The 63,614-nt window shown below is 44.8% G+C and overlaps 3 protein-coding genes across 6 annotated transcripts; 1 reads left to right on the top strand and 2 right to left on the bottom strand.

Annotated features, from left to right (window-relative positions):
• Nucleotides 1–8,029: 8,029 nt before the first annotated feature.
• On the bottom strand, nt 8,030–14,718 carry TMEM208 (transmembrane protein 208). The gene is made up of 6 exons (XM_070952759.1): nt 14,646–14,718; nt 14,404–14,499; nt 12,262–12,321; nt 10,724–10,860; nt 9,620–9,704; nt 8,030–8,528 (listed from the first exon to the last, which is right to left on the bottom strand). The coding sequence occupies exons 1-6, from the start codon at nt 14,649–14,651 to the stop codon at nt 8,391–8,393; spliced, it is 522 nt and encodes a 173-aa protein (XP_070808860.1). The 5' UTR covers nt 14,652–14,718; the 3' UTR covers nt 8,030–8,390.
• Nucleotides 14,719–14,939: 221 nt separating this feature from the next.
• LOC139323536 (F-box/LRR-repeat protein 14-like) lies at nt 14,940–27,544 on the top strand. Of its 4 annotated transcripts, none has more exons than XR_011600997.1 (8): nt 14,940–14,971; nt 20,778–20,879; nt 21,786–22,769; nt 24,024–24,239; nt 25,523–25,735; nt 26,046–26,263; nt 26,687–27,112; nt 27,208–27,544. XR_011600997.1 is itself a non-coding variant. In XM_070952930.1 (7 exons), exons 1-7 carry the CDS (start codon nt 14,945–14,947, stop codon nt 26,859–26,861), a joined length of 1,935 nt encoding a protein of 644 aa, XP_070809031.1. In that variant the 5' UTR covers nt 14,940–14,944; the 3' UTR covers nt 26,862–27,544. The 4 variants fall into 4 exon arrangements, 2 of the variants coding, with proteins under 2 accessions (XP_070809031.1, XP_070809033.1); XR_011600998.1 differs by having other exon boundaries at nt 27,343–27,544; XM_070952930.1 differs by having other exon boundaries at nt 26,687–27,544.
• A 4,838-nt stretch (nt 27,545–32,382) lies between these two features.
• On the bottom strand, nt 32,383–60,375 carry ELMO3 (engulfment and cell motility 3). The gene is made up of 21 exons (XM_070952693.1): nt 60,317–60,375; nt 58,346–58,459; nt 58,168–58,208; nt 55,889–55,961; nt 55,565–55,615; nt 53,400–53,569; nt 51,348–51,447; nt 47,729–47,880; nt 46,245–46,323; nt 46,057–46,107; nt 45,691–45,813; nt 44,974–45,105; nt 44,341–44,445; nt 43,619–43,727; nt 43,166–43,302; nt 41,909–42,072; nt 39,959–40,071; nt 38,273–38,377; nt 37,226–37,308; nt 35,251–35,328; nt 32,383–32,982 (listed from the first exon to the last, which is right to left on the bottom strand). Exons 2-21 carry the CDS (start codon nt 58,421–58,423, stop codon nt 32,770–32,772), a joined length of 2,157 nt encoding a protein of 718 aa, XP_070808794.1. The 5' UTR covers nt 58,424–58,459; nt 60,317–60,375; the 3' UTR covers nt 32,383–32,769.
• Nucleotides 60,376–63,614: the final 3,239 nt, after the last annotated feature.

A 63,614-nucleotide genomic window follows, 5' to 3' on the forward strand; every position in this document is an offset into this window, starting at 1 on the left:
TCCAAAAAAGTTCCTGGGAACAGAGCATGTGAGAGTTCAGGCCAATTTTTCTTCTTGGTCTTAGGCTGGTTGTGCTATAGTAATAACGTTGATTCCTGGAGACTTATAATAAAAGAAATAGAAGATGCCAAAGAGCACCTGCACAATAAACTTTTGTTCTATCCATTTGTAGCAGAGAGAAATATCTTGTACGCAAAGGTGTTAATTTTTCTCTTCCAACTTTTTTGTTTGTGTGTGTATAACCTTGGCAGGTTCTGGAAGTGGTGTAGAGAGATAAAACTTCTCGAACCAGGAACCCAGACTATTCCATTAGGTAAATGTGTCAGAAGAATGAAACTGTTTTGAGGTCATGGCATGTCACAAAAACAGGAGCAGTGGTGTGATTCAACCAGTTTGCACACTTTGGCTGAACCAGTTGTTAAATTGCTGGCTGGCTTCTCCCCTTCTCGTGCCTTCCAGGAGTCCCCCCGGGTCTGTGTTTGCTCCCAGGAGGCTGCAGGGAGGCCTACTATGCCCAAAACGGGGTGCAGGGGGGAGGCGTGTCCCCCCCCGCAGTCCATTTTTGCTTCCAGGGGTGCAGGAGGCCTAGTGCTGCCTGTCATACCCTCTGGCCATGCCCACCATGGCCACGGCCACCCAGCCAGTCATTAAGTCGGAGAACCGGTTGTTAAATTATTTGAATCCCACCATTGAACAGGAGTAACTATTTCTGTGTATCAGGGAAAAGGAAGATGGAAGCATTTGCTTTGTATCATTCATTTGGGGCCTCATAAATTAATTTTTAACAATAGATAATTGGAGTTTTCTCACACAAATATAAAATGCAGGCTGTTCCTAAAGGCTAAAATAAATAACACGATGGCAGAAGATCAAACTAGTGAGGGAACATAGACACAAAGATAATTTATTAAGTTTGATAGCAACAAAACAAGGGGGAGGGAGGGGTTTCTCAAATTATCTGAAGAGGTGGCTCTAGAAATATGTACCAATCCATCCCATTTCAAGAAATAATGGTGGGAAATGACTGGGGGTTGGTTTCTCCAGAATACCTGATTGACAATAAAAAACCATAATATTGGTCAAATCCAACAGGGATCAGTTTAATTTCTGCTTTCCTAAATACTTGCAACAGGTTTGTTTAAGGTAGGAATGGATTGCTTCTCTCCTTTCAACAGCTTTCAACAATTTTGCAATCCGAGGAAATAAACCTTTATGAGATTTTGAGATTGTAGATTTTCATCCGTTGCTAGTTTCTTGTAGGAAATGCTCAGGCTGAGCCTGAGGGAGGGGTCAAACGCATCATCAGTCTGAAGTCCCTTCGCACACACAAGAAATCTAAGTCCAGCCCACCTTATCTACCGCCAATTTGCTTTAACCGTTAGTAGTTCGGATTCTTGTAGAGAGCATGAGCTTGCAATACACTTTTATCTTCATTTGAACTGCCTGGATTTCTGATTTCCCGAGCTTGACACTTCCAGGGAACATGAGCAGAAGCAATAGGTGACTCTAGGGACTGGCACCTATCTTGAGATGCTCCTGGAATGAAAACTTTCAAATGTGCTGAAGTAGTTCTCTTGCGTTACTCAGATAGGTGACCAGAATTAAATTGACTAAGTGGTTTTTTCCAAGCACAGCATCTGTCAAATCTTGTCTTCTTTTCCTACCTTCAAACTATGAAAGGTATGAAAGTGAACCTAGAAAAAGGTCAAAAGCCATCAGCTGCTTTGATTGATGCTTTGTCACATTTTGGCTCATTATCGTACCAGGAATTTTCACAACTAAATCAGAGGACTTCGAAATGTATAGGAAATTATGGGTAGCCTCATGGTTTTAAAAAAAGGAAGGTAACAACAAAAAAAGTAGGAGCCCTCTATACAAAGAGGTCTAAATTATATGACCTTTTCTTTTAAGTGTGTGAGTCCCCAATGGCCAGAATGGGCTCACGTTTCAGAATAACAGAACAACAAGAGTTGGAAGGGCCTTAGAGGTCATCTAGTCCAACCTCCTACTTGAGCAGGAGACGACCCTATGACATTTCCGACAAATGTTTCTGGAATTTGGTGGCAAATCATTTAATGTCGGTGTAGTAATCTCACACCAATATTTGATAGAAAGCCAAGGAGGTAAGGGAAGTCAAGCCCACCTTAATGCTACAAATCCATGGTCTTCTCCAGATTTTCTTTCAAATGTCATCATTCCATCTTCAGTTGGTAAAAATAATACTTGGAACAGCTTACACCTTACGTTGATACCTCTGACACCATAAAGCCACCATATCTGCCTATTCCCAGGTCCTTGGGAAAGACTTGATAGGTGGATAAAAATTCCAGATCCAGTCTGGACTGGATCTGGAACTGGCTGCCTGTACTACAAACCATAACAATAACAACGATCTATTAGAAATCCATAGCTGGATGATATTAGTAAAGCCAGTCAAGGAACATTAAAGGTGTGCCAGCTTTCACGGTCTCCAAAACTCTTCAGCGTGATAAATAAAAACACTAAGAAAAAGAGGAAGATAAGCCAAGAATTAGGTCCGTAGTCCTAATCTGAAACCTTGACAGCATGAGGCTTTGATTGGGCATTAAGGATTTCATCCAGCTATGGATTTTGGAGTATGGATTTCCATAAACCAACGAGGTTATGACTGCTTTGGAATTTATTTATTTATTTATTTTATTGAATTTCTATACCGCCCTACTCCCGAAGGACTCAGGGCGGTGCACAGCCATGAAATAAAACACATAGATATACAAAATTTAAAATCGAATAAAATGAATTAAATAAATTTGGCTGAATTAATACCCATAATTTAAAATACCCGTAATTTTAAAATACATTAAAAATTTAAAATTTACACTTAAAAGGGAGAAGATTTAGGCGAGGCCAGCTTGATAAAATAAAAGCGTCTTCAACTCGCGGCGGAAGGTGCGCAGATCCGGAATCCTCCGTATCTCTGGGGGGAGCTCATTCCAGATCGTCGGTGCCCCCACAGAGAAGGCTCTCCCCCTAGGGGCCGACAGCCGACATTGTTTGGCCGACGGCACCTGGAGGAGCCCCTCTCTGTGGGAGCGTACTCGTCGGTGGGAGGCTGTTGATGGTAGTAGGCGGTCCCGTAAATTGCCTTGAAGAATAATGAAGTCTTCTTGAAACTGTACATTGGCCTTTGTTCCATCCTTCTTCCTTCAGTTCTTCAACACTTGACTATCAATTCAGAAGCTTTGGGCGAGTTGAAAAGATCTCATAAAAATAATCCACTTCAACATGGTGCCACCAATGGCAGCCATGATGAAATATACATCTCATCTTTTCATCTTTCCTACTACCTCCTCCTATTGGTATCTTATGATTGATCACTTTGTTGTTTGTATCTTATGATTTATGATCTGTGATCTGACTTACCACTTTGTTGTTTATATGTACAGTGAGAGTTTATACCCTGGAGACAAATTCCTTGTGTGTCCAATCACACTTGGCCAAAAAAAGAAAAAAAAAGAAAAGAAAATTTGTATTCCTACTCCTAATGCAGGCGGTGAATTAATTGAGTTTGTTTTGATCTGAAGGACTGTCAGAAGCCTTCATTGGAAAGATACAGTCTGCAGGTCATTTGATTTTATCACTCTCTGGAATTAGGTCTTCAGACTTTATCAACTTAAATGCAGTAGATGAATTCCCATATGCCTTGGGACTGATTCAGCAGTTTAGTGGACTTCGGCACGGCGTACAAACATTTCTATCTATTCACTTTCCGAGTCTAAACAATGATTCAAACTGGATCTTGCGTGATTTATCCTCCCTACGAATTTGCATTTTCTTTCTTCTCCTGAGTAGTTTCCAGGCTGCCGTTTCCTCATATTTCATTTTAATCCCCACTTTATTATTACGTGGTTCTATTTTTATAAACCTCTTATATTTATTATGCGTATGTGCGTGAGCCTCCCAAGTCAGTTTTTGATTCCTGGCAACAGCCCGGATAACTCCCTGATGTTTTCTTGGCAAAGTTTTTTTTTAGCAGTGGTTTGCCATTGCCTGTTTCCTAGGGCTAAGAGAGAGGGACTGGCCCAAGGTCACTCAGCTGGTTTCGTGCCTAAGGCCGGGCTAGAATGTATAGTCACCCAGCCATTCAGATATTTTTTAAAAAGCCGTACACACACACACACAAATAATATTCTAAAAAGTTCATACATTCAAACTGCTGGGATTTAATGAGACGAGCATAAAAAAACAAAACAAAACCCAGTCTAGCACAAATCCACCTGTCTACAACCTCCTACCTTTCACATCAATCAATAGTGTTTGTTTAAATATGTAAGGGTGATTGACGGGCTGCATATCACCCCGAGCCTTTGGTGAATAATTTTTAGGATCTGATGGGGAATAGAAATAATGGCTGTGTGGAAGTGGCCTTCTTTGGGGCAATAGGTGAACCAAGAGATCACTGATAGCAAAACTATCTGGACCGTCCTGTGCAGGGTCAAGGCTTGTTATATTTTGTATACTTTTATATTTTAAAGGAGGTATGTCTTGTTTCAGAGTGACAGTCAACTCTGCCTTCCGCCATCCCCACACCCCCAAATTTTTGCCATTTGTGGCTAGAGAGGACTTCCAGGAGCCACAAAAAGGGGATTGTGGAAAGCTTTTTGAACAATGGATGCCCTGCTGGTTTCTTTTCATCGTTTCTTTCCTTCCCAGTTACTCCACTTCTGATAAAAAGAGAATATTTGTAATTCAGGTGGGATCCGTCATGCTCTATGACACTGATGGCGAACCTTTTCGGCACCGAGTGCCCAAATCGGAACGTGCGGAAACCCGAAGACTATCTGACTGGTGTGCATGCTTATTTTTTGGCTGTTTTCCAGGCTGTTTTTGGCCCTAAAAATAGCCCAGAAAAATGGCCTGGTTTGGGGGCATTTTCAGGCCGTTTTCTGGTACTCTGGCGCCAGCGAAGACCAGCTGGCGATGGCGTATGTGCCCAGAGAGAGGGCTCTGCGTGGTACCTCAGGCACTCTGGGAGTTGGGCAGCATAGAAATGCGACAAATAAATATTTATATTTATTTATAAAAATAGCTGTGCCCTGAAGATCCTACTGTTCCGACAGGCGGGGCTGTCAAATTGAATGATTTTAAATTGGGTTTTAATTTTGGGTTTTAAAATTCGGCCAAAACTATTTAATGATTTTAATTAATTTTTAACTAGGATATTGTATATTTGTATATTTGTATTTTAATTCTGGCTGTACACCGCCCTGAGTCCTTCGGGAGAATGGGCGGTATATAAATAAAATTATTATTATTATTATTATTATTATTATTATTATTATTATTATTATTATTATTATTATTATATCACGGCTCTATGAGCTTGATGGTTTTCTGGCAGATGTCTCATTACCAAACTGGGTAATGTCCTCAGGGCTAAAGGGAAGTGGGGTTTGCTCTAGGTTTTATATACTAGTGACTTGTCCTGATAGACAACCCTCTTCAATTCAGAGAGCACAAAGACTCCATGCTCCATAAAAGTGCTTTGCTTTCAGGATTCTATTTAAATGGCTTTCTTAATACAAGTTGATACACAGCATTTTTTCCCCACTTGTCTTTCAAATATCTCCCATGTGGCATTTTAATGCACGGAGGGATCTCTCCGTGATGCTGCTGCTGCTGCTCTCCATATGCAAACTAAGGACCTTTAAGGACAAATGTCACACCTAAAGCCACAATAAGGTCTAAATGAGACAGGTTAAGTTTGAAGCTTTTTGTTCCATCCATCTCTATATTTGTTCTCTCTCTTTACTTGGCACCTAGGTTAATTCAAACACAAACTCAAAGCAAGTCTGAATTACAGCATAGCTCTTCATCATTTTCGCCATTTTTCTTCTCTCTCTCTCCAACTGGATGAAAAAAAATGGGGGAGGGAATAACACCAAGATTAGCTTTGTACACCTTAAAGGCTAAGAGAGGTAAGTTGCATATCTAAATTTGGAGACTTTTCCGGTAAATCTTTTCTACATCGCTGAAAAAAATCAACCATCTCTTCCCTAATGAAGAATGCAGGAATCCTAAATTTGTACTGAGGTAACATTGCCATTGTAAGTACAGTCCGTTATTAGTGAATACCATCTGGTACCTTGTTAACAAATTTTTGAAGGACTTGGAAAAAAGCTGAATAGCCCTTTTCTACCAATGAGGTCTTCGTTAAGATTTTTGAAAAAATATTGGATTTTAAACATCGGGATATAAGGTGTAATGGTTTCAACATTTCCTGAGGAGAACCTGGCCAACCGGGTCACACCCAAAACAGTGCCAGGAGCTTCCCACCCCCACCCCACCTTTCCGGTCAAGGCATCCTCTCAGGAGTAATTTCCAGGCGACTATGGGGATTGAAGCAAAAAGTGGGCAAAATGAGAAGCCAAATCGTATGGGAATAAGGGAATAATCTTCTCTCCCTGCTACCGTATTTTGCTACAGATCTTTTCCTATTCTTTGACACCCGCTGTCCAGCTAACAGGCTGCAGGAGAAAAACAGATCTTAGTAAAAGTAAAGGTTTCCTCTGTCCAGTCGTGTCCGATTCAAAGGGACGATGCTCATCTGTTTCCTAGCTACGGGAGCCACTATTGTCCAAAGACACTTCCGTGGTCATGTGGCCAGCATAACTATACGCCAAGGCACACGGGACACAGTTACTGTCCCACCGAAGTGGTACCTATTTATCTACTTGCATTTGCATGTTTTCGAGCTGCTAGGTGGGCAGGAGCTGGAGCAAGGAGCGGGAACTCAACCCGTCCTGCAGCGTTCGGGTCACAAACCTGGGCTGTCAGCTCTCCAGTTGACAAGCTCAGCGTCTTTAACCGCTGAGCCATCACACACCCCTCCTGAAGTCTTATGTTTTACTTTTTAAAACAAAAACAGTCCGGAGGCTCCAAAGTTTTACAAATGCGAGATGCCATAGGTATTTGGGAGATGCTGCCCCTTTCGTTAGGCTAACTGGAAAGCTTGCCAATCTGGTTTTTTTTTTTTTTTTTTTTTTTTTTTAAAGGTTAGGAAAAGGCTACTGTACAGAAATCCTGTTATATCACCACCAAGGAGATTCCAAATTCCTTTGCCAGAAAAGATCAGGCAGGGAGAAAATCCGTGATCCTTGCATCCATTCATTGCAAAATTAATCCACTTTATGCTCAACGGGAGTCTCTATTGGAGGAAAGAGAAGAGAAAGGGATATACAATGATGTATGGGGAAGTCGCCCATCTCCTTTCTAACAGATGTTCTTGCTGTCCCCTCTTTCTTTTTGCAAAATGGTGTTTAAATCTAAAGCTCCCTTTGGTCTTCTGTACCCCTGGCTTCTGTTATTACTTGAGTTTACTGACAGTTTGGGGCTTCCAATGAGAGCACCACACCTGCCTAGAATTGTTGTGGCCTGTCGGCTGCCAGCCCCTCCAGCAGCCAAATCAGAGGAGGAGGAGGTGTGGGAGTCAGGGTCAACATCAAGGGAACCTGAGAGCTCTGAGGGGGAAGAGGGAATGGAGCTGGCAAAGAGAGAGAGAGAGAGACAGAACTGGAGCCTGGTCCATCCATCAGCCCTCACATGGAGAGTCAACAGCCTCCAGTCTGGAGGTGGCCGATGAAGAAGAGGAGGAACAGCTGGGTCCAGTGCCTGACGTGCGGATGCACAGAAGGCAGGAGAGGAGAGCAGTGGAAATCCATGGGCCAATCCTTGGGAAGGAAGAGCCACCGCTGCTAGCGAAGCCCCACCCTAGCTCTGCGGGTAAAAGCTCTGCAGGGGTCGGAGATGAATAGATGGGGCAGACAACTATTCATCTTCCAGATGGACGGACTTGTTCGCCTGCGTTTAGAGAGAAACCTTTTGCCAGGCCTGCTGGTGCTCTTGTTAAAGGAATTTTTGACTTAACTTTCAGAGGGTTTGTCACATTTGGGGAGCTGGGTCAGAACGAGAACGATCATGAAAACAGGAGAGTAAATGAAGAGGCTGAAGGAAACCCACGCATACGGCAAGCCCTCTCGTGGCAAACGTCTGGTGCGTGCAGGTGTCTCTTTAATGCGTCATTGCTTCCAACACTGAAAGGCCTTCATCGTCCGATTCATATTAGAGCATCGTTTTAGAAAGGTATTTACACATCTGCAGCCCTCTCCCTGCGATCCCCCTTCCCCTTGCCGTAAGGCGGAAAAAAAGCAAAAAGATTTGTCTGGGGCTCGCCCCCCCCCCTTCCCATTGCAAGCCATCTAGCCTTAGGATGAAGAGGTGTCAGGGGGCGAGCAAGGGCCAGAAGGGAGGGGGGGGGAAAATCCCCCGGTGTTTTCTGATTGGTTCAAATCCCTGATAAAACAGCCACATGGAGAGCCAAGGTGGCCTGACATTCATGCTCAGGAGCGCAGCTAAAACCGTTTCATCTGCCGACGTTCTTGCCGGCGCTGTTTCTTCTCGTTGGGCTCTTGATTGGCAGTCGGAGATTCCGCGGTGAGCCAAGGACCCAGGAGGTTAACCCAGAGGAGATAGAGGGCTCGCCCCGGAGCCTGCAAGGGGTAACAAAAACAGGGAACCCCTATTAAGGTGTGCCACAAACAAAATGCACAGCTGAGCATTAGCAAAAAGCTGGCTGGGGTTTTTGGTAGTTAAGGAATTACATCCCGCTTAGCAATAGCAATAAGACTTACATACCGCTTTACAGTGCTTTTACAGCCCTAAGCGGTTTACAAAGTCAGCCTATTGCCCCCAACAATCTGGATCCTCATTTTACCAACGTTGGAAGGCTGAGTCAGTAGCAATAGCAATAGCACTTAGACTTATATACCGCTTTACAGTGCTTTACAGCCCTCTCTAAGCGGTTTACAGAGTCAACATATTGCCCCCAACAATTTGGGTCCTCATTTGAACCACCTCGGAAGGATGGAAGGCTGAGTCAACCTTGAGCCTGGTGAGATTGGAATTGCCAAATTGCAGGCAGCTGGCAGGCAGCAGAAGCACCCTGCGGTACTGCATTCTAACCACCGCGCCACCTCGGCTCTTCTCTATGAATGGTGGGCATTTACATTCCATTTATTTTAATCCGCTTCATTTTATTTTAATCAATTCTACAGGTGCTCGACTTACGACCATTAGACCAGAACGTCCATCTCTAAACAATGCAGTGATTGAGTCATCACAGGGCTCCGCCCAATTTTACAGCCTCTGATGATCGCACGGCTCAGCTGGGATCGTCAGAGCCTTTTAAAAGCATTTTTTCTACATAAATGCATTTTTGTAGGATTCTACAAAATTCTACAAAAGCATTTTTCGGCCAAAGAGGTTGTAGGAAAAAGGCTTTTAAAAGTTAAAAAAAAAAAAAAAAAAGTTGGCCACGCCCATCCAGTCACATTACTCCCCCACCAAGCCACACCCACAGAACTGGTAATAACAAATTTTACATTTCACCACTGGCAACAACCCTGTGAGGTGGATTGGGCTGACTGGCCCAAGGTCATTTAGCTGGCTTTCAAGGCTAAAGCAGGATTTGAATTCATGGTCTCTTGCTTTCTAGCTCGGTGCTTTACCCAAACTGGCTCCCTGCCATAGCTGCAAAGAGGAAGAATGTGCTGTAGACAAATAAGTAAGAAAAGAAACTTACCAAGAGCCAAAAGTACCACATATAGAGGGAAAAACAACTGAGCACTTGGACAATGGCGGTAAGCAAGATCATATCCTTCAGATGCCTGAGGGTAGGGAAAAAACAAAAAAAAGGCCGATTTTTATTAGGGCAGAAGATAAAAAGTCTCAGCGTCTTCTATTGTTCTCCAACCTTCCATCCCAGAAACGAAAAAGACTGGCTTTAAAAAAATTTTTAAAAAGATACGGAGGATCAAAAATTTAGAATGTGCCTGAACAGGATTGACATGAGAAGAGGGGGGAAAGACTTACAATCAGAGGTGGGCTTCAACAATTTTAGCAAGGGGTTCTCTGCCTGGTTGCTGGGTGGGCGTGGCCATGGTGGGCGTGGCTTAGTTGGCCTCCTGCACCACAGGGGAGGAGACATTTTTGCCCTCCCTGGGCTCTGGAGGCTTTCCTCAAGCCTCCAGGAGGGCGAAAACGGTCTCCCTAGGCCTTCCAGAGCTCTTCCAGAGCTGGAGCTGTCTAAAGAAAATTGTTTGTCAGAAGCAACCCAGCAATAAAACCCAGTTAATAGAAGCAATCATTCAAACTTGGTTTCACATGATAACAGCTGCAGAACTAAAAGACTTGGTTCACTCCATGGGAAGACATTGTAAGGCTGTAATTCATGCTAAAGGTTACCCAACGAAGTATTAACAGACATGGTGATAATTTTCGTATATCCGTTTTTTTCTACGTGTTTCACTTTTGTTCTTTATACTGTAACTGCTATTCTAATAGCAAATCCTTCATAAAAGTTATTGCGTTACATTCTTGATTAAATTATCTTTCCATTGATATATAATTTTATGATACTACTCAAAGAAAAAAAAGTGGTGTTATTAGCTAGTTTTAGAAAATACACTTTTCCCAAAAGGTTTCCACAATTTTGGCCACTACTGTAATGTTAAAAGTTACCATTCTATTAAAAACACGGAATCTTTTGCGTGTCTCACACACAAGGAGATGCAGGTGACCCTGGGACCAGTGTGTCCCTCCACTGGTTGAGGCTATGAAAGAAAACTACGTATGCGCTCAGGCAGCAGGATCTGCTCACCTGGACTTAGGTAGTGTTGACACTCACTCTGCCATTCCCTGCTCCATATTCAGATCAATTCCGCCATCGGCGAGGCTGCCACCCTCTGCAAAAGTAGGCTTGGCCATTGACCTCATGGATTGGTAACTGGCCCCATAGACCATCAAGCTGAACACAAAGGCAACCTAAAAGGAGAATATGAAAATCACCCAAGAAAAAACAGTAAAACCCTTCGGAGATACTCCTACTTTGGAGATACTACTTCGGTAAAGTACACAAAGATTGAGAAGTACACAAAGGTTTGTACTTGGGAAAGATAGACATGAAAGCAAATATATTTTCTGGCTGGTGCAATATTTTTAGCCAGGATTACTGGGCACAATTGGATGCAAGCACTTCTGCTAAGGATTAAGACAGCTCTAATGGAAAAATGGTTTACTGATGGTTATATGTGGAGCCTCCCAAGTTTACAAACATGATACAGGATCTCAGCTGTGGAGGATTAGTGGGGACAGGGGGATGGCAGTTGAATGCGAATCTCATATTCTCCTTCTTCTTGTGCCATATCCGTCTGATCTGTCCCCGTCTACACACACACACACACACACAAACACAGCCAGCTGAGGGTTAAGGAAGCACTTGGCACGCACACAGGTCGTTATCTCAAACTTGGCAACAATATAAGCACCGTCTGCCAAGAGCTTTACTGCAACAGATAACATAAAATTACATACACATTGCAAATAGTCCAGCAAAACAATATCCCTTCGGCAGCTTCAGACGTTGTTCAAGTGACTAGCCAGAGTTAGTTTTTGTTCGTCACGGAGTCTCTGGGGTGTGGTCCAGTGACTCAGTTCTAATCCCTAGCACGCCTCCTTAACTGCTGCAACCGTTTATCACGCCTTCGTTGGCGTGCATCCAGGAACGACGGCTCTCCTTCCTCGCTCTCATCCGAGACACCTGGATCCTGGCTAATCTCCTCTCCCTCGGCCGGCACCTGAGACAGTGCCAGAGGGGAAGGGCCTGGAGAGGGAGGCCTGGCTGACTCCTCTCCCTCATGTTCGGAGCCTTCTTCCTCCGATGACATAGGCTCAGAGGGAGGGGCCACAACACCGTCATCAGATGTTGGCGATCATGTTGGCAATCCTATTTTTGTCAACAGCCGCATGAAAAAGTGCTGCTGAGTTTTGTCCAAACTAGTCCCTTAGATTTTGAAGCCATGATGTTCTTCTTCTGCCTGGACCTTATTTGCCTTCAATCTTTCCCTGGAGGATTAAGTGAAGGATGCCGTATTTTCTGGGTGTCGCATCACCTGTCCAAAATATTCTAACTTTCGCTTTTTAATGGCTTTGGTGATTTCCCTTTTCTTTCCCAGGCAGCTTATCACCTCCTCATTTGGATATTATTCTCATATTCTCCCAGCTAATATTTTAAACAGATTGATAAATAACTTACTTTCTTTTGATGAGTGAAACATAAAGAACACTCCCGAATCACCCTTTCCCCCCCCTAACTCTCAATATGCAACACACATTGACAGTCCCTGACTCAAAAGAAATGACGGTCTGAAAATATATAGAACTCACCCACGTCCAAATGGTGGCTGTTATGTAAAAGATCCCAAGGTTGACAATTCCGTAAATGGCCTGGAAGCAAGGGATATCAGAATAAGAGAGAAAGAGGAACAGACATTGAGCTCTTTGTTTAAAGCCATTTCTCAAACTATAGGCAACTTTACGACGTGTGGACTTCAATCTCCAAGATCCCTTCCAACACTGATGATGTTCTATGTTCTAACTCCCGGGAATGCTGCCCCAGGGAATTCTGGGAACTGAAGATCCCATATCTTTCGGTCGCCAAGGTTGACAAGCACTTGTCTAAAAGTATTCTAAATCTAAACATGTAAATCACCCAATCAAACTTCAACTCCACTTTTTACCTTCAGAAATAGGACTTCATGGACTGAGACTTGAGCAGCTACTGCTGCCACCAATGGGGGGAAAGCTACAACTGCAGCTTTTTTTTTTTAAAGATTTAAGATTGATTTAATATTGTCATTGCACCTCGTACAACAAAATTAAATGCCATCTTCAATGTACATCATACATAAGAAAACTATAAAAATAAAACAAAAAGACACATCCTTCACATTCTACGCAATTGAATTGAAAACCCCTGATATTGCATTAATATTGCATTATACGGTAGAATTCAATATACTTACTGCTCTGGGAGAAAAGCTGTTTTTCAGCCTGTTTGTCCTTGTTTTTATTGTCCTGTACCATCTGCCAGATGGTAACAGTTCAAAAAAAAGGGGGGGGGCCAGGATGAGATGGATCTTTAAGAATGTTTTGAACTTTCTTAAGAGCTATAAAGCTCTTCCAAAGAGGGGAGAGGGGGGAACCAATGATCCTCTGGGCAATGACGTTAACTCTCTGGAGCGTTGTCCTATCTGCCACCGTGCAATTGGCAAATCATACAATTGACAAATCATACCACACATACAGTGCAGTAAGTTAAAATACTCTCTATGGTGCAGCGGTAGAAGGACGCCAGCAGTTTTTCATTCAGTTGTTGTTTCCTGAGAAGTCACAGGTAGTATAATCTCTGCTAGGCCCTTTTGACCAGTGCTGCAATGTGAGCTCCTGAGCTCAGGTCCTCTTTTATGGTAACACCCAGAAACTTAAAAACTGGCCACTTGCTTCACTCGGTCTCCATTGATAAGCAAAGGCTGGATTTCTGATCTATTCCTTCTATAGTCCACTATAAACTGATAATTAAGAGCCTTGGTGGCGCAGCAGACTAAAGTGCTGTTAAGTAGCACCAGCTGCCTGCAATTACTGCAAATTCAAATCTCACCAGGCTCAAGGTTGACTCAGCCTTCCATCCTTCCGAGGTAAGTAAAATGAGGACCCGGATTGTGGGGGCAATAAGCTTTGTATAAAAAAGAACACCGCTTTGGGGGGGGGGGGCGAAAGCCCTACTAAGCAGGTATATACAAAAGGATGAAGGCTATTGCTTTTTTTTTAATTTGATTTATATGCCGCCCTTCTCCGAAGACTCAGGGCGGCTTGCAATGCATTAAGCAATAGCCTTCATTCTTTTGTATATTTTATACAAAGTCAGCTTATTGCCCCCACAATCTGGGTCCTCATTTTACCTACCTTAGAAAGGATGGAAGGCTGAGTCAACCTTGAGCCTTGGAGAGATTTGAACTTGCAGTAATTGCAGGCAGCTGATGTTAATAATGATGTTAATGTTAATTAACCGATGAACCAAATTGGTTTAATCATCTTATATTCACATTTTTATATGTATGTTATTTTAACGGTTCACCGCCCTGAGACCTTCGGGAGAAGGGCGGTATAGAAATTGAATGAATGAATGAATGAATGAATGAATGAATGAATGAATGAATGAATAAATAAATAAATAAATAAATAAATAAATAAATAAAATAACAGTGCTTTAGTCTGCTGCGCTACCGAGGCTTAACGCATTGTAAACCGTCCTGAGTCTCCGGAGAAGAATGGCATATAAATCCAATCAATCAATCAATCAATCAATCAATAAACACCAGTTATGATGACAAAGGTTTTGGTGGGCTGCTCAGAATACCCAGCCTTTCAGAAGCGCAGATCTTCCTCCCTGAGCAAAAAAAATAAGCAGGCTGCCCTGGCTCATCTCCCTCCCACCCACCCTCCGAGATCCGGCGCCCCCATACTCACATTCGCCCCTAGGATGATTCGTAGGTAGAACTTGAGCGTATCCTTGTTTTCTTCAAATATCTGCTTTTTGCCTTTGGTTCCTACCTTTCCTTTGGGCTGTGGGGGGGGGGGGAGGGAGAGAATAAAAGGCAATTTTTAAAAATAATAATAATATATTTTTTTTAATTATCACATTCCTCGATCTTGATTTAACTATCCCTCTCTCGCCCCGGCTTGGTCCCGTCTCCCGATGCCCGACTCACCGCCATGACGACTCCCCGGCCAGCCTAACAGGGCACGCAGGCAAGTCCACCACCAACTCAACACAGAGGGATTTCCGGCGCGGGGACATTGGCGTCACAAATCAGCGCCGCCGCTTTTCTCTTTTGAGTGCCTACAGTTCCCGACAAGCATCGCGGCCGTCGTCTTGGGGATCCTGGAACGCGGGGGAGGAGGAGGAGGAGCTGGTGGGCGGGGCGTGGGCGGGGCCGTCCGTTGGAGGCGGCGCCGTTTCTTTTATCCATCTCTTGTCTTTCGTTCGTCTTATGACCTCCGCCCGGCGATGGACGCCTGCAGGCTGCCCGTAGAGGTAAGGGCGAGCAAGGACGCGGATATTCTGCTCGGGTGGAGTCCTCCCAGGTTTGCTCCGCACTTGACCCGCATGATTGCATTCAGACGTGTCTGCAAACGCGTGTCAGGCTTTTATTTTTCCGGCTGGTTGCTCCTTCAATGTCCCTATTTCTCTTCCTCCGGGTTGTTAGCATTTTTTTCTTCTTTGATCTTTGAGCCGCGTGCATCATTTGCAGGTGCTTCCCCATAAGGGGAAAAAAAAAAACTTCCTAACGGTTAAAAGATGCTCAGGGGAGCGAAACAAGCCTACCTTACAGGGGTGGCGTGTTCTCCATCGCGCCCGGTTTTGAAGAAGAAGCCGGGCAGCCCGGCTTCTGGATGGTGGTGTGGCTTGCCCAAAGTTGGACTACTAGATGAGGCTTGGGATGCTTTGCTTTCCAGCTGCAGGATTTGATGATATTCAATCTGGCTGCTGCAGGGATTTATGCTATATAGTGTTTTAAAAAGGGGACAAAGGAGGATTATTGCTTGTCATGGCTGGAATGATTGTTATTGCTTATAAAGCAATATTTTTGATTTTTTAAAAAAAAAAAATGCTTGGGGGAAAAACTGCAGTGCAGAGTCCTGGAGGAGGAAAATGGGATGGTGCTGAACAAAATGCTTAAGGAGATAATTATGTGCGGATGCTATATATAAGGTGCATCTGGAGCTGCCTAAATGGGGGAACTGTGTATTTTGCTCTTTGTAGACTCTAAATAACCTGGCGGGGGGGCACTCGGATTCTTGCTTCTTTGCCAGCAAAGAAGTCTGTTCCTGAAACGGATTCGTAAAAGTACGAGACCCACGTGGGATTTCAAAAAAAGAAAATAGCAAAGTTTAGAGGAAATTGTAAACATTGCAAACCCTCTTATGCAGAACCAACACAGGGGCTGATGAGATTTCTTGCCCTGGGCAATCAGGGTCCTACTATTATTATTTTTAATTGCCGAGGAATAAAATAATCGATGAATATACGGTACATCCTAACTTCACATTTTCACAGTACTCTATGATTCTTTGAGACAGGATTTGAAACCCTGGATTTGAGCAATACGTGAACCCAGATTCAGGGTTCAAGACACCCAATTCTTTTCTTTGATTCCCAGCCCCCCTTTTCTCCTTTTCTGAAAATCAACGAGCAGCCACAAGACACAATGAAAACTCCTTAACTTCACAACACATGAATTCAACCATAGTTTCAGCTGGGAAACTGTGGTGAGCATCCTGGATCAAGCTAAATCCAAAAACACTAGTGAATTCCTGCGACAAATCTGCCATCAACCTATAGATACATAGAGAGACAAACCACATTTATACACCATTTAAAAGAGATAATAAAGTTAAGAAGGAAACAAAAAGATCAGAACATATCCTCTCCAGCAACCAACACTCAGATAAGCAGGGATTAAAACCAGACAAACAGCCAAGCAAAAAAGAATACCCTATTCAAAGAACGGCCAAGGAGAAAACCACATCCTCACCAACACTAGCAAGGCAATATACTGTATATAAACAGGGAGTAAACCACACCCACTAGGTAATGATTTTACCTAATTAGGTAGTGAAATATCTGCAAGAAAACAACCAAACTCAGAGAGCACCAAGGACCCTACCATTCAATCCTGAGCTACTAATATTTCCTTCTATTTTTGTTTTTTACTTTCTTTGATCAGAGTGAAATTCTTCCAATTGTTATTATAGTTTAGATATAGATCTAGTTTACTGCTGCTGGTTCTGTTCTTGCATTGGAAATCCTTTTAAATGAAAGAATCCACCTGTTTGTACATGAAAATTGGCTTATGTCGTGTTTAAACAGCAGGACAATTTTCACATTCATCAAGGAGTAGGTAACTAGATAACCCAAACCATGGCATCAGGGTCAAGGAATGAGTGAAGATTGTGTTGTGGCCGGCCAGCGGAGCTGGTGGCAGACTCAGAAAGTGAGGAGGTTGGGGAGGAACATGGGCCAGTCCTGGAGTCTGGGGAAGGCTCTGATGAGGGCTCTGCGTCAGAGGCAGAGATGTGGCCAGGGCCGTCTGATAGTTGTCAGCTGCCTTCCAAGTCGGACATCAGTGGGGCAGAATAACAGCTAGAGCCTGTTCCCAGTGTGTGCATGTGCAGAGCTGCCAGAAGGGAACAGCTAAGGAACAAGGGTCGACTCAGGAGTAAAGCCACAGGTAGACAGTAAATGGCCCCTCCCATAGGGAATAAAGAGGAGCGAAAGGGGAGTGGAGTTTGCAGGAGACAATTAATTCGCTTAATTGGTTCATGACAGAGACTCCTTGCCAAGTTTTGAAGATATCGGCCTGGCAGCTCTCCAAGCCAGATAAGGTCTGTGACTGTAAATTCTCCCTTGAAAGACTTTGCTGGATGTGAATGAGAAGAATTCATAGTATTTAATAAAAAGGGGTTTTGTCAGGACAAGTTTAATATTTAATAAAAAGGGGTTTTGTCATGCTCTTGGGAAGCCTAGGTCAGAACAGATTGATAACCACATTAATGGGGGATAAAAATAATTTCCTCTAATACTAGAGCTTATGACCCCTGGGGCTTCGGTTGGCTCCTGACCTTCGCACCTTCCGCCGCGAATTAAAAACATGGCTGTTCACATCACCCAGCCTGGACTGAGGAGTTTTTTGATTATTTTAATGGGTTTTAATATATGTTTAAACTATATATTTATACATTTATGTATTTTATGTCTTTTATTGGCTTTGTTTTTACTTATTGTGAGCCGCCCTGAGTCCTATGGAGATAGAGCGGCATATAAATTATATTAAATAAATAAATTCCTCGGACAGATACACAACTGTCTGAAACTGGAATTCTGAAGTGGGTAATAAAATCCTATTTGGAAGGCATGGAGGTAATACACTGAATCAGTCCATCAAAAACTGCCTAATGTTGCTATAGGAACTTAGCGTGAAAATAATCATTTTACCATAGCAAGGTTTGGGCCACAAACTCTCATCATGTAATGGAAACTGCTTTAAAGAAAGAAAACCAACCCCAGTCCAGACCCCATTTCCTGAAGTGCTTTGTAGCACTCTCCCTTCAAAACATTTAATAAACATGTCACTGCGTATATGTAAAAAAAAAAACACATGTCACTGCGTATATGTAAAAAAAAAAACAAACACCTGACTCCTTTTTAATTTCCCATTGAGATAACTTGTTGCCTTTTGAGCACAATTGCTTTTAAAAACGTGTCCCTTTTTATTTTAAAACAAGCACAGCTGTTCTAGGATGAAAGCCGATCCTTGAAAAAGTTGCTTCGCAAAATGATTTTATAGAATTTTTACAAAACACTGTTAAACATCATTTTTTTATGATTTCTTTGTTCAAAACTTCATAAACTATTTAAGACTTGATAGATAGAAGATAGAATAACAGATCATTTAGTTGTTTCTATAATTAGCTTACTGTGACGCGGTGGCTAAGTGGCTAAGACGCTGAGCTTGTCGATCGAAAGGTCGGCAGTTCAGCGGTTCGAATCCCTAGCGCCGCGTAACAGGGTGAGCTCCTGTTACTTGTCCCAACTTCTGCCAACCTAGCAGTTCGAAAGCCCGTAAAAAATGCAAGTAGAAAAATAGGGACCACCTTTGGTGGGAAGGGAACAGCGTTCCGTGCACCTTTGGCGTTGAGTCATGCCGGCCACATGACCACAGAGACGTCTTTGGATAGCCCTGGCTCTTCGGCTTTGAAACGGAGATGAGCACTGCCCCCTAGAGTGGGGAACGACTAGCACATATGTGCGAGGAAAACCTTTACCTTTACCTTTATAATTAGCAATATTAACAAAAATTCTGACTGGTTTTATTACCTGGTGCTAAAATAAACTGCAAATTGTCTGATTCAGGTATTGCCAGTTCCATGAGCTCAATGATTGGAGCTTTGTAAACAGTGGCCCATAGCTTACTTTAATTATTTCTCAAAATACTTTTTGGTTTTGATGGTGACATCTTATCTAGATCAGAACAAGTTTATGGCAAATCCCAACATGGGTAAACATAAAAACTCATAAACCTCAATCCTGAACGAGAGAACATCCCATCCAGGTAAAACAAACAAGTGCTGTAATTAAATTGTTTTCTTATGGATAGTGGCTGCTGTTCTCAGACTTGTTCACACATACAATGGCTTGTTGTTGTGCAGAGACAATTACAGTAAATTATTTACTTTTTTATAGCTTTATCACATCCGGCTCTTCGTAAAAATCAGCAGCCTGTGGCATTTCATTAGCAAATTAAACTGAAAAAAAGTGGATAATAAGATTTGTAGAAGGCTTCCTTCTTCTTCTAAGCCACGTGGTTTCGCATCATACGAACATCTGAAATTAACTCCACTCTCGCTATATTAAGCCAAAGCAGAAGAGAATCGGATGTTTCCTTTTTCAACAGTTAACATACTGTTCAGATAGTCAAAATGTAGATGCAAATTAGAGGCAGTCTTTTTACATCAAAAAGCATTGCTCTGGATTTTATGGCAATCAATGTTCAAAATATTTGTATATCTGAAGACTTCCGTCCCATGATTCAGTTGGTGTCAATTTAAATTCTGGAAGAAATACAGGTAGTCCTCGACTTACAACAGTTTGTTTAGTAACCGTTCAAAGTTAAAATGACACCAGTGGTGGGTTTCAAAAATTTTTATTACCGGTTCTGTGGGTGTCGCTTGGTGGGTATCGCTTGGTGGGCGTGGCAGGGGAAGGATACTATAAAATCTCCATTCCCTCTCCAATCCAGGAGAAGGTTACTACAAAATCCCCATTTCCTGCCGATCAGCTGGGACTCGGGAGGCAGAGAATAGATGGGGGCGGGGCCAGTCAGAATTTTTACTACTGGTTCTCTGAACTACTCAAAATTTCCGCTACCGGTTCTCCAGAACCTGCTGAAACCCACCTCTGAACGACACTGAAAAAACCGTTTTTCACACAACCGTTGCAGCATTCCTCATGGTCAAATGATCAGAATTCAGATGCTTGGCAACTGGTTCATATTTATGACCATGGCGGTGTCCCGTGTCCACCGTGATCCCCTTTTTGTGACCTTCTGACGAGCAGATGCAATGGGGAAAGCAAAATTCACTGGACGACTTTGTTACTAATTTAACAACTGTGGTAACAACTGTAACGAGAATGGTCGCAAAACGGGGGCAAAACTCACTTTACAAATGTCTTGCTTAACAACAGAAATGTTGGCCTCAGTTGTGGTCGTAAGACGAGGACTGCCTGTTGTCATAGGACCGTGATGGCAAACCTATGGCACGCATGCCACAGGTGGCACATGGAGATATATCGGTGGGCAAGCAAGCATTGCCCTAGTTCAGCTCCGAAACTAGTCGGGAAACAGACTGTTTCCGGCCTCCAGAGGGCCTCCGGAGGGTGGGGAAGGCCATTTTTGCCCTCCCCAGGCTCCAAGAAAGCCTCCAAGGAGCCTGGGGAGGGCAAAAACGGCCTTCCCCACCCTGCACGCAGGTGCTATGGAGAATACTCCCCCTCTTCCTTGCGACAGACCTTCAAGTATTTTACTGTGTCCAAATGTCAACATTTGTGATTGTCATCCCGACCAATGTATTCAATTTTCGCTTCACAAGATCACGATGCGAGGAAGCGTTATGTTTTTCCAGTCCTTCCTCCATTAATTAAATTCTCTTGTCTCCAATGATGGAGCGTAACAAGCATCTCAGCATGAGGATACGAACTTTTAGATGACGTTTCCCATCGGTTCAGTTGAATCTCTTTCCAGTATGAACAGCTAAATTGGCCTCTGCTTTCTCGTTTATAGGTCATCGCTTACATCTTGAGCTTCCTGCCTATTTCTGACAGAAAAGAGGCGTCTCTGGTTGACCGAACCTGGTATTTTGCAGCCCAAGACTCTCTGCGACAGGTAAAACCTTTGTGGGCTTAAACACACTCACCTACGCTGCCAGGGTTCCAACGGATGCCCTAATTAAATCATGAGCCTCGAGCCAAGCTTCAAAAGAAATCCAGTTATTTATTAGGAGCTCCATGTCGGCACATACCCAAATGAAGCCAACTCTGACCCCACGTAATTTACCGCCCTGATCATGACCCTGTTTCCCTCCTCCCCCCCCCCCAACATGTGTCATCAATCACATTCGCCAATGGAGCAATTTCGCGGGTTGTAGAGATTATTCCCCTCAGGGTGCTGTGGGTAACCCTGGGAGACAGCCTTGAGAAAGATATGCCTTGAATGTGTGCTCCTGCCTTTTGAGCCAACCGGAAGTTGGCAAATGGGCCATTTCTGGCCTCTGGAGGGCCTCCGGGAGGGTGGGGAAGGCCATTTTCGCCCTCTCCAGACTCCTAGAGAGGCTCTAGAGCCAGGTGAGAGAGAAAAATGGGCCTTCCCCACCACCACCCCAAGGCCCTCCGGAGGCAGGAAACAACTTGTTTCCCTACTTCTAGGGAAGTAGGCCCAGAAGGCCTGAAAATCAGCTGGCACACTCCGGAGCTGAATTCACATGGCCACTGATATGGCTACGCGTGCCACCTGTGGCACGCGTGCCATAGGTTCACCATCACAGTCCTATACCATTTCAGACAAATATGCTTGTTGGAAGTCAACTCGGAAGGTCACAAATCGTGATTCCATTATCACCTGGATTGCGATCACGTGACTGTGGGGAGGGATGGTGATGCAGCAGCTGTAACTTCAAGGATGCGCTGTAAGTCACATTTCCCCAGGCTTTGCTACCTGTCGTTAAACGAACTATCGTAAGTCATGGGCTACTTGTACGTCATCATGACGGACCCTGCTTTGCTTCAATCCTAGGAGAATGTCCTCTACAACATCCCAGCTACCTCCGCTTCCCTCGGTACCATCCGGTCCTTGGCCCAAAGGCGCGTATGCAACCTCAAGATGGCGAACCTGGACAGCTCTACCACTTCCCGGGACGTCATCAAATGCATTGCCAACTACCTGGGCCCTCATCTGCGTAGTCTCTGCCTGAACGGCAGCTGCCTGACCGAAGCCAGCTTTGAGGAGCTCCTCCTGGCTTGCCCCAGCCTCGTGGCCCTGGACCTGAGCAGTTGCAACAGCATCTTCATGTCCGGCACCCTGCTCTCCAAAAAAGAGACTTTATTGCAAGCCCAAGAAACGCTAGCCAATTTGCGGGAACTGAACCTGTCCAGCGTGAGGTACTTGTCCGATCTCACTTTCAACCGCCTGGCCAGCTGTTGTCCGCAGCTGGCCAAGCTGGTCCTGGCCCGCTGCCACCTTACCTTTGAGTTCGATAGCTACAGCGGCTCCCACGACTACAACTCCTCGGCCCTCCTGTCTTTCCGCAACCTCCTGCACTTTCTCAGCCGGCGAGCCGCTTGCGTGAAGTCTCTGGATTTGAGCGGCACCAACGTTAACAGCCAGGCGATGAGGACCCTGGTCCAAGTGGAGAACCTGCAGCTGCAGGAATTCATCTTGCAGGCTTGCCGGGATCTGACCAACGAGGCGGTGAGCATCCTGTGTCAGCACCAGCCTCATCTGACCACGCTGGACCTCAGCGGCTGCTCTGAGCTATCGGACCGGGCTGGGCTGGCCATCAATTCCCGGCTTCTAGAACTTCGGTGCCTGCGCCTGGGGAAGCTCCCACGAATGACCGATGTTGGCTTCCAGGGAATGTCACACCTGAAGCATCTCCAGATCTTAGACGTGTCTGAATGCAGTCTGGTGAGCTGCAGTGAGCTGGCGAAAGCTTTTGGCGCTAACGCGAGACCTCCCAAGCTGAAATCTTTGAACATTGCCTTTTGTTCATTACTAAGGGTAAGTTCAGTGAAGGTTCTTTAATTTATTAAATTAAATTAAATTTATTTAATTAAAGGACAGCGGTACGGTTCAATCGCTGGTCCAGACACTGTGCTAAACCATAATGAGCTGGTTTGGTTTTAGCTTAATATAACGTGGATCCCGTGTTAAGTGCTTTCTTCACTAAACTATGGTTAAATAATTCACTTCATGCAATCCAGGTGGTCCTAGACTTATGGCCATAATTGAGCTCTCAATTTCAATTGTGGATGGTGTAAAACAGGTCATCACACGACCAGACCCTATTTTACGACTGTCGTCAAATGAACACAGGAGTCGCATGAAGTAAACCCTTCGTTTGCAATGGGGTGTTTTTTTGCTGGAAACTGAAAGTAAACACTAGTTTCCAGGGGAAAGAAATAGCAGTAGCACTTAGACTTATATACCACATCACAGTGCTTTTACAGCCCTCTCTAAGTGATTTACAGAGTCAGCCACTTGCCCCCAACAATCTGGGTCCTCATTTTACCCACCTCGGAAGGATGGAAGGCTGAGTCCACCTTGAACTGGTGAGAATTGAACTCAGAAGTGAAATGCTCCTGGTTCGGACCGGATCACCAGATCTAGTAGCGATGGCGGCGGGTGGTTCGGAGAACCGGTAGCAAGAATTCCTGCCCACCCCCTATGCCCAGCTGAGCCACGCGATCATGAGAGGCTTTTTTTTTTTTTACTTTTAAAAGCAATGCTTTTAAAAGTAAAAAAAAAGATTGCGCGCCACAGCTGATCACCCCCCCCTTGCACTGTTCTACTTACCGCATGCCTGCATGCACATACCAGACAAGCAATCATTCTTCACCTCTACACGGAGAACTACAATGCAGATACATGAGGAGAGAGAGAGAGAGAGAGAGGGAGAGAGAGACGCCCTCTCATGGCCTCCTTTATATAGACAGCAGCAATAACGCTGCTGACTCATCCTCAGTCATAAAAGGGCAATAACCTTGCTGACTCATCCTCAGTTCATCATCCTGGTCCACAGCCTTACAACGGCTGGTCAGCTTTAAATCTTCATTACCCTGACAAAGTCCCTTTTCTGGAATCCATCATGACTTCAACCAGTCCCTATGTCACTGGTCCTAAATGGAGGATTACCTATATGTGAAACTCCCCCAACGGAAATTCACGGAGAGCCATGCCCTCCCTGAAGCCCCTGTGGGAAGTTCAAGTGTAACATGAACCCAATCGTCCTTCCTTCTTCTTCTTCTTCTGCAGGACAGCACAGTGCTCTCTCTGGCCGAAGCTCTAAGCAAGAACCTGCGTGTTTTGGATCTGTCATCTTGCGTGTCGCTTTCTAACCGGAGCGTCCAAGCCATCGCTTCCAGCCTTTTACTCTTGACAGTCCTCCGCTTGGCCTGGTGTAAAGAACTGACCGACTGGGGCTTGCTGGGGATCGAGGAGCCCAGAGAGGAGCGTGAAAGCGCCAAAGAGGTGAGAGGACATCATTGATAGAAATACACAATCATAGAGTCATAGGGCTGGAAGGGACCTCGGAGGTCTTCCAGTCCAACCCCTTCCCCAAGGCAGGAGGCTTTATATCATCCCGAACAAATAGATGTCCAGTCTTTTCTTGAACAGCTCCAGTAATGGAGCACACCCACAACTTCTGGAGGCACATTGTTCCATTGATCAATTGTTCTCACCGTCAGCTCACAAACAAAACTTTTTTGTCTAATGGCCGAGCTCAATTTTTGGGTGGTGAGCACTTGCACAAGCACCTAAAATGTTTACAAAACCTAACTGAGGAAAAAAGAGCTTTCCTCCATGGTGACAATGGGAAAGTTACCCTGTGAGGAGAGGTTGAAATAGCTACAGGAGTGGCCTGCAAGCCGCCAATTCCCTTTTCGTGTTTTGGAGGCCTAGCATCAGTGCTCCTGTATCATACTTCATTATGGTCCTTTCCTGGATGTCCGCTAGATCCGTGGACTTTCACTTCCCCAGCCAATGTGGGCATTAGGGCAGACCTGAGTAGGGGGAAGGCGACCGGGCCTGTTGTGGTATGCTAGCAGCCTGCGGAGCTGGCAGCAGAGTCGGACAGTGAGGAGGCTGGGGAGGAACATGGGCCAGTCCTGGAGTCTAGGGAAGGCTCAGACGAGAGCTCTGCATCGGAGGCAGAGATAGGGTCAGGGCCATCTGGGAGTTATGTGCTGCCTCCAGAGCCTCCAGAGTCTGACGTCAGCGAGGCAGAGGAACAGGGGGAGCCTGTTCCCAATGCGTGCATACGCAGAGCTGCAGAATACAAGAACAGTTAAGACAAAAGGGGCGACTCGGGAATAAGGCTTGGCGATGATTGGCCCCTCCCATAAGACATAAAGGAGGAGCAAAGGCACGTGAGCCTTTGCAGGAAGCAACTTTGTTCATGCTGGTTGGTTTAAATTCTGAAGCTCCGTTTTGACTCTGTGCTCCGTGTGGCCTTGCAAAGCTAATTGCCAATTAGGTCTTTGGCAGCATGCCAAGGGAGATAAAGGCGGGTGTTTATCATCCTTATCCCGAAGGACCGTGGCAGATTTCTGTCGGACTCTTTACAAACTATTTGTGACTCATCAGAGGCTGGGAATGAACAGAATTCACAGCCGTTGAAATAAAAAGAGGGTTTTTGGGACTAATTGTGTGCTTTTCACTGTCTGACGAAGCCTAGGTCAGAACAGGGCCATCTAAGCAACCGAGAAAGGCTTCGCCCCCTTTTACCCACCCTTCCCGACTTGCTTTGACAGAAAGATGCTGGCCCAAAGTTCAGCAGGAACTTTGGCAACATGGGGTTTTTCCTGCCCCCACCCCAGGCTCTGGAGCAGGATAAAATGATGGTCATTAATCTCAACCAACAGAAGGCCCAAGAGCAGCACCAAACCTCTCTGAACGCCTTGACTCGTCTGCAAGAGCTGGATCTGACCGCCTGCGGGAAGCTGACGGACATGAGCATAGCCAAGGTAAATCATCAGCCTGATTTACACCTCGCACCAGTGATTGGATTCAAATCTTTTTTACTACCAGTTCTGTGTGGGTGGCTTGGTGGGCGTGGCAGAGGAAGGATACTGCAAAATCTCCATTTCTTCCCGATCAGCTGGGACTTGGGAGGCAGAGAATAGATGGGGTCGGGACCAGTCAGAGATGGTTTTTACCGGTTCTCCGAACTACTCAAAATTTCCGCTACCGGTTCTCCAGAACTGGTCAGAACCTGCCGAAACCCACCTCTGTCTCGCACCTCATTCAAGATTTGGTTCTGCCCTTCCTCTCCAGGTTATTAGCTTCCCAGATCTTCGCCACCTCTCCCTCAGCCTCGTGCCCAACATCACCGACACCAGTCTCCTCGCCATTGCGCGCAACTGCCGGAGCTTGGAGCACCTTTCGCTGAGCCACTGCACAAACCTGACGGACAGAGGCTTTGCCGAGGCAGCTGGATCTTTGTGCAGGTTGCAGCATCTCGTTCTTTCTGGCTGCAACCAGCTGACGCCCAGGTAAGCGAGCAGAGTTTGCAAGAGATGAGTCACCTGAATGCCTTGCTTGGGGCATCCCATGCGGCCTAAAGGCTGCTCAGTTGATCTTGGAAAATTATTTAGAACGGCTCCAGAGGCTTTCCTCGAGCCACCGGGAGGGTTAAAACGGCCTTCCCCAGGCTCTGGAGGTCCTCCGGAGGCCGGAAATGAGCCCGTTTCCAGACTTCCAGAACTTCCGGGAGGCCTATTTTTCACCCTCCCAGTGCCTCCATGCGGGCCCTGTACTTACCTGGCATCCAAAACAGGCCACATGGCAACTCCTGGGAGGGGTGGGGTGGGGTGGGCGGGGCCAGCCAGTCCTTGCAACTACCGGTTCGGCAAACCAGATGTAAAATTAACATCCTGTTTGCCCGAACCGTCTGAATCCCACCTCTGCCTTTCTAGGACCCTGAAGTCCATCGGTCAGGAGTGCCAGCTGCTGAAGTCCTTAGATGTCTCCATGTGCAGCAAGATCAGCATGTCCGACGTGGAACGCTTCCAGTCGCAGCTGCCCCCTCAAAGCCAGACCAGCATCCAGTCACGGTTCGTGGGTGGAGCAGACCTTTCCATCACCCTTTGAGGAACCCTTGTGGGTTGTGAGCCTAGACACCTTGGTTAACTTTTCTCCATCCCAGTGGGAAGGCAGCAGGCTGAAAATGAATTGCACTCTTACGGCCTCACAAGCCCCATCAAGGAAGCAAAACCCGTCTTCCGTGGTAGTGAAGACAGGTCCCAAGACTATTTTCCAGAAGTTATTGAGTAAGGCCAGCAATTTTGGTATTCTACAAGCAGAATGAGAGATATTTATTTGCTGCAAGAGTTTGGAACGAGGTAAGTGCTGGGAGTGGTATCCTAACAAGAACGGCAGGACAAGTCTTGTTATTCATACCTACTTTGATATGGGCACTTTTTTATCCCTTCTAAAGGTTGTGAATTCCCTCTTACGCAGACGGAATAAATACATTCTTAGTTGCCAATCCTTAAAGGTCCCTTTGTCAATTTTAGAGGAAACCTGGATTTGCATCCAGGTTTCAAAGTCTGCCCTCCTCACTGACTTTCAGACACAGCGAGACATCCCACTGACTTCTCGGAAACAGGGTGAAAAAGCAACTTTTTCCAATAGCATCCATCTCGTCTTTCTAAACCTGGGACTCAGTTTCTGTACCTGCGGATGTGTGTGTCTGTGTGTGTCAGATAACAAAACAGTGACACAAATAAAAGACTGCCATCTTATCCGTGCTTTGGAGTTTGGGGCAAAAGACAAAGCAGGCTATTAAACCCAACTCTCTCATCTTGGCTAAGAGTTATGTGTTTGATTTCACTTCCCACAACCCCCTTGCAAGTTATCATCCAAAAACAGCCGAGGTCTGCCAGATGCCTCCTCCCACAAAATAGCACTGGGAGCGGCATTCAAGTCGTGCCTGGAATTTAGCTTTCTGCACAAGAGTTAAAAAGAAAAGGCTTACCAGTGTAACAGCCCACTCCCACAAAAATAAGAAGGGAAATTGTGAATCGCGTGATTAAATGGTCTCTCGCATATCTGGTGGAGTTTTATGACATCGTTTGACCATTACAACTTTAAAAGCCTTTTCTTTTTCATGAACATTTGGGGGACTACAACAAGGAAAGGGCACCAAAAGATGTGTGAACTTTGTTCTGTACCAATCAAACAGTCCTGAATGATGTACTCTGCTTAACAAGCGGCTGTTTATGGGAGCCCCGGCTGCACTAAATAGATTTCAGAGTTTTGATCCATTAAGGTAAATCTACCCAAACCTAAGATTACAAAATAAGAGTGATGGTCCCACATGCTCTAATATTATTAGATGTAGTAATATCCTAATACCACCTAATATGATCCCCCTCAGAGGCATAAAATGAACTAAGATGGAACTTTCCCCCTTAGATCTCCCAAAATCTTAGGATGATCTAATGGGAAAAGTCAGCGTTGAGCAGAGAATTGTCTTCAGATTTCAACCATTTTGATCTTGATTGCCTGCAAGGCATATCTTACTTTACTTTACTTTTTTAAATTTATTTGCCAGATATTTTACTACAGATGACTTATTGATTCCCCGGTAAAGATAATTGGTCAATTTGACTTTTTCCATTTCCTTCTGTTTCACAAGCAGTAACCCTTCACAGAAGGCCCATGTTAGGCTACAGAATATTCCCAAAGCATCTGCCACTGCAGCATAAGAGGTTACTACTCAAATCATTTCTTTTTCTAACTGAGGTGGGGGGGGGGGGGGAAAGGTCAAAGTTCTCACTGGGCTTGGACTCCATCCAGGGATGGGCTGCTAAGGGTTCGGGAGAACCTCTAGCTAAGATTCTGTGCAGTTTGGAGAACCCCCAAATCTCACTCCTGGTTGGCCCCGCCCACCCCTCCCCTCCCAGGAGTCCCAACGCGGCCTGTTTTGGATGCAGGCAAGTGCAGGGCACACGTGGAGGCTCGGGGAGGATGAAAAACGGGCCTACTGGAAGTTCAGGAAGGCCGGAAATGGCCCCGTTTCCAGCCTCCGGAGCCTGGGGAGGCCGTATTCGCCCTCCTGGAGACTCAAGGAAAGCTTCTGGAGCCCGGGGAGGGCAAACACACCCACATACCGCCGTGGTGCAGGAAGCCGACTAGGCCACGCCCACCATGGCCACGCCCACCCAGCAACCAGGCAGAGAACCCCTTGCTAAAATTTTTGAAGCCCACCCCTGACTCCATCTATAAATGTTAAAGACATCCAGTTTTTGTGCTCCATACAGGAACTCCCAACTACATGCAATCAAACAAAGCCATAAAGGTAGTTCTTTCTCTCTTTTTTTTTAATGATTAAAGGTTTCTATGCCCAAGGTAGTACCACAGTGAATTTGTTACAGTACAATCATCTGAGCAGGAAGAAAATGGGGGAATGCCCAGGAATCCCTTTTCGGCAGTTTATAGGTCATCCTTGACTTGATAGCAGTTCATTTATTGATCATTCAAAGTTCCAACGGCACTGAAAAAGGTGACTTATGACCGTTTTTTCACACTTAACGACCATTGCAATGGTCATGTGATCAAAATTGGGATGCCTGGCAAATGTCTTTATGGCGATTGCGATGTCCCTGGGTCACTCGATTCCCCTTTTGTGGCTTTCTGACAAGCAAAGTGAACGGGACGGTCAAGATTGATTTAACCCCCACGTTAACTAATTTAGCAACTCCTAAGATCCACTTAACGGCTGTGGCAAGAATGGTCGTAAAGGGGTAAAGTCCACTTAAATGTTTCACTTAGCAATCAGATGTTTTGGGTTTAATTGTGGTCGTAATCAAGGGCTATCTGCATTGAAGCAGACAAAGTTCGTTCTTAAACCTATGAAGAGTTTTCACGGTGCAAGACTTAAATCATACGCAAAGAGCTGCAAGGAGAAAAAAACCCTGAAAATTTCTGATCCAGTGCAATGAATTCCACATCTGTTGTGGGGTGAGGAAAAAAAAAAATCTGTGACACATACATCAAATGTACATAAAAGAAGTAAAGAACCGCCACATTTCCTATCAAAATAGGTTAAGAGAGAGACAAACAAAAGAACTATCAAAAAAAGCCTTTCCCTTAGTCACAATCCCATCATTTACAGAGTGATGCCGAAGAGTCTTTATCCTTGATCAGTTAAAAGGGGAAAGCGCCAATCTTGGTCCATCAAGGAAATCTTAGGTTCAGCTGAGCTTCACAGGCTGCCTTGCTCAGAGGTGGGCAGCTAAAGCAACCTTACCACCTGTGGACTTCCAACTCTAACTTGACACGATAGCAGTGTTCCAATATCTCAGGGGTTGCCAGAAAAGAAGAGGGAGTCAAGCTACCCTATTTCCCCCAAAATAAGACATCCCCTGATAATAAGCCCAATCGGGCTTTTGAGCACATGGCAATAGGGCCAAGCGCTTATTTCAGGGTTCAAAAAAATATAAGACAGGGTCTTATTTTCGGGGAAACACGGTATTCTCCAAAGCACCTGAAGGCAGGACAAGAAGCAACGGATGGAAACTAATCAAGGAGAGAAGCAATTTAGAACTAAGGAGAAATTTCCTGACAGTTAGAACAATTAATCAGTGGAACAACTTGCCTGCAGAAGTTGTAAATGCTCCAACATTGGAAGTTTTTAAGAAGATGTTGGATAACCATTTATCTGAACTGGTATAGGGTTTCCTGCCTAAGCAGGAGGTTGGACTAGAAGACCTCCAAGGTCCCTTCCAATTCTGTTATTCTAATTCTAACTTCAGCTGCCTCTGGAATTCTGGGAGTTGCAGTCCACAGGTCATAAAGTTGCATAGTTGCCCAATCCTGGTCAGGTTTAATGCCTTGTGTGATGCAAAGCGAACTCTCATCCCCCACTCTTCCCTTTTAAGATCCCCAAAATGGTTCTCTACCTAGCTTAGGCATAGAACAAGGTGGCCAATGGAATAAGGAAAAGCAATTTAAAAAAAAAAAATTGCATGTTTCATGGCATATCCAGAATCCCAACTACTGTTGGGGGAGAATCGAGACTGCTGATACTACTGTTCAAAAGCTACAGTACTGACTGTTAAGTACCAAGGAATATATACTGTACCCTAAAAAGAAGTTCTTAAAGAGGGGTAGTCAGAAATCTCTTCCCCCGTACCGTACATCGTACTTGCAAATTTATCACGAGTAAAAAAAAAAAAAAAATTAAATGCATCCCTTAAAGCTAATTGTGCTCCTGGTTTGAACAGAACTGCTCCCTTGGCTCGGGAAGATTGGAGCCACGACTGAATTGCCTCCTATCCTTATACAGCGAGAGGGGCAAAGTGTAAAGTGCGAAACGTACCAAAAGGCAGAGAAAGCATTCGACAGCATTGAAACCACACAAGCTTAGGAGGGGGTGGAGAAGAGACCAGTTGCCTGAGGGAGGACACCAGTTCTTAAAAGAAAACTGAGGAAATCCACCACCATCCCTACACATCTCCAATTCCCCTGTGTGTAATTCCCGGGGAAGTGTAACTCCAAACCAACCTTTGGGGAAAAAAACAAACAAACCAGGTAACAGAGAGAATTCAGATAACCATTTGTGAACCTGAAACCAACTTAAAGCTCATTCTTCTTTCAGGCTGCTGAAGCGAATGGCCGTCTTGTTCTCACTGGAATTGAGATCAAGGTTCAGCTTGATTTATAATATGACTTTCTGCCTCTTAACAGCCACCAGCCCATTCTCCCAGCTTCCACACAGGCAGCAACTGGGATTGTTAGCTTATACAATGTGCAAAAAGCTAAGGTGATTGCATGGTTGAGGCAGGTTGTGGCATGAATAGTGTCCGAAATGTTGTTGGGCAAATGGTAGTCTATGTGGCTACCCTTTACAGTAAAGGTAAAAGTTCCCCTCGCACATATGTGCTAGTTGTTCCTGACTCTAGGGGGCGGTGCTCATCTGCGTTTGAAAGCCGAAGAGCCAGTACTGTCCGAAGACATCTCCGTGGTCATGTGGCTGGCATGACTAAATGCCAAAGGCGCATGGAACGCTGTTACCTTCCCACCGAAGGTGGTCCCTATTTTTCTACTTTCATTTTTTACCTGCTTTCGAACTGCTAGGTTGGCAGAAGCTGGGACAAGTCACGGGAGCTCACTCTGTTATGCAGCACTGGGATTCGAACCGCTGAACGGCCGACCTTTCGATCGACAAGCTCAACGTCTTAGCCACTGAACCACCGCATCCCCTACCCTTTACAGTAGGATAATGCTAAAGATTGCGGAATGGGGGTCTCTCCAGAGTACAAGCCAACCTAGGTGGCAGGCAAATTCCCTTGTGAGTTTTTGTTTTGTTTTGTTTTTGGTGTACATGTGCACCTGTTTTCTTACTGCTAACTTTCAAACACCAGTTACAGATGCTAGCTCAATAGAGACAAATATCGTGGTGAGTGAGCGGGTAGCTGTTCAGTTCTCTGTTCCCCTTTTCACAGTGCTCAATTTCTATTCTTAAGGCCTCTTTGCCAGCTTATCTCTCTCTTGGGCAAAGCTATTCCCATTCCAGATTTTGACGGCACCTCGGTTGAAAGGAAGCCCACATGCATCCGGAAGCGTTAACTAAAAGAACTGATTTTCTAGGATTTTTTTTAAAAAAAAAAAACACACACCCCACCAAGGCTCGGTTGGGAAGGCTGTGAACAAACCACAAGCTGCCCGACTCCTTCCTCTTGGCCTCGCTTCATTTGCTGCGATGTCTGAATTAGGCAATCTGTGGTCACCGCTCGTCTTCAAACCATGCTTTGACAAGGTGCAGTTTGAACAGGATTGGTTTACCTGTGGTTTGCCCCGGCTTTGATGTCACAGTAAATGCTACTTGGGTGAAAGTAGAGGAAGCAATCGGAACGTGGGATGAAAGCAGGGAAATTCCGTGCCCACGTTTCCCGATCCGGCTTTCCGGGTGATCCAAGCCCGTGAATTTGTAGAGCAGTGTGTGGATCCTGCTTGTGGGGAGGGGGAGGGCATTGTGTGCTAAGGACAGCTCTTACTGTTCGATATGGGTAAAGTCATAGCAGAAATTTAAGTTGCTGGGAGGCTTTGGGATGTCGGGTGGGGTATCCGGAATGGTAATGTTCTCCAGATCCAGCAATCGCAATTTGAGCTCCATAGACAGCAAGATATCCAGCTCGCTCTGCATCCTTTCGCTGACCATCTCCCGGCCGAGAAGCACGTTCAACCCATCCGTCCACAAACAGAACTGAGGAAAGAGGATAAAATCTCATCAGACGTCGTTCCTTCAACCTTCAGTTAATAGACGGAAGGAGAACAAGACGTAAACACAGACGTGTTTTGTTTTAAACCAGGGCTACAGTGGTTTGACTCACACAACCCATTGTTTTCCCATGCTTAATAATCCTGCAATAATAGAATAATAATAGAATTCTTTTTTTTTTTTAATTTGATTTATATGCCGCCCTTCTCCGGAGACTCAGGGCGGCTTACAATGCGTTAAGCAATAGCCTTCATACTTTTGTATATTTATACAAAGTCAGCTTATTGCCCCCACAAACTGGGTCCTCAATTTACCTACCTTAGAAAGGATGGAAGGCTGAGTCCACCTTGAGCCTGGTGAGATTCGAACTTACAGTAATTGCAGACAGCTGGTGTTAATCACAATGCTATCAGTCTGCTGAGCCACCAGGCCCTTTTATTGGCCAAGTGTGATTGGATACACAAGGAATTTGTCTTTGGTGCATATGCTCTTAATGTACATAAGGAGAATAAAATACATTCATCGAGAATAAAAAGATATAACTCTTAGTGAGAGTCAAGGTTACTAATAAGCTATCAAATCGTACTAGGAAACAAGTAAAAACAATATAAACTGAAAGATATAAGCAACATGGTTATAGTCATAAGTGGGAAGAGAGATACTAGTAAGGAAGAGAAGAATAATAGTAATACAGTCTTAGTAAATAATTTGACAGTGTTGAGGGAATTAGTTGTTAAGCAGAGTGATGGCATTCGGGGAAAAAACTGTCCTTGTGTCTAATTGTTCTGGTGTGCAGTGCTCTATAGCATCATTTTGAGGCTAGCAGTTGAAATCATTTATGTCCAATTTAGCTCTCAACCAGGGGTGAAATCTACGTACCTTCGTTACCGGTTCGGAAGCACATGCGCTGCGCGCACAGACCTTCTGCACATGCACCGAAGGTAAAAAACACATTACTTCCTGGTTAAAACCAGGAAGTAATGACACCCGGGCGGGTGAGTGGAGCTTTGCTCCGCCATTGTTACTGGATTGCCGAACCACCGGCCAAGATCGCTACCGGACTGGGCGATCCAGTCTGATCTGGGAGCATTTCACCCCTGCTCTCAACTATAGCAAACCATCATCAGCAAGTTCCATATTATACCAAAGCAAACAAGCCAAACATGATCTCATGCCAGGTGCAAAACCTAGCTAGTCAGGGGCAGAAACCAGAACATCTCTTTTTAAAAAAAAAAACAATGCAAAACTGAGAGAGTGAAGAAGAAATTTTCAGCAAGTTGAAAGAATTGAACACTTTCCTATACTATTACCTCCACAGTCTTCTCTTGACTGAATATTCCCAGAACACAGAATATTTTAACTAGATTGATTTTATAGCAGGGGTGAAATGCTCCCGGTTCGGACCGGAACACCTGATCCGGTAGCAATGGCGGGTGGTTCGGAGAACCGTTAGTAAAAATCCCTGCGTCCCCCCCAGCTGAGCCGCGAGATCATCAGAGGCTTTTTTTTTTTTTTTTACTTTTAAAAGCATTTTTTCTACAACCTCTTTGGCTGAAAAAAATGTTTTAAAAGTAAAAAAAAAAAAAGCCTCTGATGATCGTGCGGCTCAGCTGGGATCGTCAGAGACTTTTAAAAGCATTTTTTTCTGCAACCTATTCTACCAAAGAGGTTGTAGAAAAAAAAATGCCTTTAAAAGCCTCTGGTGATCCCAGCTGAGTTGCCTGATCGTCAGAGGCTTTTAAAAGCATTTTTTTCTGCAACCTTTTCAGCTGAAGAGGTGGTAGAAAAAATGCTTTTAAAAGTTAAAAAAAAAAAAGTTGGCCACGCCCACCCAGTCACATTACCCCCCCTCACCAAGCCACGCCCACAGAACCGGTAGTAACAAATTTCACATTTCAGCCCTGTTTTATAGTATTGTGTTTATATTATTATAAATTATACAATTTTCTCTTTTAATATTGTAAGCCTCCCAGAGTTACCGTGTGGCAAGATAGGCAGCTAATAAATTTTACAAATAAACAAACTAACAAGCAGACAAATAAAATTCCCATTTCTTCCCAAGGTCGAAGTTGAATTGTTTTTTAAAGTTTGAAAAACTAACCACAAGAATGCGTTCTCCAGAAGGTTTATGCATATCTGCATCTTATTTCAGGTGCAGAATGTCCCAAAGCTATTTTCATATTTGGCATAGAGATTCGGGGGGGAACTCTTTATAACCCAGCTGGCCTGTTCAGTTTCCCTGCTGTGACTCACCTCGTATCGTGTAGCGGCAATGAAATTCAGATGCTCTCCAACGTCGTAACTTATGGAAAATGCAAGGTCGAGAAGATCCTGAGGGAGGGGGAAACAAGTGTTTTAGGAGAGGAAAGCAGGATGGTTAATGGAAGAAGACCTTTCACTTCTTACCCAAGAAGCTTCTTCAGTTCTTTGGTTTTCCCTGAAGGCATTTCGCTTCTCATCCAAGGAGCTTCTTCAGTTCTGAAGCTTCTTGGATGAGAAGTGAAACATATTCAAGGAAAAACAAAAAAAGCTCCATGGCTTAGGGCCTGGTTATTTACGGGACCGCCTGCTGCCGCAAACGGCCTCCCACCGGCCAGTACGCTCTCACAGAGAGGGACTCCTCTGGGTGCCATCGGCCAAACAATGTCGGCAGGCGGCTCCCAGGGGGAGAGCCTTCTCTGTGGGGGCACCTACTATCTGGAACGAGCTCCCCCCGGAGATACGGAGGATCCCGGATCTATGCACCTTCCGCCGCGCTCTCAAGATCTTTTTATTTCACCAGGCTGGTCTGGCCTAACCTCTCCCATTCTCTTTTTAATGTAAATTTTAATGTAAATTTTAATTTGTTCTTAACCTGGGGTTTTAAATTTGTTTTGGGCTAAATTGATTTAATTTGATTTTACTTCTGCTCTTAAATTTTTGTATTCTATGTGTTTTATCTTGTGCCTGTTCACCGCCCTGAGTCCTTCGGGAGTAGGGCGGTATATAAATCAAATAAAATGAAAATGAAAAATGAAAAAAAGTCCAGTTGCCTCTTGAAAAATAAATTTGGGACAACCATAACCTGGATGACTGAAAATCTCCATAGATACTAAAGAATGAGCAAAGCCTAGCTACTCCATTATTTATTCATGACAGTTACTTACTTATTTATTTATTTAATTGGACTTATATGCCGCCGTATCTCCACAGGACTCAGGGCGGCTCACAGCAATAAACAAAACAAACAAACCGTTAAAAAAAAATCCATGATAAAATTGACAAAAAAATCCAATAAAAACCCCATTAAGTTCTATTAAAAACCCCATCAGTCTAGGGCGGCTAGATGAAATAGCCACGTTTTCAGCCCACGGCGGAAGGAGCGAAGGTCGGGGGCCACCCGGAGGTCCACCTTTACTTTACCAAAAAGATAAAAAAAAAATATCAGGGGCAAAAATCAAACCACAGCAGTAACAATCATCACGATCACCCTCAACCCCAAGCTAAGCCAAAGTCCTTGGTCTAGAAAGGGATGCTATCCAATGGCTGCAAACTCTCTGAAGTCTCCAGCGACTGTTGAACAGGGCCGCCGAGAGGATTATTAAGTGCTGGAACAAAACTAATATGCCCCCCGCCCCCCGTGTATGCGTGCGCGCCCCCCGCACACACACCCGCACATATGCGGCAGAGACCCGAAGACCGTTTCCACACAAATTATGGGTGTGACATCCACATGGTGAAAATAAAGCCATTTCCCATTGCAAAACGCTTTTGTCACCCCTTTTTATTAATCTCATCCCGTTTCTGTTTTTCCTTGCATTTGGACATTTCATAAACCATTCATACACTGAATTGAAATATAAAATATATTCAAAAACGAAACAAAACATGCAAACTTAAATAAATAAGGATGAAATTAAAATTCAGTAAATTACATAAATAACTGAGTTTCAGATTAATAAAGATTATGTCAAACAAGGCGGTATAGAGTATGAAGTATATATATCCAATATTGTTTTTCTTTTTTAAAAATTTGGTTTTGTAAAGATTTTAAAATATCTCCCCCTTCATGGGCCCCCATTGAGCTTCATGGACCCCGGAACAATGTACCGGCTGAACCCCCTTGTCCTCAGGCCTGCTGTTAAATATGTAGAGTCAGCTTTTCAATTTTGTTTTTTGGGGGGAGGGTGTGTGTGCAAGGGATGTAAGGGAAGGAGATCCTCCCAGCACAAGTGAGACACTGGCTGACCTTATTCTGCTTGCCCGAACTCTTTTCCTTGGTGTGGGGGCATTCCCGGCCCACCAGCAACGCTTTCATGTCGGCCACAGAAACTGGAGAGAAAAGTAATTTGCAGGTTAAAGCCTACCTAGATCGAAGAAGATTCTACAACGAGAAATATGAAAAACTCAAATTCGTGATTTTGAGGCTGGTATTCTGGCCGCTTTCAATGTTGACTCAGCCTTCCAAGCCTTCCGAGGTCGGTAAAATGAGGACCCAAATTGTTGGGGGCAATGGGCTGACTCTCTAAACTGCTAAGAGAGGGCTGCGAAGCACTGAAAAGCAGTATGCAAGTCTTAAGTGCTATTGTTATTGCTTTCCAAGAGGAAACAATCAAATCCATTAAAAACAAAACAACAGCAAAAATATAGGTTAATTCCAGGGGTGGGCTGCTGGGGGTTCGGGAGAACCTCTAGCTAAGATTCTGTGCAGTTTGGAGAACCACCAAATCCCACTCTTGGCTGGCCCCACCCACCCCTCCCCTCCCCAGAGTCCCCACGTGGCCCGTTTTGGATGCAGGTAAGTGCAGGGCGCACATGGCGGCTCAGGGAGGACGAAAAACAGGCCTACTGGAAGTTCAGGAAGGCCAGAAATGGCCTGTTTCCGGCCTCCAGAGGGCCTCCGGAGCCTGGGGAGGCTGTTTTTGCCCTCCCGGAGGCTCAAGGAAAGTCTCTGGAGCCCGGGGAGGGCAAAAACGCCCCCCCCCACCATGGTGCAGGAGGCTGACTAGGCCACGCCCACCATGGCCATGCCCAGCCAACAACCGGGCACAGAACCCCTTGCTAAAATTTTTGAAGCCCACTCCTGGTTAATTCACTAGCCACATAGAATCATAAGGCTGAAAAGGACAAGATCTTAAATCAGGAAAGCATTCGGGAGCAAACTTAGCATCCCAATCTTTCCACGTCTCCCTTCCACTTTGTGGGCACTATAGGGAAACTCAAGTAGCCTTGCTCACCATCCCGGGAGCAAAGGTGAGAAAAATAAGCCTATAAAAGACGGGGAATTGCCACAAACCTTTCTCCTGCAGGCTCTCTATTGGTGGGTTTTCGACCCCTTCTTCGACATCTCCATAATGGAGAAATTTATGGTTGGGGGAAAGGCGGCAGTACCAGAGTTTATCTGCCAAAGAGAAGAAAAACATTCAAAGTCCAAGAACGAGTCTCGTAATAAGATTTTCTCCATCTTTGCAATGCCAACAGTTCCCACCGTAATGTCTTCCCTCCCGCCACCTTTCCTAGACGACTCCTAACATACATTTTGACTGTTAGGCAAAATGAGCCTAACATTTTGCCTCATAATCATGAGGCAAAATGTTAGGAACTCCGAATTGTTCATGTTTCTCTCATTCCCCAGGACGTTTAATGACTTAGAAATCAAGTATTTCCAAATCTTGCTGTTGATCTGGAAAAGGAATGGGGACCTTTGAGGCCAAGAAGTATTGACAGACAGCCCTCAACTTTACAATGCTTCGTTTAGTGACTGTTCCAAGCTACAACGGCACTGAAAAAAGTGACTTATGACTGTGCAACCTTTGACTGTTCGACTTAATGACCCCTGCAGCATCTCCATAGTCATGTGCTCAAAATTCAGACACTTGGCCACTGACTCATATTTATGACGCCCTGGGGTCACATGATCCCCTTTTGCAACCTTTATGACAATGGGGGAAGTCAACAGGGAAGCCAGATTCACTTAACAACCGTGTTACCAACTTAACAAACTGCAGTGGTTCCCTTAACAACTGTGACGAAAAAGGTCATAAAATGGGACGAAAGCTTACTTAACAAATGTCTCAATTATCTACAGAAATGTTGGGCTCAGTTATGGTTGTAAGGCCTGTATGGCATTTGGAGGCCTGGTCGTAGGATGTGTCCTAAAATGGGACAGCGGGATTGCCGATTCACAAAGTATTCAACTACATAGTACTCTAATGGTAGGTGGGAATGGTATATCGGCGGCAGGAGGAAGAGCTGCAGCTCAGACAACTGTCACACAAAAGGTATTTGAGCCCCCAGAAGAAAAAGGGGTGCAGGAAGCATCTCAGAAATGTCCATACTTAGTTTTCTAAAAGTAAAAGTGCATATTTAGAATAACAGAGTTCTGGAAGGGACCTTGTAGGTCTTCTAGTCCAACCCCCTGCTTAGGCAGGAAACCCTCCATCACTTCAGACAAATGGTTATCCAACATCTTCTTAAAAACTTCCAGTGTTGGAGCATTCACAACTTCTGGAGGCAAGTTGTTCTACTGATTAATTGTTCTCACTGCCAAGAAATTTCTCCTTAGTTCTAAGTTGCTTCTCTCTTTGATGAGTTTCCATCCATTGCTTCTTGTTCTACCCTCAGCTGCTTTGGAGAATAGCTTGACTCCCTCTTCTTTGTGGCAGCCCCTGAGATATTGGAACACTGCTATCATGTCACCCCTAGTCCTTCTTTTCATTAAACTAGATGTACCCATTTCCTGCAATTCTGAAAAAGAGGGGTGAAGTGCTTTTCAGTCTTGCAGAACTGATGTGAGCCCTTTGAGTTAGTCCAGAGAAGAAGCACAAACCACAAGTACTAACACAATCTCTACTGTAAGGTTACAGGAACAGAATCTTGCAAGTCTCAAAGCACTTACACCTTCCTTTCCTTTCCTCGGTCGTATTCAAGACACAGGTTTCTTCTCCACCCACCCCCTCAAATCTGCGGTCTTGTGCTTTACCTTGTCGACGGCGGCTACTAATTTTGCGAAAAAGCGTCCCTTCACAAAGATGTAGGAGTCTCTGCTGCTGGATCAACTTGATGAGTTCGGGTTTCAGACGCTCCTTCAATTCCCTGGAGCAGAAGATGGAGCACAGCTTTTTGTAACACGGGGTAGGTGACTGTCAGCTGCCATCCTCTGCTTGCTTGTGCTTCGCTCCAATGCAGGGTGGAATGCTTGGGGAACTGAAAGTAAGTGTTTTATCTCCTTGAGAGGCTGCCTCAAGGTCACCCAGCTGGGAAAAGGAGGGAGCCGCATACCAAATTGTGCTTGGACTGACCGTTATGGAAACATCTTGCATGAACCTGATCCGTGATGCTGGGATGGGCAATGAGTGATAGTTACAGGAGGGAAAAGTAGAACTTAGGGATTTTGGTGCTTGATTCTCAGTTCTGGCTTTGCAATACTGAAATACACTCAATCTCTAAAAAAAACGATACCTTTCTCAACAAGTAGAGCCAAGGATCATTTCTATTTACAGTAGAGGTTTAAGTTGTGGCAGGTCCGACAGTGGCCACAAAGAGTGAGAGTCTTTACACTTGGTGTCAGGAAGCTGAAGGAAAACAACACTCTTGTTCTTTGGGAGGGCAGCCATCTTGTTTTTCCAAGCACATTACTTATTTCTAACATTTCTATCCCACCTTAACATTCCAACTTTCAGTTCACACTGGACACTCTATGAGCTTACTTTCTAAAATAAACACCACAAAGAAAAACCACAAATACAGATGATTAAAAATGAATCCATTAGAATGTAAATTGTAACGGATACCGTATTTCTAGAACCCGGCTGCTTTATTGCTGTTTCTCCTTGTCATTTTTTTTTTGCACTGCTGTTACTCCTGAAGATTTTTGTCTTACTGTTTTCTATTTTATTCTGCTTTATTTTCATACTAGGTTTCAAGTAACATGTACACAATCCTGGCCACAGCATTAAGCTCTCTTGAAAATAAAAATGATCATGGTGTCAAACCTGGAAGCCATCTTTTACATTTGGGCCTTCAGGCCAGCCGCATTTTCTTCTGTGGGAAAATGGGAGGGGAGATTGCATAGAGTGTAGATGATATGTAGTCAAAATAACATTACTTTCTTAGAGAGTCAAGGATGCAGTGCCCTGGCACCTGGAGTCAGATGTGTCAGCACTGGAGTGAATGCAGCCGAATCCTGACAAGATGACTGGGAGGTGTCTTCAGTTTGGACGGTGGATGATTGGACCATATGATGGACATGAGAGTGCTGGGCAGGGACTTGAACTTTCACTTGGGTGGGGAAAACCTGGAAACTTTCAGATTCGAATTTTCCCAGATGTACCAATATGACATCTCTAATAAAAAGTAACTTCGAGGAAATCCAAGCCTCAGTGTTTTCTTTGGTTGGGGGGTGTTACTTGGAACCCTGACACATGGTCTCTTTTATTTAAAAGGCATCTTACTGCCCTTCCTTGAAAGGATCCCAGGGAAGTATCAAAAGGCAGGCATCAATCCAAATATTGCTCTTTCTTCTTTGGCTTCACTCTGTTTTTCATCCCAGTTAATCAAGCTGCCTGATTGTAATCTAATAAAGGCAACAAATCACTAGAAAACAGCTCGATCAATTGGAAAATAAAAACAGAGTGCCACCAAAGAAGAAAGAGCAATATTTGACACAGCACAAAAAACTTCCTGCAACTGATTGAGATCTTCCATCTCAACGACAAGGTGTCCATCTCTGACCAGGTGAAGTCCATGGTCCATGGAAGCAACTCAAATGATTCCTCTTTGCATGACGGCAAGTAATACTTGAATAGAGCTCAGTCCTACATGTTCTAGGAGGTGTATGGGTGTCTTTCTCTCTCTCTCTCTCTTGCACAGGCATACACACTCACACAAACTACTATCTATCAGAGACACAGTGGGAGGTCTCCTTACTCACAGGACAGGGACAGGCAGAATTTCCTCTTGATGCATGCGTTCTGTCTGCCGGAGACGCAGGATCTCACTGTAGTTGATGGTATTCACTCGGCTCTTGAAGAGCTCCAGCGAAGTGGGCTTCATGGCCAGGGTTCGGGTGATCTGCTCCCGAACCACTTGCATCACCTGGAGGAAGACCCAGAGATTTACCTGCACAGGTGTGTCTTTTGCATCTTCATCTCTCATAACAAAAAGTCAATTGGATTGACAATAGTAGGCCGTACTGCTATCATCCTTCTCATCTTCTCATCTCTCCTACTATCTTCTCCTATTGGTATCTTATGATTTGTCACTAGTTGTTTGTATCTTGTGATTAATGATTGTAACTATGATTTATGATTTATTACTTATCACTTTGTTGTTTGTGTGTACAGAGAGCTCTTGCACTAGAGACAAATTCCTTGTGTGTCCAATCACAATTGGCCAATAAAGAATTCTGTTCTGTTCTGTTCCTATTCCTATTCTATCAAGAGTCAATTGGATTGATGGGTAGCTGTATAAATTGATTGATTGTTTAATTGAATGAATGAATGAATGAATGAATGAATGAATGAATGAATGAATGAGTGAGTGATGTAGATCCTTCCATCATGCAAATGATGGGGCAAAAATGAATGAATGAATGAATGAATGAATGAATGAATGAATGAATAATATAGATCCTTCCATCATGCAAATGATGGGTCAAAGATGAATGAATGAATAATATAGATCCTTCCATCATGCAAATGATGGGTCAAAGATGAATGAATGAATGAATGAATGAATGAATGAATGAATGAATGAATTGAATGAATGAATGAATGAATGAATGAATAATATAGATCCTTCCATCATGCAAATGATGGGTCAAAGATGAATGAATGAATAAATGAATGTAGATCCTTCCAACATGTAAATGATGGGGCATAGATGAATGAATGAATGAATGAATGAATGAATGAATGTAGATTCTTCCAACATGCAAATGATGGGGCAAAGATTGTCATGGGTGGGCGAGCTTTAGGTGGCAGAGGACTGTATTTAATCTGAAGAGATCAGGCAGAGACCCCAATGAATGCCATTATTCTATCACTCCTCTCTTTCAGCCCAGTTCGGATTGACATCCAACACAACTTAGAAAAGAAAAACATTCAATCCCTTGTACTGAAAACCATGCAGCTCAAGAACATATCAGATGATCCCTTTTAGAGCTTGCTGAAATCCATCTGGGTCTTACCTTGTCAAAATCTTCTTGAGTAGCTCGCATCTCCTTCCAGGTTTTGTTCAACAGTTGGATGCAAATACAGAAAATCTCCTCAAAGAAGTGTTCTTGGCCAAAGAACATGAGGTAGAAGGCCTGAGCTGTCTCTGAGCCTGCAACAAGAGAATGATCACAATACTTGAATGGGCCTTGGTGGCACAGTGGTTCGAATCCAGTATTGCAGGCTAACTCACTGCCGACTGCCAGCAGTTCGATCCTGACTGGTTCAAGGTTGACTCAGCCTACCATGCTTCCCAGGTCCAATAAAATGAGGACCCAGATTGCTGAGAAACAATATGCTGACTTTTGTATACCGCCTAGAGAGGGCTGTAAAACACTGTAAAGGTCGGAAAACCTTGCTGTAGAAGATCCTGGTGGGGCCACAGTGCCAACACATTCTGGATGAGGAGAAGCAAAGGGAATACTCACATGTCTCCCCTACATGAAGAATCTCACACAGCATAAAGGAAAGTTGGATGCTGCTCCGAGCAAACGGGCACTCGTGTTTATCTTCTCGACTGCTGTTCTCAAGAATAAACTAAGAAAAAAAGGGTCAGTATTAGAACCTTCCGGATGTAAAATGTCATGAAGGCCAACAAAGGTCCAGTTTAAAATCTCAACCTACTCCATCTGGAAGCTTTCCAATTATCTTAAAACTGCAACTCCCAGAATTCCCAAGAGCCAACACGGACTAGGAATTCTGGGAGTTTCAGTTCCAATACATTGGAGGATGTAAAAGTTAAAGAAGACTAATGCTTAGGGCAGAGTAAAACAAAAAACAAAAAACCCAGACATACTATGAAGACGTTGTGGTGGCGCAGTGGTTAGAATGCAGTATTGCAGGCTCTGCCCCACAGCCAGGAGTTCGATCCTGACCAACTCAAGGTTGACTCAGTCTTCCATCCTTCCGAGACGGGTAAAATGAGGAGCCAGATTGTTGGGGGCAATGTGCTGACTCTGTAAACCGCTTAGAGAGGGCTGTAAAAGCACTGCGAAGCGGTACAGAAGTCTAAGTGCTATTGCAATTGCTACTATGAGTACAAATCCTATTAGTTAATCCCAGAGCCTTCTTGTTGTTAGAGAGGAAATCCAGGAAGCAAGCAGCACTCAGGCAAAGGAGCAGCCTTACCAGGAAAACAGCTTTCTCTTACCCTACTGTATGCATTTGGGAAATGCCTGGAGAAATAGACCATGCTGTCCAGAGCAAGCAACCCAGGAGGAGTCCGGTGCAGATCCAATGCAGGGTTACTGTTATTCTGAAAGAGAAGGTGAGTCAGCAACGTGAGAAAATTCATACAGGATACAACTCCCGTTCCCATGGCCCTGACATCAATAAACTCCACAACTGTCAGGTGCAAATTTATCAGGATTATTCGCTGGGTTCAAAGCACAGAAGAGTTTACTATTGCTACCTAGACACACAAATCTAATCAACTAATGACCAGTGCTAAATTGGTGCTAGGTAAAGACTGGACTTGGGTCTCTTCTGGCAATGCAGTGACTCTAAACTGATGACACGTTTTACTCCGCCCTCCATCTTTTAATTGTATATTATTATTGTTATTTGTTTTGCTGACTTTTAATGTTTGTAAATCACTCAATAGTCATCTCTAGGGAAAATGGGCAGCATACATGTCAAAGAGGAAGGAAGGAAGGAAGGAAGGAAGGAAGGGAGGAAGGGAGGAAGGGAGGAAGGGAGGAAGGTAGGTAAGTCCTGGCTGTGCTCGCCCTGAAAAGCCCCCTCCTGCATCTAATCAGCTTCAAAGAGTCTGAGCAGAACTCACCACAAAGCCCAGCTTGCGGAATTCTTTAGCACAAAGTGAGTGTCGACGCTCGGTGTTATAGCTGCCAGCAGAAGACTCGTTCTCAGACACAAAGGCAGCATGGCGCAAAGACTGGAGCAGGTCCCGTTGTTCCTGAACATCGAAAATAACCAGATTTCCTAGTTGGTGGAGGAGGAAAGCAATAGCCACCCAAGGCATCAAAACAAAAACAAAAAAAAACCCTGAATTGGAACTCAAGACAAGGGAACAGACCAGGGGTGAAATCCAGCAGGTTCTGACAGGTTCTGGAGAACCGGCAGAGGAAATTTTGAGTATTTCGAAGAAATACCACCAAATACCACCTCTGGCTGGCCCCAGAGTGGGGAGGGAATGGAGATTTTATTTATTTATTTATTCATTCATTCATTCATTCATTCATTCATTCATTCATTCATTCAATTTCTATACCGCCCTTCTCCCTGAGGACTCAGGGCGATGTACAGCCAAAATTAAAAACATGCAGTACAAATACTAAAAACAATTAAAAGATATATAAATTTGGCCCAATTAAAAATCACTACCAATTAAAACATTTAAAAATTTCTTCTTAAGCAATATCCTTCCCTTGGAGTGGGGAGGGAATGGGGATTTTGCAGTATCCTTCCCCTGCCATGCCCACCAAGCCACGCCCACAGAACTGGTAATAAAAAAAAATTGGATTTCACCACTGAAACAAACCTGGGAATAGGGATCCATGGGGGCCCTCATCCGCCGCTCCAGAAGGTTGAGTGTGAGGGACTGCAGGACGTAGAGGTAGTGAGCCATCTCATCCGCAATTGGGTCTGAAGCATGGACTATGTTCTGAAGAGGAGTCCAAGAGAGGCACAATATGACACTGCCCGGTCATCCCGCTTGGGAGCAAACATTTGATTTCCTAACGTGGGGTTCAACAAGGACCAACATGCCTGTCTCCAGAGGTGAAAGCGTTAAGCCCAGAAGTGGCAGGTGAGGACAGAGCGAAGAGACCCTCTGAAAGTTAGACCTGGCAGCCAAGGAGCAAAGAAGCTCGGGGGGGAAGGAAAGAGATGCCACCTCCGTACTCACCTTGTGGATAAACTGCCGGAGATTCTTCTCCCCTAGATAGTCCATCATCTCCTAGAAATGGAAAGCAGGGGGTCAGACAATGCTACATTCTACCAGACCATCCTGCTCTTGCAGGTTGGCTGGGCAGACGTATGCAAATATATGCAAATGTAAATCTAAAGATATAAGATTTAGAACATCCGCTTTACCCTTCTTTCTGCCTCGCTAGCATTGAGGAGGAGAGCAATCAGAAGCGCCATAGCTTTGAGTTGCAGCTGCGTGTTCATTCTAATACAGAGAGGAGGGCGAAAAGCCAGAAATTAGACTCCATCTTACACCAGAAGGCTAAAGGAACATAGTGTTGTGGCCCGTCAGCGGCCAGCAAAGCTGGCAGCAGATTCAAACAGTGAGGAGGTTGGGGAGGAACATGGGCCAGTCCTGGAGTCTGGGGAAGGCTCTGATGAGGGCTCTGCGTCGGAGACAGAGAGGGGGCCAGGGCCGTATGCCAGTTATCAGCTGCCTTCGGAGTCGGACATCAGTGAGGCAGACGAACAGCTGGAGCCTGTTCCCAATGTACGCATGCACAGAGTTGCCAGACGAAGGGAACAGCTAAAGAACAAGGGTCGACTTGGGAGTAAGGCCACAGGTAGACGATGAATGGCCCCTCCCACAGGGAATAAAAGAGGAGCAAAAGGGGAGTGGAGTTTGCAAGAGACAATGAGTTCGTTTAATTGGTTCTTTGATCCAGCTCCTGCCTGAAAGGAGCCCCCACCCCGGGCGTCCCCAGGGCAATGGCAGTATCACCGGCTAATCCTTTCAACCTGGAAGCACCGTGGTACTTCCAACATGAGTGCGATGCTACCAGAAGGCTTGGATTTCCCCATAACCTCCATGATCCTCACCAAGGATTCTCAACGTGATCACCAAGAGATCCCTTACTTCCCAAGGTAGTATGATAAATAAATGATAAAGCTGGGAGGGCCGTAACATTACCATTGCCCACTTGAGAAAGGGATCAGCACACTGCAGCTGGTAGGAATCCAAATTTTGGGGCATATAACTCCCACAAATAAGCGTTGTGGGGGGAAAACCAGGGGTGAAATCCAGCAGATTCTGACAGGTTCTGGAAAACCGGTAGCAGAAATTTTGAGTAGTTCGGAGAACCGGCAAATGCCACCTCTAGCTGGCCCCAGAGTGGGGAGGGAATGGGGATTTTGCAGTATCCTTCCCCTGGAGTGGGGAGGGAATGGAGATTTTGCAGTATCTTTTCCCCTGGAGTGGGGAGGGAATGGAGATTTTGCAGTATCCTTCCCCTGCCACGGCCACCAAACCACACCACACCACACCCACCAAACCACACCCACAGAACCGGTAGTAAAAAAAATTGGATTTCACCACTGGGGAGAACCCACATCCGGAAGATTGCAATGATCACAAAACAACTGGAGGTGACTGACAGATGTTGATACACCATCAGCAGTTGCTCTCTACAGCCAGAATGCTAGAACATCGCAGCGGCAACCTTAAAAAGCCGCATTCCATTCTGCAACTTTTTTTGTGGGTTCCTCCTCCTGCCAGTAAATGAGACCCACTGCTGGGAAATAACAGGACTCTTTCCGAATTTTGTGGGTTGTGGGTTTTTGGGAGATAGGACTGCTGGAAAGCTGCTCCTTACGGCTCATCTTATGCTTACACTTGCAGGAGGGCAATGAGGCGATCCAGAGTCACCTGTTGCTTGACCAGCTCAAAAAGAGCCCGACTGGTGGGCACCATGTTCTCCAAGATGGCCAGGGAAATCTGCTGGATGGAAGCATCCAGGGGACTGATATTGATGTAACTCACAATCTACAGCCAAAGAACAGATTAATTAGACAGTGGAGAGGGATTCATATCTTTGTTCACTTAATCGCTTTGATTCTTTACGACGACAAGAGTTGTAGTTTTCTACCACGGCTGGCACTCAATTGGTCAAATCCCTTGGGCAGCTTTTGTATAAACCAGTGATGGCGAACCTTTTTGGCACTGAGTGCCCAAACCAGGACACATGCCTGAGTGCTGGAGCTCCGGAAACCCGAAGACATATGCATGCATATGTAGGCCCTTTTTTTGATCGTTTTCAGGCCAATTTTCTGGGTGTTTTTCTGGCTGTTTTCTGGGCTCTTTTCCATCCGTTTTCCAGCGCTCTGGTACCTGCGAAGACCTGCTGGCCGCCGGTACTCATGTGCACGCCAGAAACCAGAAGACCAGCTGGCAATGGTGCACGTGCCCACAGAGAAAGCTCTGTGTGCCACCTCTGGCACGTGTGCCATAGGTTTGCCATCACGGGTATAAGCTAAGCAGGAAGTCATACGACAAAGAGCCTTGGTGGCGCAGCAGACTAAAGTGCTATTAAGTAGCACCAGCTGCCTGCAATTACTGCAAGTTCAAATCTCACCAGGCTCAAGGTTGACTCAGCCTTCCATCCTTTCGAGGTAGGTAAAATGAGGACCCGGATTGTGGGGGCAACAAACTGACTTTGTATAAAAAAGGACACCGCTTAGGGGGGGCCAAAAGCCCTACTAAGCAGATATATACAAAATGATGAAGACTATTGCTTAACGCATTGTAAGCCGCCCTGAGTCTCTGGAGAAGGGCGGCTTATTTATTTATTTATTTATTTATTTATTTATTTATTTATTTATTTATTTATTTATTTATTTATTTTATTCAATTTGTATACCGCCCTTCTCCTAGTGGACTCAGGGCGGTGCACAGCCAGAACTAAAACACATAACAATACAAAATTTAAAATTATTAAAAGAATTATATACTTTGGCCCAAATTTAAAACAATTCGAATTAAAACCCATTTACAGATTAAAAGCTAAACAACTAAAAAACTAAAAAAAAAGGGGGGGGTTCACGCCTGCCCTGCTTGATGGAAAAGAAAAGTTTTCAGGGCACGGCGAAAGACTCGGAGATCCGATATCCTTCTTATCTCCGGGGGCAAATCGTTCCAATAAATAATTGAAAATCGAACCAATAAATAAATAAATAAACAGTTGTGAAAAATCGGTTATCTTCCTTTGAAGATTCTTAAGGAGCACAGAGCCTGTGAATACTGAGAAATTCTCCGCAAACGATATGATCTAGAAAATTAGATCGCTTCTGGAAATACGCAATTTCTCTTTGGCTTCCATTGAATTAATCCTGGAAAACTTCAAGTTAATTATTCCAGAACTTGACTAAGCATTCTGATCCTTGCTAAAGTAATGTTGGTAACCTTCTCTAGTCCTGGAAATGGATCTAAGATACAGTAGTAGCCAAAACTGTGGAAACCTTTTGGGAAAAGTATATTTTCTAAAACTAGCTAATAACACCACTTTTTTTTTTGGAGTAGTACCATAAAATTATATATCAATGGAAAGATAATTTAATCAAGAATGTAATGTAATACCTTTTATGAAGGATTTGCTATTAGAATAGCAGTTACAGTATAAAGAAGAAAAGTGAAACAACAAGATATACAAAAATTACCATCATAGAAAAAATGAGATATACAAAAATTATCACCATGTCAGTTAATCCTTAGTTGAGTAACCTTTAGCGTGAATTACGGCTTTACAACATCTTCCCATGGAGTGGACTGAGTCTTTTAGTTCTGCAGCTGTTATAATGTGAAACCAAGATTGAAGGATTGCTTCTATTAACTGAGTTTTATTGCTGGGTTACTTCTGACTAACAAGTTTCTTTAGGTGGCTCCATAGATTTTCAATTGGGTTACGGTCGGGCTATTCCCAGGCCTTTCCAGCAGTGGAATAGGATTATCTTGAAACTCCCCAAAAAAAGTGGTGTTATTAGCCATCAAACCTCAAAAATACACTTTTCCCAAAAGGTTTCCACAATTTTGGCCACTACTGTATGCTTAGAGGATCCTTTAGCTGCCTGTGATCTTCCTGTGGGATTCCCACATCACTTCCCATCTCAAAATCTTTCTGTCTTTTGTGTCAGTCAAATCACACAACAGTGATAATTCAAGGGGGGGGAGGGGAATCAACACATAATAGTAAATTCAAGTAAAATTCCTTGGCCATTTTTTCAAATGTTGCATAACGTGACTTTAAGTGCCCATTGTACACTGAAAGACGGAGCTTTTGAAAAAGCTTTCCTGTGCTGCTTATTTTTACACGTTTACAGTGGTTTTTCCTAAACGCTTAAGATTACAACTCACTTTGTAAACACTCCAGTAGGATTTGGTTGTTGGATAGATAGAGAAGATAGATCAACAGATAGATGGATGTAGTCAGCCACTGTTCCTAGATGCGATTCAGAAACAGTCTTGAAAATAAGTCTGAGGCTTAAGAAAGAGGTTTTGTAATACACTAACTTCCTCTTCACTCATTTTAAAAGAAAGAAGAGATAGGAAGAAAAGGGAGAAGGTGTGTGAGAGAGAGAGAAAGAGAGAGAGAGAGAAAGAAGAGATAGGAAGAAAAGGGAGAAGGTGTGTGAGAGAGAGAGAAAGAGAGAAAGAAGAGATAGGAAGGAAAGGGAGATGTGTGTGAGAGAGAGAAGAGATAGGAAGAAAAGGGAGAAGATGTGTGAGAGAGAAAGAAGAGATAGGAAGGAAAGGGAGAAGATGTGTGTGAGAGAGAGAAGAGATAGGAAGAAAAGGGAGAAGGTGTGTGTGAGAGAGAGAAGAGATAGGAAGAAAAGGGAGAAGGTGTGTGAGAGAGAGAAGAGATAGGAAGAAAAGGGAGAAGGTGTGTGAGAGAGAGAGAAAGAGAGAAAGAAGAGATAGGAAGGAAAGGGAGAAGATGTGTGAGAGAGAAAGAAGAGATAGGAAGGAAAGGGAGAAGATGTGTGTGAGAGAGAGAAGAGATAGGAAGAAAAGGGAGAAGGTGTGTGTGAGAGAGAGAAGAGATAGGAAGAAAAGGGAGAAGGTGTGTGAGAGAGAGAGAAAGAGAGAAAGAAGAGATAGGAAGAAAAGGGAGAAGGTGTGTGAAAGAGAGAGAAGAGATAGGAAGAAAAGGGAGAAGATGTGTGAGAGAGAAAGAAGAGATAGGAAGGAAAGGGAGAAGATGTGTGTGAGAGAGAGAAGAGATAGGAAGAAAAGGGAGAAGGTAGGTGTGTGTGTGTGTGTGTGTGTGTGTGTGTGTGAGAGAGAGAGAGAGAGAGAGAGAATATCCTATGAACCCAAAAAGAAATGTCTGTGAAGTCCACATTGCCAAACTTGGTTTGCAGTTCCACTAAATCCTGACCATCTCCCGAAGGGAAATCTAGAACCCAGATGTTCTGGGAGAACAGGAAGAACTGCTTCCATGTCATGATCCTTACCTTTTTGATGAAAGTAGGGCTGAGAGTCTCCCAGGAAACAAAATCATGTTCCATCAGCTCCACAAAGGCCTTCAGGGTATACGCCAGAATCTCCCCTGTACTGGAGTAACAGACAGCAAACAGGGTAAGAGCCAAAGGGCGAGTGGGAGACTCAAACCCAGAAACCATAGGAAGGATGCATTAGAGGAACCTAGGAGGAGAGAGAAGGAACAAAGAAGGAGAAGAAGAAAAAGGAAACGTCTCCATAAAAGCCAACGTCCCAGGGGGAAAAAAAGCCAAGGAAGCAGAAAGAGATGGAGCAGAATATTCTAAGGAAAAAATCAAGGGCCATCACAATAAGAGCCTTGGTAGTACAGTGGTTTAATGCACCCTGTTATTAACACAGCTGACTGCAATTACTGCGGGTTCGAATCTTACCAGGCTCAAGGTTGACTCAGCCTTCCATCCTTCCTAAGGAGGTTAAATGAGGACCCAGTTTGTGGGGGCAATAAGCTGACTTTGTATAAAAATATACAAAAGGATGAAGGCTATTGCTTAACGCATTGTAAGCCGCCCTGAGTCTCCGGAGAAGGGCGGCATATAAATCAAATTAAAAAAAAAATAATAATAATAAAAATAAAAATAATAATGTTGCTGAGAAACGCCTTCTTGTTATATTATAAGTCTGCATCCTTTGCATAACTCACTCTGGTCACAGTGGACAGCTGAATCCCTGAAATTTATGATTATGAATCCACGACTTCATGTTATAAAGAGAAAACAGAGGAAACTTAATGGAGAAAAGAGAGTTTAAAATGCACAATTTTCGCTTAAACCTGCATGGATTGGTGCCTCCTTCCTGGAACTCAACTGGACCAGCAGTTCATTGATCAGTAAGGATGATTGGCGGAAGGTGGCACCCCAATGAAAAAAATGGGGTCCGGCATGAAAATTGTGGGCAAAGCCAAACGATAAACCAAAACATTTTGTTTTGGGGGGGGGAGGGAAATGTACGAAGTGTATGTCCATGATGGTAAAGCTTAAAAACAACGGTGCTCTTAACATTGCAGTCGTTTTCACCTTTCACTGGCAAACTGGCTCCAGGAATCGCTTAAGGGCATTGCAGAAGACCACAATCAGTTCATATGCCAGGGGTTGTCTGCCCCATAGCTACCTGAGGACGGGGGGGGGGGGGGTTCCACATAATTTTACCACCAGTTCGCCGCGCACCGAAAATGTGAGCATGCGGCCTTCCACGCGTGCGCTTTGCTTACAAATGCAACTTGCACGCATGCACGCGGCTTAGAAAACGTGGTTAAATAGGACAGCATAGCACCAGTGGTGAAATGTAAAATTAGTTATTACCGGTTCTGTAGGCATGGCTTGGTGGTGGTGGTGGTGGTGGGGGGGGGGGGGTAATGGGACTGGGTGGGCGTGGCCAACTTTTTTTTTTTTTTTTCTTTTAAAAGCATTTTTTTCGGCCGAAGAGGTTGTAAAAAAAAATGCTTTTAAAAGCCTCTGATGATCAGGCAACTCAGCTGGTATCGTCAGAGGCTTTTAAAAGCATTTTTTTTCTACAACCTCTTCGGCTGACGAGGTTGTAGAAAAAATGCTTTTAAAAGGTAAAAAAAATGCCTCTGACGATCACAGCTGAGCCGTGCGATCATCAGAGGCTTTTTTTTTTAACTTTTAAAAGCATTTTTTCGGCCGAAGAGGTTGTAGAAAAAATGCTTTTAAAAATAATTTTTAAAAAAGCCTCTGATGATTGCGCGGCTCAGCTGGGCATGGAGGGGGCAGGGATTTTTGCTACCGGTTCTCCGAACCACCCGCCGCTATCGCTACCGGATCGGGTGATCCGGTCCAAACTGGGAGCATTTCACCCCTGCATAGCACCGGGGGCGGATGGGCGGGTCCACACCGCAGTTCGCTACTACTGGTTCGCTCGAACTGATCCGAACCGGCTCAATACCGCCACTGCCTGAGGAGCTGCAGAAAACATCCTTAGAAGAGATTAGAAGGAAAACTCATGCCAAAAGCAGCAGTGAAGCACCCTTCTGCCCTGAAGATACTCACTTATTATCTTCTTCCACAATCATGAAGAGCTGATTCAGGCCATTTCTGCTAATAAACTCCTGAGCGAAGGCCACATCCCGGGACAGGCTTGCCAACTTCTTCAAAGAATTAGTCTTCACATCCACACTGTTGCTTTGAATACCCCCATGCAGCTTTGCTGCCTCTTGATCCTGCAAGGAGATCATTTGCGGGGGGGAATCAAAGAAGATGATATAACCACAACTTGGAATATTGTTGCATTCAGTTCTGGTTACGTTGCTCAAACAGGAACAGGTTCAGCAGACCGGCAATAGTTTAATGCCACTAAAAGAGGACTTATCCCCTCAGCCAGCTTAACTGCAGAGCACAATCAAGGAAGGAAGGTTCTTTAAATGAGTTGAAACAAGAAATAAGCTTCCGATTACAAAAAGAATGAGAAGCGAGATAGGAATCCCCCAGCCGTCCTTTTTATTGGTGAGTTCACGAAGCTCAGGTCCCCCTTGGAAGCTTCTGGATTCTTTTTTCCCCCCAATTTGTTTGCACATCCCTCAGGCTGAAAATCCATGTGTGTGTGATAAGCAAGCTGTCTTATCTGCTGATAAGTGTCTAGAGATCCTCTTCCTTTTTTCCCTCTCTCAATCTCAGCACAGCCTCTAGTTATATAAATATATTTGCATCCCATTTGGCTACAATAGTAGGAAAGTAGATAGGTTTTGCATTTGCATCAAGGTGATTTACACCTCCCCTCCAAAAATAACTAAATGAAATCAAGAATTGACTCAAGGCAACAGCAAAAGTTACATTAAAGCAACTGCTTTTTGACTAAGACGCTGAGCTTGTCGATCGAAAGGTCGGCAGTTCAGCGGTTCGAATCCCTAGTGCCGCGTAACGGGGGTGAGCTCCCATTACTTGTCCCAGCTTCTGCCAACCCAGCAGTCCGAAAGCACGTAAAAAATGCAAGTAGAAAAACAGGGACCACCTTTGGTGGGAAGGGAACAGCGTTCCGTGCGCCTTTGGTATTGAGTCACGCCGGCCACATGACCACGGAGATGTCTTCGGACAGCGCTGGCTCTTCGGCTTTGAAACGGAGATGAGCACCGCCCCCTAGAGTCAGGAACGACTAGCACCCATGTGCAAGGGCAACCTTTACTTTTACCTTTTTAGGGAGGGCAATTCCTAAAATTCCCAATGAACACATCTGGAGGGGTCTAGGCTGAGGAAAGCTGTGCTAAAACATCAAAAGGAACACAACTGCAGTCCATCTCATTGCTGCTTCTATTATATGCCTAGGAATGGGCATAATAATATTTTTCTGCTAAGCACTGGGCCCTTAAACAGTAAGGACTGTAAAATTTAGCCAGAGTAGCAAGAACAAAAAGCAACCAAAAAGTATTGATATAAACAGAAGGTAAAAATAGTAGCCAGGATGTGGTATTTTTTTTTAAAAAAAAAAAAACGTTCTGCAGCCTCTATTTCCTATGGATTTCCTCCAAGTAAGGAAGAAAGAAGCAGTCGGAATATGTGTTAAGGGCTATCATGATAAGAAATTAATGACCTTTGGCCATCAACATTCTCGATCCAATCACTAAAAATAAATAAATGAAAATCAACGGGAGGAAACTGCATGATTTTGCAATAAAAGCCTCATGTGAAAGTATTCTATTTTTTTTTCTTTCTTTTTTTCTTCTTGCTTCGGGGATGGGGTCAGGACGACTGAATTGAGCTGAGCATTTACTGGCTGGATGCCCTTCCTGACACCTACACGGAGCTCACAGCAAATATTTTCTCTTTGTGCCCTGATAGAGAAACATCTGTCACTACCTAGGAGTGAATTCTCAAACTTGAAAAGGAAGTGTCTTCACTTTTAGGCCCCCCCGAGCCGCTCTGAAAGTATTTTATAACACAACCATAAAACGTTCTCAGTTTCCTGTATTTGCAAAAAAATAATAATAATGCATCATCATCCTAAAGATGTGCGTAAATGGAGGAGCCAGCAGAATGCAAAAAAATCTCTTTTTGTTCTAATGATTAGTCTGCAATATTTGCAAGATGACAAAAACCCAGTAAGAAAATAAGGGGGAAAGCATGCAGAAATCACATGCTTGGAATCTACAGCTTCTATAATAGACATTGTCCTTGAGCAAAGACAAAATTTGGAATGCTTTCCCGTTTGCAGTGGGACCTACCGGAGCAGTTGTCAACTGCAGGATACTCCCATTCTTAATTTCTCCACGGTTCTAACAAAACAAGACAAGAAAATAATTGCACAATCAAAATCTCAAAACACTGAATAAAAGCAGCCAAAGATGAACTGGTTCAAAATGTCTATCTTGCCAACATTTTAACTAGCCTTCTAGGAGAACTGAAAAATAAGAGGCAGAAAAAGTTGTTTTACTTACGGTAATCATTCAATGTCCATCTCTTTTTTTTTAGCCAGGCAATAACCTTCCTTGCAGGCATTTTTTAAAACACCAGGCTGGTCTACTAAACTCTTTCTCAAATGCACTCACCAGTTCTGTGATGTAGGCTTGCTGGCCATCCACGTACTGCAGCGCATAGCGCTCAGAATTATTCAGGTTCCACCTATGTTAGAGACAGACAATCAGAGTTTTGCCAGGGTGCACAGATTTCTCCCCCCACCCAAAAAAATTGGTGTATTTCCATTTCCCAGAAAAGAAACTGGATGTCCAAGGAGATAAGTCGTCTGAATCATGCAAATATTTCCTCTGCTACTTAACTACTGTATTTTTCAGAATATAAAACGTTCTGGATTATAAAACACACCTACCTTTTTTGTTGAGGAAATCAAGAAAAAGAAATTTTGCCTCCTTGCAGCAAACAGCAAACAGCCTGCTTTACTTTCATTTTTGTTTTCAGCATAGCTTGATTAGCACAAGGAAAAAAAAATCTGCTCCCAGCAATTTACCTCCTTGCAGCAAGCAGCAGAGGCCAGCGCGAAACAGCTGAGAGCAAATCAGCTGAGAACAAAACTGCTCAGAGCAAAACAGCTGAGAGCAAAACAACTGAGAGTCCGGAGGCCGATCCAATCAACTTGTGCTAATTAGACTGTGCTGAAGCTGAACCGAGCTGTTTCTTCTTGCTGCTTGCTGCAAGGAGGTAAACTGCTGGGGGGCAGAGCCATGGGGTGGGGGCCAGTGGGTGGGTGGGGCTACATTTGATGTATAAGACGCACCCAAATTTTCACCCCCTTTTAGGGGGGAAAAAGGTGCATCTTATACTCTGAAAATTACGGTAAGTTTTCTACAAAGTTTAATCAAATTCTGTGTTTACCTGAAAGGAACATGACCCTCAAAAAAAAGGGGAGGGAGGGAGGGGGACAAGGGAATTAAGGAGAAATTATACATGCCTATATTTGTGTATATACACATACACACCCACACTGGGGGAGTAAAATTCTGTGCAATAACCTACTCAGCCTTTACCAGTTCCTAGAGGTGTTTCCCTACCTCCATAAACATGTTGTGCAAGCGGCCTACAAGGCCAAACCAGAAGGCACACTCCCAAAAATGAGAATAGTGAGGACAAAATAACTCTTCATAATAACTGAATCAACTATCAATTAAACTTCATTCTTTTACAACGAGGCTCCAATTTGTGAAATCGATTCTCCTCTCTCTTGCAAGTATGCAAATGATCTATTCTCTTTCACAGATACGAAACGTCTCTTATCTAAAAACACATCTAAAACATACGAAGAACGGTTGCAGGAATTGAGTTTGTCTAGACTAGTGAAAAGAAGTAGAGGTGACATGATAGCAGTGTGTTCCAATATCTCAGGGGCTGCCACAAAGAAGAGGGAGTGAAGCTATTCTCCAAAGCATCTGAAGGCAGGACAAGAAGCAATGGGGGGAAACTCATCAAGGAGAGAAGCAACTTAGAACTAAGGAGAAATTTCCTGACAGTTAGAACAATTAATCAGTGGAACAACTTGCTTCCAGAAGTTGTTCCAGTACTGGAAGTTTTTAAGAAGAGACTGGACAAACATTTGGCTGAAATGGTATAGGACTTCCTGCCTGAGCAGGAGGTAAGACTAGAACAAGGGTCGGCAACCTGAGGCTCTGGAGCTGCATGTGGCTCTTTCTTCCCTCTGCTGCAGCTCCCTGTTGCTGGTCAGCTCCACAATTCATAGGGTTTTCGGTTAGGACAGGTAGAGGAAAAAGGACGCCATGCTAGGAGGAGACTCTATGGTGGGGGAACCAGACTTTCTGTCAGCTCCAGAATTGAATGGGGGGGGCTTCTGATTAGGACCTCTGTGGCTCTTTTGAGTGTTTAAGGTTGCCGACCCCTGGAATAGAAGACCTCCAAGGTTTCTTTCAACTCTGTTATTCTGTTATTATATGGACAAGTACAGACCTTTAATTCCAAAAGAAGGATGGAAGAGAGGATGAAGAGAAGGAAAGCATGAAAGGGAGTGAAGAGGAGGTGAAGCGGGAAACATCTAGGGAAATGCCTACTATCAATAGTTTGGGGGCTTCATTGCTTTATAATAGTGCTTCTCAACTTCGACAACTTGAAGATGTGTTCAAGTTCAAGAAAGCTAAAGCGTATTAACGAAACAGAAAGCAGACAGACAGACCTCCCTTAACACATATTTAATAACTTAAAGCGGGTGTGGAAAAATGCAGTAAGTTTTTGCAAACATCTGGCAGGCAGCAGCTTCTGTCTGAAACTCATCTACGCATCAGTCTCAGACTTTTTCTGCTGATCCGCTACAAAGCAAAAGCAAAAAAAAAAAGAAAGAAAGAAAAAAAAGGGAATAGCTACTCACACTTCACAGACTTCTTTCACAACTGCTGACAAAGGCTTAGCCTGCAATTAAACATAAACGGCACGTGAGGGTTTCCACATGATTTGAACCTTTTAAGCAGAGCCGGTGCGCGGAAAATAAAATTGGGCACAACTCTTCCATGTGCCAAACTGGTAAAAAGATGTAAAGATCGATCTACCTGATTTAGTTCTATGAGCTGGGGAATGGCACCCATCATCTGCACGGCGATTTTGACCACATCTTTGGAAGGTGGCATGGTCAGCCCTTCTCTGGGTTGACCAGGAGGTCCTTCCTGCAAAAGCATGGAGATGTCCCTCATCACATATAATCCAGGTGTGAAATCTACTTATCTTCCCTACCGGTTCGGAAGTGCGCGCACTGCGTCACATCCAATTTTTGACCCTCCGCGCATGCACAGAAGGCTTTGTGCCAGTGGTGAAATCCAATTTTTTTTTTATTACCGGTTCTGTGGGCGTGCTTGGTGGGCATGACAGGGGAAGGATACTGCCAAGTCTCCATTCCCACCCCACTCCAGGGGAAGGATACTGCAAAATCTCCATTCCCTCCCCAATCCTGGGGGAAAGATATTGCAAAATCTCCATTCCCACCCCACTCTGGGGGCCAGCCAGAGGTGGTATTTACCAGTTCTCCGAACTACTCAAAATTTCCGCTACCGGTTCTCCAGAACTTGTCATAACCTGCTGGATTTCACCCTGCTTTGCGCATGTGCAGAGGGTTAAAAACTAGGAAGTAATGATAATGTCCGGGTGGGTGGGTGGAGCCTCGCGGTGCCACCGCTACCAGTTCGCTGAACCAGCCGCTACCGGCTTGTTCAAGGCAGACAGAACTGGTAGGATTTCACCACTGATCTAACCATGACAAGGAAAAATGCTATCCAAGCAACCAGAAAGGTTTATTGCTAAGATATTTGATAACACACAAGTAATGGAATTTACACATACAGGTAATCCTCGACTTACAACAGTTCGCTTAGTAACCGTTCAAAGTTACAACGGCACTGAAAAAAGCAATTTACGACCATTTTTCAGAGTTACAACTGTTGCAGCATCCCCATGGCTATCTGTGATTCAGATTCGGATGCTTGACAACCGATTCACATTTATGACGGTTTGAAGTGTCCCCAAACTCCCCTTTGGCTGACAAGGGAAAGTCGGTGGGGAAACCGGGTTCACTTAACAACCGTGTGACTAATTTAACGACAGCAGTGATTCGCTTAAGAAACGGGGCAAGAAAAGTCACCAACCGAGACAAGGCTTGCTTAACATGTGTCTCACTGAGCAACATACATTTTGGGCTCAATTGTGGTCGTACGTCGAGGATTGCCTGTTATGTGCAAAGCTGGGCATTTGTGCAATGGAACCCGCTTGGGAAATGGATTCACTGGTTGCATGCTGACTTGATCTGTGCCCTGGCTTGAAAGGAGGATCTTAATAATCTTGAAATTGTATAGTATTGTGGCCCGCCAGTGGCCAGCAGATCTGGCAGCAGATTCGGACAGTGAGGAGGTTGGGGAAGAACATGGGCCAGTACTGGAGTCTGGAGAAGGCTCTGATGAGGGCTCTGCATCGAAGGCAGAGAAGGAGCCAGAGCCATATGCCAGCTATCAGCTGCCTTCGGAGTCAGACATCAGTGAGGCAGACAAACAGCTGGAGCCTGTTCCCAGTGTGCGCATACACAGAGTTGCCAGACGAAAGGAACAGCTAAAGAAGAAGGGTCGACTCAGGAGTAAAGCCACAGGTGGACGATGAATGGCCCCTCCCAGAGGGAATAAAAGAGGAGCAAAAGGGGAGTGGAGTTTGCAGGAGACAATTAGTTCATTCCTGCATTCTTACCAAGTATTGCGGAGTCTGAAAGATATCGGCCTGGCCACTCTCCAAGCCTGATAAAGGTCGGTAATTGTGAACTACCTTGAAAGACTGTGGGAGAGGAAAGACTTTGCTGGAGAGGAATTCACTGTAAATTAAATAAAAGGGGTTTATCGGGACGAGGGCTCGGCTTCGTGCTGCTGGGGAAGCCTAGGTCAGAACACATACGAACGTGCAAACTGAATTGTAATCGACTTGCGTTTTTCTGAAAAGCCAATATGAACTTAGGTTCGTGTTCTACCAAACAATTCCAATTCCATCACCTGCCGAGGAAAAATAGGCTGGCTCCCACTGTATCCAAACAGCCCTCCTCCAGAGATTCAGATGGAAAAGAAACCTTGCGACCAATCCTCACATTTATGGCCTGTGAAGCAAAGGAAAAGCTGAAGTAAGAACATAAGCACGGTCGAGGTTTCGCTTAGCGGCCACTTCACTTAATGAACAGGTTGCCAGTCTCTAGTGTGGTCACTAAAGGAGGATTACTTAAAAATCAGGGTCATCTTCCCTCCCCTCAAACCATATCCTAATGGTCCCCAAAAGTGCTTTTTCAGGAGGCCACTGGACTTTCTGGTTCTTTTTCTTTTGAAGAGGTTTCGCTTCTTATCTAAGGAGCTTCTTCAGCTCTGACAGGATGGTGGGGAATGGAAGGGTTTATACCCCTTGCAGACAGATGGGTCATTTGCATCCTTTTATAGAGTCATTGAGACACTTGGAGGTTTATCTGTGTCCTCAGGGTCAAAAGGATGAACAGCCTTCCAATGGTGTGGGAAGCTTCTTGGATGAGAAGCGAAGAAGTCTTCAAACTGAGAATCTCTACGGACTTCCCTCCCCTTGCATGACTGAAGTGAGCCTCGAGGAGAGGGATGGTCAAGTCTTCACTGACATAAGAGGCCCAATCCTAGGAAAAGACGCGGCTGCTTTAAAGAGTTGCTGACGAAGCACGATTTGGGTGCCTTTTCTTAGAATCAAAATCGAAATGCCTCACAACTTGACTTGGAAACCATCATTGCTCACTTGTTCCCAGAACTTTGCACGCAAATGAGAAAGGGGGGGGGGAGGGAGAGAGAGAGAGAGGAAGAAGAGGAAAGTCACTCAAAAGTCACATCTGCCTGACAGGGGCCACTGCAGAGAATTTATTAGTCGGAGAAGGGTGGAGAGTTAACTAGAAACCCACAAATGGATCTAATTCTAGGAACCAGCCCTTGCTTAATGATTAAAAGCAGCAAGCTAGACTCTTGGATGATTCAAACCACTTCCTCTTAATTCCATGGAGAGTTGGCCGGCCTCCTTGGCATTCTTCCACCAAGCGCCTTTAGGGAGGCTGAGACATCACTGAATACCTTAACTTTATTTTTAAAAAAAATCACAATGAACTTAAAAAAAAAAAAATCCCAGCACTTAAATTTTAAAAAAATCATGCAATCCCTTTGACCCTCACCCTGTTCAAAACTTACACTCACACCCAAAAAACCCGCCCCTTTGACCAATGGTGAAATCCAATTTTTTTTACTACCGGTTCTGTTCGAGTGGTGTGGTGTAGCTTGGTGGGCATGCCAGGGGAAGGATACTGCAAAATCCCCATTCCCTCCCCACTCCAGGGGAAGGATACTGCAAAATCTCCATTCCCTCCCCACTCTGAGGGAATGATATTACAACATCCCCATTCCCTCCCCACTCCAGGGGAAGGATACTGCAAAATCCCCATTCCCTCCCCACTCCAGGGGAGGATACTATAAAATCCCCATTCCCTCCCGACTCCAGGGGACGGATACTGCAAAATCTCCATTCCCTCCCCACTCCAGGGGAAGTATACTGCAAAATCTCCATTCTCTCCCCACTCCTGGGGAAGGATACTGCAAAATCCCCATTCCCTCCTGATTCCAGGGGAAGGATACTGCAAAACCCCCATTCCCTCCCGACTCCAGGGGAAGGATACTGCAAAATCTCCATTCCCTCCCCACTCCAGGGGAAGTATACTGCAAAATCTCCATTCTCTCCCCACTCCTGGGGAAGGATACTGCAAAATCCCCATTCCCTCCTGATTCCAGGGGAAGGATACTGCAAAACCCCCATTCCCTCCCCACTCCAGGGGAAGGATACTACAAAATCCCCATTCCCTCCCGACTCCAGGGGAAGGATACTGCAAAACCCCCATTCCCTCCCCACTCCTGGGGGAAGCATATTGCAAAATCTCCATTCCCACCCCACTCTGGAGCCAGCCAGAGGTGGCATTTGCCGGTTCTCCGCACTACTCCAAATTTTCCCGCTACCGGTTCATCAGAACCGGTCAAAACCTTGCTGGATTTCACCCCACTGCTTTTGGCTCCCCTTTCCCCTTCTTGCAAAGCACTCACCTGCACGGGCGTAAAGCCAAGGCCAAAAAAAAAATGGGCTCAGCCTCGGCCCCGCTTCCTTGAGTTGGGGCAGCCACGTGCCTTTCCCAGCCCAGCCTACCTCGCAGGGCTCCACGGGTGGCTCGAGAGACGCAGCTGGGCGCTTGGCGGGGGGGAAGGAAAGCTGAGTTAGCCCAACAACAAAAAAAAGAAGAGGAAGAGGAAGAAGAGGAAGAAGAAGAAGGAGAAGGAGAAGGAGAAGGAGAAGAAGAAGAAAGAAGAAGAAAGAAGAAAGAAGAAAGAAGAAGAAGAAGAGGAGGAAGAGGAAGAGGAAGAGGAAGAGGAAGAAGAAGAAGAAGAAGAAGAAGAAGAAGAAGAAGAAGAAGAAGAAGAAGAAGAAGAAGAAGAAGAAGAAGAAGAAGAAGAAGAAGAAGAAGAAGAAGAAGAAGAAGAAGAAGAAGAAGAAGAAGAAGAAGAAGAAGAAGAAGAAGAAGAAGAATTAAAAAAAAAGCTTTCGATTCCGATCCGTCTTCCCGGACAGAGGAGGAGGAGGAGGAGGCAGAAAACTTCGGAGTGAAGCCAGATCGTTGCGTGCCAGAAAATTAACGCCTCCCCGCGCCCCACTTTTTTATCTTGCTCCCCCCAAAAAACTTTGGGGAGGGGGAGAGGAGGCGAGAAAAAAGGAAAAAAAAAAAAGGAGTTGCAGGATCCCCTCCCTAAGTCCTCTTCCGCGTCCGCCAGCGGCTTGCCCGAGATCCTCTCTCCGCCCCGGGGTGGGCAAAAAAAAAAAAAAAAAAACGGGGGGGGGCGCCCTCCTCCTCCGCCTCCGCTTCTTTTAGCCCGGGCTTCCTCCGTGCATCTGTGCCCGGGCGAGGCGAGGCGAGGCGGGGAAGGGGGAGGAATGAAGCAGCGGCGCTCCAAGCGGGGAAAAAACCCAGCTGGAGCAACTCCCGGCCCGACCCGAAAGCGGCTCCTGCAAGTCCGGCGGGCGCCTGGTTGGCGAAGCGAAGGACCGGGCGCCGCAACAGCCGCCTTCTCCTTCCCCTCCGCCCCCGGCCCCGCTTGGGCTGCCCGTCCTTCTCCCGCTCGGCGCTCGGCAGTTCCGGGGCGGTGGCCGGCCAGGCTGCCCGCCCTCGAAGGAGGACGGCCGTCTCCGCCCCTGGAGAAGGAGGGAGGGAGGGAAGGAGGGATGGAGGAGGAGAGCCCACCCTCCTCCGCCTTGGGGCTT

This window comes from Pituophis catenifer, unplaced genomic scaffold (assembly GCF_029215685.1).
Source record: "Pituophis catenifer annectens isolate HBS135680 unplaced genomic scaffold, rPitCat1.0.hap2 SCAF_13, whole genome shotgun sequence".
Classification (NCBI taxonomy): domain Eukaryota; kingdom Metazoa; phylum Chordata; class Lepidosauria; order Squamata; family Colubridae; genus Pituophis; species Pituophis catenifer.

Bases quoted from the DNA above. Each gene is read 5' to 3' on its own strand.
- LOC139323536 (XM_070952930.1), top strand. From the start codon at position 14,945: ATGGACGCCTGCAGGCTGCCCGTAGAG. The intron at 22,770-24,023 runs GTAAGTTCAGTG...CTTCTTCTGCAG, and splicing joins CCTTTTGTTCATTACTAAGG to GACAGCACAGTGCTCTCTCT. The intron at 25,736-26,045 runs GTAAATCATCAG...CTTCCTCTCCAG, and splicing joins CGGACATGAGCATAGCCAAG to GTTATTAGCTTCCCAGATCT.
- TMEM208 (XM_070952759.1), bottom strand. The intron at 10,861-12,261 runs GTGAGTTCTATA...TTCTCCTTTTAG, and splicing joins CAGCCACCATTTGGACGTGG to GTTGCCTTTGTGTTCAGCTT. The intron at 9,705-10,723 runs GTGAGTGTCAAC...CCCTACCCTCAG, and splicing joins ATGGAGCAGGGAATGGCAGA to GCATCTGAAGGATATGATCT.
- ELMO3 (XM_070952693.1), bottom strand. From the start codon at position 58,423: ATGCCACCTTCCAAAGATGTGGTCAAAATCGCCGTGCAGATGATGGGT. The intron at 42,073-43,165 runs GTAAGACCCAGA...GTCTTCCTCCAG, and splicing joins CTCAAGAAGATTTTGACAAG to GTGATGCAAGTGGTTCGGGA. The intron at 40,072-41,908 runs GTGAGTAAGGAG...CTTCTGCTCCAG, and splicing joins ATTCTGCCTGTCCCTGTCCT to GGAATTGAAGGAGCGTCTGA.